The sequence below is a fragment of the Mustelus asterias genome, chromosome 16, assembly GCF_964213995.1.
Source record: "Mustelus asterias chromosome 16, sMusAst1.hap1.1, whole genome shotgun sequence".
Classification (NCBI taxonomy): domain Eukaryota; kingdom Metazoa; phylum Chordata; class Chondrichthyes; order Carcharhiniformes; family Triakidae; genus Mustelus; species Mustelus asterias.
Window position 1 is genome coordinate 44,357,874 of NC_135816.1, and position 72,089 is coordinate 44,429,962.

Sequence of the window (72,089 nt, forward strand, 5' to 3'; positions counted from 1 at the left end):
AATATATTGGACGATTCCACAACCCTCTGGGGTGTAGAATTCCAAATATTCACAACCATAAGAGTGAAGTAATTTATTTTCCTCTCCCTTAGTGGCCTCTTATCCTGAGGCTGTTTGGATTCCCCAACCAGCGGAAACAATTCTCCAGCCAGCTTGATCAGGCAGCAGAGGGAGCAATTTCACATGTGCAGACATGCGCAATTGCAACAGAAGATGCCTGGCAGAGGGATCGAGAGAGATCTGTCAGGCCTCTGCTGCTGCAATTGTAAGTCATAACTAGTATTCCAGATATTGCCTCAACCACAAAAGTTTGGCAGGATTTTTTTATCCTTGTACTCCAATCTCCCTGCAATAAACGTCACCATTCCACTTGCCTTCTCAATTGCTTGTTGCACCTGCATGCCAACTTATGTTAGAATCAGAGAATCCCAACAAGTACAGAAAGAGGCCATCCAGCCCATCGAGTCTGCACCAACTCTTTGAAAGAGTGTCCTCCCTTCATCCCTATCCCCATTACCCCTCACCTTTACCCATCGATGATCCATCTAACCTGCACATCTTTGGACTATGGGAGGAAACCAGAGCACCTAGAGGAAACCCACGCAGACACGGGAAGAACGAACAAAAGTCCACAGAGACAATCACCCAAGGCCACAATCGAACCAGGGTCCACGGCGCTGTGAGGCAGCAGAGCTAACCACTGTGTCACCGTGCTATCATGTATGAGCACACCCAAGTCTCTTTAAACATCAACAATTTGCAAGTTTCACATCTTTAAAAAAAATTGGCTTTTCTATTCTTATGAACAACTTAACACTTCCCCATATTATACTCCATCTGTCATCTTGTTTCGCACTTATTTACCCTGTCTATGGGGGTGATTTTGAGCATGTGCACCATTCCAGTAGGCCTCCACTCTCCGCCTGTGGGAGTGGTGGCACGTATTCAAAATCCAGAAAGCACAATTCACACCGGTGAGTTTCCGAGTTCCGATCTCCAAGGCCCCTCGCCAGCAGAGTGCTGTGAAACGCACTGCGGGACCACAGAAAGCTCATCTTAATACATTAGCACGTTATTAGCAAGTACCCTCTCCAGGTCTTCCTTCCTCACCAGATATTCAGCATGCGTGAAGTCATGACAGCACCACTTGCAACAGGTCTACATAAGGGTGTACCTGACGCCTTCACCTCCGAGGGTTTCAGAGGTGAACACTCAGGCAGTCAGCAACTTCCGCCTTGTACACTGCTCAGGAGGGGACTCGGGGAAACAGAAAAGTTCAGCCAGGGGCCGGGGTGGGGCGGTGGGGGTGGGGTGGGGGGGGGGGGGGGGGTGGGGGGGGAGGGGGGGGGGGGTGGGGGGGAGGGGGGGCGGGGGGGTGGTTGGGGGGGGGTGGTTGGGGGGGGTGGTGTGAGGGGGGGAGTGGGGGGGTGGTGTGAGGGGGGGCGGGGGGGGTCACAGAATCACCATATTGGGGAGCGAGGCCAGGAGGGGTCACTTGCAGTACTTACCTTTCCTTCATGTTGGGGTGCCCCTTGCTTTAAAGGGGTTGTGAAGGCTAGTGTGCAGGCAGCGCTTCCCGTGTCCTCCATCCTGGGTTCCTGGCCATATCACAGCTGAGGGATTGCCCTTCCTTAGTGGGGCTGGCCAGAAGGTGGGGAGGCTTGAAAACAAGAGGCTCAGCACTGGAAGTGACTGTGAGTTGCCCAGGTGGGGTTCCATGACAGGCCAGGTTGTAAGGGCAGAGTGGGGGATACAGGAATGGGCTGAGTTTTCCCTCACGGCTTGAAGGGCCTCGCACTCGGAGGAGGATGGCTGCAATGTGATTGGAACCCACACTCAGGCAATGGTGTGAGGACAAAGGGGAGAGCTGCCCTGGCAATCCAAAACCAATTGTCAAGGGTGCTTGTGTGTAACGGTAAATCTCAATGGGTCATGGAAGGCTCTCCGCTCTGCACTCTTGTCTCCTGGAAGAAACATGGTGTCCTCTCGGAATGCATTGGACATGTTAATTGCTGGCCTCATGATTCAGCTGTGCCACCTCTGCTACAAGAGGCAGACACTTGGCTGAGCAGGCACTCCAGCCTCCCCTTACTGGTGGTTCTGCCAATAAATGCTGTGCAGCCAAACACCACAGCCATTTAATGGAGGTCACCTTTTAACCCTTTGCAAGCTATGCCCCAAGCATTGAGCTGACATTCCCAGAAAGGCTGCAACATCACACAGATAACACTGATGTGAACCTCTGCGTAAAGCGTGAATGTGATGTCTATCATCATGCATCCTAATCGAGGTCATGACGGGATGCATTGACGAGGTTCCCCATTAGTGGTCATATGCAACCACTTGACTGCCCTCTAACATGAAGAGCATAGCTCCTTATACTGGGGAACATGGGTATTATGGGAGGCAGGGGGGCATCTCGTGCCTGCTTTTGGCAAAGACCAATGTGGCTGAGTGAGAGAAAGGGTTGGGGGTGTAAGCTAGGTGTGTACTATGTGGCCCCAAAAGAGCCTGGGGGTGGTTCACTTATCCTGGCTGAGCGAAGAAGATCACTCATCTTCTTCTGACACTGCTGCCTTGTCTTTTTCTGGATTGCACTGACCAGGGCTGCAATTGCATCCTTGCTTGTGAGGACCTGTACGAAAGCTTGCCCACTCCGGATCCTGTTGGGTAGGCAGGTGAATAGCGAGAGCTCTTTGACTCGGGCTGCAAGCTTGCTAATTATATCTAAATTGGCGGTTTTGAATATGTATCGATGGAAACCTAACTGGAGCCGGCAGCATGGCCTGGGAGAGCTGTCGTGTGTTTGGCGCACTTTTCCGCCAACTCCCGGAGAATCGCGATTCACGATCGGAACTAGCAGACCCCGTAAATCTGTCATGATCTTGCTGTATGGCAAAGCAGGCCTGAGGGGCTGTGAGGCGTATTTGTGCTGTTATTTCTTGTGTTCTCATGCTCTGAAGTGTTTTTGCACCAGCCAAACTGTCTTCAATTTTTTCTATTATTTACCTTCAGATCTGAATGACTGTATGTGTGTGAGTGGCCATTGTGAAGGAATGTGCAGCAGCTGGATGCCTTTATGCAAGGAGATGGAAAACAGTCTTTGTGACCTGCTGTGGGCGGAGGAGAAACAGGCTGGTTATGGAAACTGAAAGGCTCAGTGTGCTTAGAGAGTGGGGGTGCCGGGGTGTTGGGAGCAAGTGCCAAGACATTGCAGTAGCAGGACATAATGGAGACATGAAGATGTGCAGACATGCACTTCTGCCTTGCTTCCCTAGTCAGATTGATAAACCTCTTTCTACACTGAACCCAGGCGCTTGGGGTAAGACTGCAGAAAAATTTCTGACATGTAGTTGTCACAGAAGTCGAAGAAGTTTTCCTCTCTGTAATATGTGCAACAAAGATGTAAATCGTTTGCACAATGGGTCTATAATTTTGCTACACAATTTTCCAGAAAACATCTACAGTACGTTGAACAGCTCCATGATAATTAACAAAATTACAGTTTTCATCTGCGAACAGAGTACTGTTTTCAACCAAATTTACATCAAGTGGAAGTTTTAAATGGGTGAAAAATTTAGCCTCCAAAAAATTCTGATCATAGTCAAGATGGAATGAGATTTGGGAGATGATGGTTGTAAACAACAATTTGTATTCATATAATGGTCTTTAATGTAATGAAATGTCCCTAGGCACTTCACAGGGACATTATACAACAAAATATAACATGAGCTACAAAAAGAAACCTTAGGGCAGATGACCAAAAGCAAGACTAGAGAGATAGGTTTTAAGCTATGTCTGAAAGGAAGAAAATAAGATGGAAGGGGCGGAGAGGTTTTGAGAGGGAATTCCAGAACTTAGGGTCTAGACAGCGTGACCACAAGTGGTGGAACCATTATTATTGGGAATGCTCAAAAGGTCAGAATCAGAAGGGCACAAATACCTCAGGCATTTACAGAGATGTGGAGGGCAGACAATGGAGAGATTTCAAAACGGGTGAGAGTAGGGTTCCGGGGATAGGGCCTGGGTGGGAAGCTCTGTCGGAGAGTTGGTGCAGACTCAATGGGCTAAATGGCCTCCTTCTGCACTGTAGGAATTCTAAGGGATTCTATGAGTTTTAAAGTCATGGCATTGCTTAAACAGGAGTCAGTGTAGGTCAGCAAAGACAGGAGTGATGGGTGAACAGAGTTCGGTACACCAACATAACCATATCACAGGGTCAAATAGGATACCATGATTACAGACTTTCTAATTCAGCTCAGATAGTTGCCAGGGAGAGAGATGAAATTAGCAACTATGGAGCAGAACTTACGACATGGACCAAATACAATAGATTTTCATTTCCATAGTTGGTGTCATGAGTTGGGAAACTTTCCACTTCACCGCACTCTCCCTGAGAAAAATCCCCCCAAATTGCATGAACTTTGTTCAGGTCAAGGGGGAGCTATGCAGCATGCAGTTCAGCCGACAGCCCCTGGATGCAGAGGCTTACACGGGGTTGCCAAATGTTGAGGCAGGTTATTTAAGGCCCAGTTTGGTTCTCTGTGACTACATTCCAGTTATTTTCTCATATTTCAGGCCCTCTGCATCATACCCCTCAATCCCTCCCACCCACTTCTTATGTTAAATCCATGCCAGCACATGCCCCCTGACCATCCCAATGTCCTCTCTTACTCTGCAGGACAACTCATGCCTCTCCCAGCCTTTCATGGGCTCACATGCTCTTCATGCCAACTCGTGACCTCTACCCATCCCCATGGCTCCTTATAGCTCCCAATTCCAACACAATGCCATTCTTGACAACCTATGCCAACCCACCTACCACATTTGTTTTTGCAACCTTCATGCCAACTCGCCTGGTGTCCACAGTCAGCTCAGAAACCCTGTTGAGATGAAACAAAATAATGGTCTAAATATTTATTGCAGCCTTCATTATATTAAAAAAACAATAAATAAAAGCCCATTCCAAGCTTTTACCCTAAGCACTTAATCGCTTATAAAAACAAAAAAGACTTGTATCCATAGTCACGCATCAGAGACAATTAATCATTTAATAACGTCTTTGAGCTGTCAATAAAGCCCCCTACTAGGATAGTCAGAAGTTGTAGAAAGCAGCCAAGCATTAAAAATGACATAATGATAACCCATGGGGTAATGTCAACAAACAGCTATTGTAATTGCTAGAATATTTTTTAAACTGTGCACTGCCACAATCAGATTGATTGTACTGAGTTCAAATGACCTTGCTGAGTTTGTGTTTCCCCCATGTGTGAGTCGCACCTCACCCCCTTCCCTCTGCCACCAAAATTGAATTTGTCAGAACGGGGATGGGACATCCAGATCTATGTCCTGCTTGCATTTTGGAAGGTCCATGGTGTCTGAAGGGGGATAGTAGCCATATTAATAATTATGCTCACTAAAAGGGTTAAATAATTTGGTTTAGAACATAGAACATAGAACATAGAACATTACAGCGCAGAACAGGCCCTTCGGCCCACGATGTTGCACCGACCAGTTAAAAAAAAAACTGTGACCCTCCAACCTAAACCAATTTCTTTTCGTCCATGAACCTATCTACGGATCTCTTAAACGCCCCCAAACTAGGCGCATTTACTACTGATGCTGGCAGGGCATTCCAATCCCTCACCACCCTCTGGGTAAAGAACCTACCCCTGACATCGGTTCTATAACTACCCCCCCTCAATTTAAAGCCATGCCCCCTCGTGCTGGATTTCTCCATCAGAGGAAAAAGGCTATCACTATCCACCCTATCTAAACCTCTAATCATCTTATATGTTTCAATAAGATCCCCTCTTAGCCGCCGCCTTTCCAGCGAAAACAATCCCAAATCCCTCAGCCTCTCCTCATAGGATCTCCCCTCCATACCAGGCAACATCCTGGTAAACCTCCTCTGCACCCTCTCCAAAGCCTCCACATCCTTCCTGTAATGTGGGGACCAGAACTGCACACAGTACTCCAAGTGCGGCCGCACCAGAGTTGTGTACAGTTGCAACATAACGCTACGACTCCTAAATTCAATCCCCCTACCAATAAACGCCAAGACACCATATGCCTTCTTAACAACCTTATCTACTTGATTCCCAACTTTCAGGGATCTATGCACACATACACCTAGATCCCTCTGCTCCTCCACACTATTCAAAGTCCTCCCGTTAGCCCTATACTCAACACATCTGTTATTCCTACCAAAGTGAATTACCTCACACTTCTCCGCATTAAACTCCATCCGCCACCTCTCGGCCCAACTTTGCAACCTGTCTAAGTCTTCCTGCAAACTACGACACCCTTCCTCACTGTCTACCACACCACCGACTTTGGTGTCATCAGCAAATTTGCTAATCCACCCAACTATACCCTCATCCAGATCATTAATAAATATTACAAACAGCAGTGGCCCCAAAACAGATCCCTGAGGTACACCACTTGTAACCGCACTCCATGATGAATATTTACTATCAACCACCACCCTCTGTTTCCTATCCGCTAGCCAATTCCTGATCCAATTTCCTAGATCACCCCCAATCCCATACATCTGCATTTTCTGCAGAAGCCTACCATGGTGAACCTTATCAAACGCCTTACTAAAATCCATATATACCACGTCCACTGCCTTGCCCCCATCCACCTCCTTGGTCACTTTCTCAAAAAACTCAATAAGGTTAGTAAGGCACGACCTACCTGCCACAAAACCATGCTGACTATCACCTATCAATTCATTACTCTCCAAATAACTATAAATCCTATCCCTTATAATTTTTTCCAACATCTTGCCGACAACAGAAGTGAGACTCACCGGTCTATAATTCCCGGGGAAGTCTCTGTTCCCCTTCTTAAACAATGGGACAACATTCGCTAACCTCCAATCTTCTGGTACTATACCAGAGGCCAACGACGACCTGAAGATCAGAGCCAGAGGCTCTGCAATCACTTCTCTTGCCTCCCAGAGAATCCTTGGATAAATCCCATCCGGACCAGGGGATTTATCTATTTTCAGACCCTCCAGAATATCCTGCACATCCTCCTTATCAACTGTAATACTGTCTATTCTACTCCCTTGCAACCCAGTGTCCTCCTCAGCTATATTCATGTCCCCTTGCGTGAACACCGAAGAGAAATATTGGTTCAATGCTTCACCAATCTCCTCCGGTTCCACACATAACTTCCCTCTGCCATCTATAACTGGCCCTAAACTTGCCCTAACCAACCTTCTGTTCTTGACATACCTATAGAACGCCTTAGGATTCTCTTTAACCCTATCCGCCAAAGTCTTCTCATGTCCCCTTTTAGCCCTTCTAAGCTCGCTCTTCAACTCCCTCTTAGCCAATCTAAAGCTTTCTAGTGCACTACCCGAGTGCTCACGTCTCATCCGAACATAAGCCTCCTTTTTCTTTTTAACCAACAAAGAAACTTTTTTGGTGCACCACGGTTCCCTAGCCCTACCAATTCCTCCTTGCCTGACAGGGACATACCTATCACAGACTCGCAGTAGCTGCTCCTTGAAAAAACTCCACATGTCGGACGTTCCCAGTCCCTGTAATCTCCTAGTCCAACCTATGTTTCCTAATTCTCTCCTAATAGCCTCATAATTACCCTTCCCCCAGCTAAAACCACTGGCCCGAGGTTCATGCCTATCCCTTTCCATCACTAAGGTGAACGTAACCGAATAATTTAGCTGAATATCAAACGGATTGTGAGCAAGGACCCAAGGACACAAACTGCAAGCTGTTATTTAAGTCTCAGAGATTGTAAAAACAACGTGGGATTGCTTTACCATTTGTTATAATTGATATCCACAAGCCAGACACAAGTTATGTTAAAAATAAATTGTAGCTTGTGATAAATCAGATTAGATAGCATGTATGAATCTTTACACTTGGATATTATAATCAAGTAGGTGCTTATATGTTGTGATTGGTTAGTTGTATTCGTACCTTATGCCTGATGTAAACCGAATCAATAGTTGAGAGTGGATATAGATAATTACTATGCAAATATACATATTTGATTGATATATGCTCGTTACTTGTAATCAAATCTGGAAATATATCTGTCCATGTCATGCAGTATTCAGGACTCTGGACTGAGCCACCAGCTGGCACAGCTATAATTTGTAATAGAGGCCAATTTTAAAACTCCAAAATTCTTTGTCTGGTCACTTGAAGGGAACAAAGTCTGGGAGCAGCTGGGCACCTAATTTTGCGATGCAACAGAGTCCCCCCATGAAGCCGGAAAAATCAGGGCCAATGGCTTCAGTCTTCCCACTATTGAATTTGAGCCAGCTGTGTTTTACCTACAGTGAGATGGGAGACTCAAGTGTTCTGTTTTAATTTTCAGCCAACTCAATTGAATTTAACGTTGGGACTGCCCAATATGTATAAGATAAGTTTTTGGAACTTACTAACCTGATCTGAGAAGACATGTTGATATGGAATAAAATAAAGTTTGAAATATCTATCACAGCCTTCACTATACAAAAAAAAAACAACTCCATGAATGAAAGGAGTGCCCTCCTGGCATGCTCTCCAAACCTCCATGCCACAACCTCTCCCACCTCCCTGGGTTTCCAATACTCCAGGACATCCCCAACCTCTGATCCTCCAATCACCTAACTTAGAATCTCAACTTCCAAATCACCAGGCCTCACCAAGCACCAAGCTTGGGGAGGGGAGTAAACAATCCTACATGGGAGATCAAGATGGCAGAAGCCCACATCATTCCCTGGTGTCCTAATTTCATCATAGGACATTGATTTTAATACAGGTATTATACTTACTCTTGTAGGTACCTGGGTCATTCAGTGAAAGGTAACCCATACTTTAATATCTCTTTTTATGCCACTGAGTCCATATATGCTGTCGAGAAATAGAAATAGAAAAAACAAATATGTTTATAAAAGCTTCAATTAGAACTGGCAGATTAAATAATCTGAATCAAATCAGGACTAACTGAGGTGCTCAAATATTACATCATGAGAAGTAATTTGTCTATCTATTAACTGTAACAAAATTGAATATATTTATAAAGAATGCATGTATAATTTTACTCCAGCTGGTATATAGAGGAGATCTCTCCTCAGGTCCCCAACCCCTCCCCAAATAGTTCTGTTTGAATAGCAACAATTTACTTGTCAATTACTTATGGTAAAATGCTGCTTGATAATTTACAGATGGTTGGTCAATTAGAAACTCTATTAATAACATATGCATTTAATCATTACTTCGTACCATAGCTACCACCTGTAAGTCAATGTTTTATGCTTGTTGCTGGCTCTACCATCTAAAATCTGACGCAGAATTGATTGCTAAATACTAAGAGCAACATTTTAATTCCTCACTGCCACTGTGAAGAACCAAATGCACAATTCTCCTACCTAGCACCATAGCAACAATTCTCAGCCTCCGATGATGTCAGCAAAGTATACATCCTTAAAATTGTCACTGAATGTTAAATGTAAAACACAGCGGACTGACAGAAAAGAAAAGATGAAGCAGCAAGTAACCAAAAAAGATACAATTCACAGGATAGCAAATAACCAAAATAATGAATTTTACAATTATTTCATATTTAACTGTTCAATGTATTCCATTGTCACCATGTTTCCCAATTAGTTTGATTACATTTAGATGATACTAAACAAATGGATCCTTGAAAAAAATCCCCACCAGCACAAACCACAAGCAGCAAACTACTCTTTCAAACATAGCAAAAATCCTGCAAATCTCCCTGTTTCAAAATCACAAAATAGTTTTCACCTGTAACCATGCTAGAGAGTTTGTTCTGACCTTAATTGAGTCCCATGAATAACTATGGGTCCTGATAATATTCCAGCATTAGTACTGAAGACGTGTGCTCCAAAACTTGCCGCACCCCTAGCCAAGCTTTTCCAGTACAGCCACAACATTTGGAAAATTGCCAAGGTATATCGTGTACACAAGTAACCAGCAATGTCCCATCTGTCAACTCTCAATCCTAATGCCCACATAGAGCAAACATGGACAACTTTGAGGCTTGGGCTTTCAATGAACGTTTGTGCCATGCAATGCCACGCAATGATCTTCTGCAATCATTCACTGGCATTACAATTAATGAATTCCAGACTAGTAACATCCTGCAGAGTCACCGTTGACCAGAGACATAACTGAATCAGCCACGTAAATACTATGGCTAAAAGGGGAGGTCAGAGGCTGGGTATTCTGCAGCAAATGACTTACCCCTTGACTTCCCAAATCCTGTCCAGCACTTCATAGAATCATAGAATCCCTACGGTGCAGAAGGATGCCATTCGGCCCATCGAGTCTGCACCGACCACAATCCCACCCAGGCCCTATTCTCGTAACCCCACAAATTTACTCTGCTAATCCCCCTTACACTTGGGTCAATTTAGCATAGCCAATCAACCGAACCCTCACATCCTTGGACTGTGGGAGGAAACCGGAGCACCCAAAGGAAACCTATGCAGACATGGGGAGAATGTGCAAACTCCACAAAGTCAGTGACCCGAGGTCAGAATTGAACCCGGGTCCCTGGCGCTGTGAGGCAGCAGTGCTAACCACTGCGCCACCGTGCCACCTCACCCCTTATACTTAAGGAATAAGTCAAGAGTATGATGGAATAGTCTCCACTTGCCTGGATGAATGCAGTTCCAAAACAATCAAAAAAGATTGACACTAACTGGGGCAAAGCAGTTTGCTTCATCAGCACCTAATCCATCATCTTAGATATTTACTCCCTCCAGCATCAGAACAACATAGACCTACCATCTATAAAAATGTTTCCAGTAATTTGTCAAGGTTGCTGTGACAGCGCCTCCCAAACCCATGACCTCCACAGCCCAGACAAACTAAGGCAGCATGCACATAGGAGCACAACCAGCTCCAAGTTGCCTCCATGATACACCCTACCAACTTGGAAATGTATTGCAATCCTTTCATCGTTGCTCAATCAAAGTCTTGGAATTCCTGATCCAACAATGTGATCTCTTTCACCCTATGGACTGTAGCATTTCAAGAAGGCACCATCACCTACTCAAGCACAAGTAGGGAGGGCCAATAAATGCTGTCCTTGTGAATGATGTGCACAGCCCATGAATGAAACATGAAAATAAACACAAAAGGAGGCTACTTGGCCCATTTGGTCCATCTTCTCAACTGAAGTTATTCATTCGGTATACTTTTGACAAGGTGCCTGGAAATTCACTCAAGTATCCCAATGATGTCCAAATGCAAAGAAAAAATGTGAACCAGGAGCCTTTGTACAGCTGACGAAAAAAACCCTGGAATTTGTACAAACAGTGGGTGGACTTTAACCTTAAGCAGTTAAATTCCACCAGGCAACTTGATTGTCAATGTTCTGCTTAGATCCCAACATTTCTCATTTTTACCAGGGCTTCTGAACAAGGGTCCAAGCAACTCACCAAAGCTGGTAGGTTCCTTCTTTAAATATGCAAATCAGAATCCGAGGATATACCTGATTAGAAAGTATAACCCTCACACTGCACTAGTACTTCTAGTCACCAATTATTTTAAAGAAATAAAACACTGTACGGAATACAGCTACCAACTTAAAGAACAACTCACTTTATTTTTTAAAAATCACCTGTATGCCATTTGGATAAAACGTGACCTGTCTCAGAATTTGGAAATGAATTGGAACACCATGGCAAGTTTCCAATTTTGTCTGCTTAATTTCCTTTGGGACAGACCTCCAGACAAACTTAACAACAGTAAAATTCAACAGGATTCCTTCAGCAATTGGAACATATCCACAGGCAACTGTTAGCTCAACAGTCTTCTCATGAGCCAGCCAGATTTATAACTTCAAATGACAAATGCCATTAACACGCCAATTGCAATTTATAGGACTTATGTTTACGATATAAATAACCAGATATACATAATAAAAGAAAAATCTGCTTTTTCTACTGATACAGTGTGCCAAGTCTTTTTCAAGGTTCGGAGGTGTGTTTTGGCGCACAAATAGCTACACTTATGCCTGAATATTTTGGATGGCAGGGGATCGATGCCTGCCATCTGGAGAGTTCAATGGGCAATGCATCCCTGTTGACTCCAACAGGTCCGCTGACATTTTATGCTCTAATGGGCATTGATTGGCAGCAGACAGGAATGCTGTTCTCACTTGAAAGGAAGTCCCGCCTTACACAGTTGCCAACCAATTGGATTGGCTGACAGCTGATCCAGCCATAGCACCGCAGTGGCTGGAAGAGGTATCACAGCACCGTGTCTTGGGCTAAGGGTAAAATTTTCCTGTCCCGCCCGCCACATGAATCGTAACGGGCGAGACACGGACCATGAAAAGATCCATTGACCTCGGGCGGGATTTTCCAGCATTGGGACGAGCGCGGCCCAAAGATCCTGCCCTAAATGCCAGAACATGGTGTCAGGTTAGCGGTAGGGGAAGGTGCGGGACTCCTTGGGGGTGGGGGGCGGGGTCTCAAGGGGGGGAGGAGGGCAGTAATTGTGTTATCAAACGATGGGCAAGAGAGGATGGAGAGAGGTCCAGAGGTGTCAAGTTCTTGATGGGAAAGCAGCCCCAGTCAGAAGGGGACTTCCTATAGAAGTGTCACCCCTCTCACCATTCCTCTGACTCCCCTCAACACTCCCGCCCCCACCATCCCAGCACCTTCCTGCCCATGATTGAGAACGGTAAATTTTATGTTTCACCCCTTGAGCTTTCCAGTGCTTGGCAGCCTAAAAATTGAGACTGTGAAAGAGAAGTGTCACCCAACCCCACCCCCACCCCCCATGATCATTGGCTCCCTCTCCCCCCACAGTTAGAGCCGGCACCCATCCCCCTGCCCCCATATCATTGGCCCTTCCATACCTTTTCCACAGTTGGAGCTGGCACACATGTACCCCCCCCCCTCCAACAAGCAGGCATTGCTGGCAGCCCCTACTCCCCATCCACTCCAGCCCACTACCACATAAAAATGAATCCTCCCATCCCATTATGTCCCCGTTGGGGCCTTCCCCCGGCAATATCCCGGAACAGTTTGGCACTGCCAAGGTGACTCTGCCAAGGTGGCATGGACATGGTGCCAACCTGGCGGTGCCAACCTGTGCCAAGGGACAGCCAAAGTCCCTCAGTTTGACAAAGTCCCTCATGGTAGGCTAGTGAAAAAGGTTGGATCCCATGGGATAAAGGGGGAGGTGGCTAGATGGGTGGAGAACTGGCTTGGTCATAGAAGACAGAGGGTGGTAGTGGAAGGGTCTTTTTCCGGCTGGAGGCCTGTGACTAGTGGTGTACCGCAGGGCTCTGTATTGGGACCTCTGCTGTTTGTGATTTATATAAATGATCTGGAAGAAGGAGTAACTGGGGTGATCAGTAAGTTTGCGGACGACACAAAACTGGCAGGACTTGCAGATAGTGAGGAACATTGTCAGAGGCTACAGAAGGATATAGATAGGCTGGAAATTTGGGCAAGGAAATGGCAGATGGAGTTCAATCCTGATAAATGCGAAGTGATGCATTTTGGTGGGAATAATGTAGGGAGGAGCTACACGATAAATGGAAGAACCATAAAGGGTGTAGAGACGCAGAGGGACCTGGGTGTGCAAGTCCACAGATCTTTGAAGGTGACGTCACAGGTGGAGAAGGTGGTGAAGAAGGCATATGGCATGCTTGCCTTTATAGGACGGGGCATAGAGTATAAAAGTTGGGGTCTGATGTTGCAGATGTATAGAACGTTGGTTCGGCCGCATTTGGAATACTGCGTCCAGTTCTGGTCGCCACACTACCAGAAGGACGTGGAGGCTTTGGAGAGAGTACAGAGGAGGTTTACCAGGATGTTGCCTGGTATGGAGGGGCTTGGTTATGAGGAGAGATTGGGGAAACTGGGGTTGTTCTCCTTGGAAAGACGGAGGATGAGGGGAGACTTAATAGAGGTGTATAAAATTATGAAAGGCATAGATAGGGTGAACGGTGGGAAGCTTTTCCCCGGGTCGGTGGTGACGTTCACGAGGGGTCATAGGTTCAAGGTGAAGGGGGGGAGGTTTAACACAGATATCAGAAGGACATATTTCACACAGAGGGTCGTGGGGGCCTGGAATGTGTTGCCGGGCAAGGTGGTGGAGGCGGACACACTGGGAATGTTTAAGACTTATCTAGACAGCTATATGAACGGAGTGGGAATGGAGGGATACAAAAGAGTGATCTAGTTTGGACCAGGGAGCGGCGCGGGCTAATTGTTCCTGGTTTCTCGTTTCAAGGCTTCATTCTACGATCATCTTGCTGGTGCCAGTACAGAGTGAGACTGCGGCTAGTTGGGAACCTGTCTCGGGGGCAGGGGATTCATATGGTGTTCGTGGAAGTGGAAATGACTAGGGTTGGGAAGCATTTTCCGATCGGGGCCATTGTGATCTCCTGGACTCGTTTCGATCGCCTCAGGGGGTCGGAGAGGAATTTCCCAGATTTTTTTTTCCCCATATTGGCCCTGGGGTTTTTCACTCTGGGTTTTCGCCTCTCCCTGGAGATCACATGGTCTGGAATGGGGGGGTGGGGGTAAGTTAATAGGTTGTAATGAACAAAGCATCGTAGCTGTGAGGGACAGCTCGGTGGATAGGATATTGGTATGTAGATAGGCTGGAAAATTGGGTGGGGATCCTGGATTCAGGATTCAATCCTGGACCGGGGAGCGGCGCGGGCTTGGAGGGCCGAAGGGCCTGTTCCTGTGCTGTATTGTTCTTTGTTCTTTGTTTGTTTGAGGGCATTACCAGGCCCTGACGTGGCCATGTCCCTCTCTCCTGGGTGCTGTACTTACCTCTATGCCCCGACAGGATTCTCGGCAGGGGACGGACGTCACGTTAGTACGGTTTGAAAATGTGGCAGTGGCTCAATGGGCGGAATTTTACCGGCAAGTCCACACCAGGTTCATACGATCCCCCCGGAGGCCAATGGAGAATGCTGTTCTCCGAGCCTCGCCCAGTCCCGGAATCAGGGCGGGCGTGCCGGTAAAATTCCGGCCAATATCCGATAAAAGGGCATGTTAATAATACAGAAATATATTTAAATGAATGTAAATCAGGTTCACTCCCATTAATCTGATGACATCACCAGTGAGGGGTGGGGAAGTCACAAAATCATGATCTCTCCCAGTATCTTGGGAGACTGAGATTGAGGAAATGCAATGACACACATAACACACAGATTCAGAAGACAGAAAGTTGGGACTCAAAAAGTTGTCGTAGATTTTTGAATATTGGGGCCGTTGAAGTTCAATGCTTTTCTGTGGAATCTTGGAGTTGATTTATTTTATAAATGTACTTTTTGAAGATACCCTTTAACTTCCAGAGAGAGAGACCTTTCCTGCTCTTTTCCAGCGGTGTAAAGGCTGTAACGTTTCTTTTTCTTCCTGCTTATTCTTTCTTATTCTGCTTGGCAGAATTCATTTTTAAACTCTTGTCTATATATTCCCAGAAGGGAATTCAATTTGCATGTTTTGTATTCATTATTAAAGAGCAAGTAATCCAACTTTTCTGATTTTTACATCTCTGAAACCTTTGACACATTTCAAGATCTAAATCAACACGAGATGAGGTTACTCTGTCTTCCACAGAGATTTTGAATGTCTGATGAGTATCTGATCAAAGTTCAGCACTTTGCATCTTTCATGTCTTCTTTCAAGAGTGCCCTTGTTTGAAATGGTCTTTGACACCCCAGCTGTGAAATTCCATGTAACAGATCTGCAGTGAAATTCATATAGACATACCAAACAAGTGGTCAATATTACAGTATCAGTCATCAGGTGGCTCTTGGCGGGCATTTTCTGATCAGTGTTTTTCTTGCAACTTTCTCTAAAAGGTCTTTAAATAGTTCAATATGTTTGTGGTTAGCTCATGAAGTTATAGGTAGCTCTCACTCAGTCACAGTTTCCTGTTATTGTGGCAAAACACAGAGAGAGGATGGATTATGTATAGATCCAGGTTATTATTACACTGTACTTACCTTTCCCGACTTATTTCCATCAGTAAACCACTTCCTGCACTGAATCCAGGAGTGCGGGCACCAGACCCCCTACCCCCCCCCCCCCACCTCCTCCTCCTCCCTCCCTCCCCCACACACATACAACTTGCAAACACATATTCCTAGTCTGAGATGTTGACTTCTTCCTGTCATTGTTTGGGAACAATATTTATCGGACTTCTCACAGCCCCCAGCAGCACAGCCAAGGAAGCATCAATGCAAAGTGTTAAAGGCTTTGCCTGTCTGTTCTTCATTCTAACATTTGCTTCTCTTTTCTTCCCAAATTCAAGCTCCTTCAACTTAATTCTTGGATTGTCTCTTTAAATATTGGAGTACTGATCCAGATCACCACATCAAGCCCTGTGACACTGATTGGCTCAGAATTAATAGGATGCCAAAGTTTCTACAAAGCCACTGACCAGGTGCACTTTCTCACACAGCAGGGGGCGATTCTCCCAAAAGTGCTGAATTGGTGGGAAAACGGTTCTAGATCACGACTGTTTTCTCAGTTCAACTTCACACTGGAATCTCCCCACTCTGTGCAATTGTGGAAATATCATTAAAAACCCGGGGGGGCGGGGCTTATTCACGCCAGCCAGCCTGGGACCCCTGCAGTGCTGCCCCCCACGGCACAATCGCGGCCCCCACAACAATTCCCGGACCAGCCCTGACCCCCGCCCCCCCCACCGCCCCGGGGTGCCCCGATGCCCAGCCCACCCTCCCAGCAGTGATGATCCCCCACCCCGCTCACCCCGACAGTCAGATCCCCCCCGGGAGTTAGACCCACCCCCTCCATCAGAATTCCCCCGTCCCCCAGCGCGCCTCGATCGCTGGCCTCCCTCCAGCCCAGACCGATCCCAATGCAGAGTGGCAGCGGGACCCCCACCCTCACCAATTGCCCCGAGGCCCCACCTACAATAGGCCCTGCCCCTTGGCACTGCCCAATGCCTGATGGGCAGTGCCAATGTGCCCCCTGTGCATGGGCACTTTGCCCCTTGGACAGTGCTGAGGGTGCCTGCTGGCATTGCCAAGGTGCCCATGCCCAGGGGGCACCAGCCCCCTACTGCCCGACCGTGTGGGGGGCCCCAATTGCCACCCCTTCATTTTGGCGGGGTCTCCCGCTAGTTCCCCGAACATGGGGAGCTACTCTAAACCCCACCAGAATAAAGTACTCGTGGCGGGGTGGGAGATTCAATCGGGCCCGCCAAGTTCCCAATAATCGCATGCAAAACATATTTAAACTACATTAAAAAAAGAATCAAATCACTTACCTGCCTTCCTGGCCGGTTTCCAGTGTGGTCTCGACTCCGACTGTTCTCCAGCCCTGGGAGATGCGCATGTATTCCCAGCGCATGTGCAAATCCCAGAAAAAGGCCGACGATGCACATCTCCCAGTCCGACCCGCCAGAAAAGTTGCAGGGGAGAATCACCCCGATATTTCCCAATTCATATTTAGACTAAAATAGCAAAACAGATCATGCAAATATTGAAGCATCGAAAATAGAAGCATTTAATAGGCCATTCAGCCCTTTGAGCCTGCTCTGCCATTCATTTTGATCATGGCTGATCATCAAATTCAATATCCTGATCCCCCTTCCCCCCATATCTATTGATCCCTTTAACCCCAAAAGCTATATCTAATTTCTTCTTGAAATCACACAAACTGTTGACTCAGGCAAGAGTTTCTGGTCATCCCTCAGAATCATTTGTGGTTATGTTATGGGACTAGTGATCCAGAGTTCTGGACTGATAGGTAGGACAATTCAAGATCAAATCCCATTATTGCAGTTCCAGATTCAAATTCAGTTTAGAAACTTCATAGAATCCCAACAGTGCAAAAGGAGGCCATTCGGACAATCAAATCTGAACCAACTCTTACCCAGGTTTACCACAAAACCCACATACTTACCCCGCTAATCCCTTAACCTATGTATTTTGGGGCACTAGGGGGAATTTAGAATTGCCAATCCACCTAACCTGCACATCTTTTGCAAAAAAAACTATATTAAAAACTGGTTTAAATAAAAGTGACTATGAAGTTATCAGATTGTCAAAACTTCCATCTGATTAATTAATGTCCTTTTAAAGAAGGATGACTACTGACCTCACCCAGACATATCCACATGTGACTTCAGCCCTGCACCAATGTGGTTGACACTTAACTGCCCTCTGAAGTGATGTAGCAAGATTTTATCAAACCACCACTGGTAGTTCAAGGATGTCTATCTCCACCTTCTCAGGGGAGGGTCAATATATGTTGGCCTTGCCAGTGACTCCCACATCCTGAATAAATTAAAAAACTTTCTCCTTCCCCTCATGGAAACTACAATTTGTTAAGCTTGCAACATGTCTGACTCACATAAAATAAAAGCGTCATTATCCTGTTTTTGCCAGGTTCTGCTGGTTCAACATGTAGAGAATTAACATTAAGGTTCTTGCCCCCAGCTTCAAATAACTCCATAACCTCAGCCCTTCCACTTACTATAATCTCCCTCAGCTGTATGTCCAACAATTGTTTAATTCTCATTCTCTGTAATGTCTGTCATAATATTGATGTTTACTCCTTCAGTAGCCATGGCCTACCCTCTGGAATTCTCCCCAATGGCATCTTTGTCACCCCATTTACCTTCCAAAACCTCATAAGTGCCTTAAGATGGAGCTTTTACACTCACTTCTCTGACCTAGTTGGTGATAAGTATATGAGACATCACTCTCTTCTACATCAGACATGCTATAAAGATGCAAATTGCTGTTGCTACTCAAATATATTTTGACTTACATATAAAACAAAGTTGTAATGTTAGAAAAGGCTAAAATGACTTCAAATGTTGCCAAGAAAGTGTTGTGAATATTCAAGACAGACGATCTCCCATGATATGGCATTTGAATTGCAAATTTCTTGCTAAAAGTAAACTATCCTTCACTTCAGTTTGAAAATTTCTTTTAAAACACTATGCATTAGTACATTTATGGATGATCTCGATAGTCCCTTATGTCAGGGTCAGGGACCTTGAGAATTACCATCGCTATAATGCTGATTTAGAATGATGAAACACCAAGGAACAGCTGAGACCCAAATGTGCTAACAGCAAATCAGACTTGTCATCACCTGAAGCACCATCAAACCAATGCAAAATATCCAGTATTCTAAACAACCTTTCCAACCATACATGAAAGCTTGAACACAAGTATCTATCAATCACACTGTACCTCAATGATATATTGTAATAGGTGTGTGAAAAATTGATTAATTGACTGACGACTTTGATTTCAATAGCTATTAATAAACGAAAGCCAAAAACGTTGGCTATTTCACTTTGTAAGTGAGTTCCTTAATGCAAATCAAGCTACTTGAGGGTATAAGGAAAACAGATGAGGCAAGCTGTTCAAGATAATAATGAAATAGTATCTTCACCAAACTGTTGGCAAGAGGAATAAAAATCTGCAACATATAACACTTTTATCTACTAGGTAAGCAGAAACTTCCTCCACATTGAACATTGGGAAATCTGAAGACTTTCCAAGTTCCCACTGCAAGTTCAGTTCCCTGGCTACCTGGCAACTATCTGTGACTGTTTGCAATTTGGTATCATACTTGATCTTGAGATGAGCTTCTGTCCACATATCCATCACTGTAACCATCTCGACCTCCATGATACAGCAGGAATCTGTCTTTTCAGAATGTTTAAGTCCTCGTCTATGCCTTGGTTACCTCTCGACTTAACTATTCCAGTGCACTCCTGGCTGGCCTCCCATTTTCTATCCAATTCATTTCTGTCTTACATCAAGCCCAGTTCATTCAACTCCATTCTGTTCACTTACCAATGCTAGCTTCCAGTTAACAGCACCTCGTTTTTAATATGCTTATGCTTGTTTTCAAACTCCTCCATGGTCAACTTAACATCTCTGGAATCTCCTCCAGCCAGACATGCCCCCAAGATATTTGTGCTGATCTCATATTGTCTTCTTGAACAAATCCCACTATTTGTAGCCAAGCCTTCAGCTGCCTGGATCTTAAGCTCTTTAATTCCTTCCCTTAACTTCTCTGCTTGTCTTCCCAAACTTAAGATGCTCCTTATATCTTTGACCAAGGTTTTAGTCACCAGTGCTATATTGTCTAATTTGGCACAGTGTCAACTTTTTCTTTATAATTCACCTGAGGTCAATTTTATCACTTTAAGGATGCTATGTAAATACAAGTTGTTGTATATGTTATAATTCTGGTCAGAAACTCCAAAGTGTTTTACCCTAGCCAAATTCAAATTGCAAGACTTCTGATCCACCTGGATCACAAGTCTTGCAATTTGAATTTGGCTAGGGTAAGCATGTGGTGCTTCACTTCGGTATGATTCAACTGGCCCATGAGAGAGCTTTTATCAAACAAAATTTATTTAAGAATACAGTTAACATGTATAGAAAGAAAATTAGCAATAACTTTTACCAATTACAAACAAGAAAAAGAAACAACCATGATATTGTATAATTCTTAATAAATATATGAATGTTCCAATCAAACAAACTTCCCTATACAAAACTCTTAGGACACAAAATACGAATGCTCCCATGATGCTGGAACTTAGTCCCATGGTTGGATGCTGCAGCTCTCTTAATGCACATACAGACAAGTTTGGAGTAGGAACAGCTTCCCAAAACACCAGGGAGAGAGAGAGAGAGAGGCTCTAGGTACTGACTAGTAACCAACAGCAGAATTTTCACTCCAGGAAGGCAATAAGCCTTGCTTCCAGCTAACAGCAGAATTTCCAGTATCAGGGAGAGAGAAACACTGCTGTTCAGTCTGTTGTCTACCCCCTTCTAAACTAAAGCTGCTGCCAGCAGCCAAAGTGAAAATGAAACCTTGAATTCACTAGGGAAAAAAAAACTGTCCAAAACACGTGACCTGCCAAACAGTCTTCCTACTAATAATGCAAGGTCATAAAACAAATCCCAGGAAGTACCTGAGGCCCAGAGTAAATATAAACAAAACCCCATTTAAGCCATTGAAGCAACAATAAAAGGATTTCTAGCCAGACAGTCCGGCAACAATGAAACCAAAAGGCCTACTTACAACTGCAGAGAACATGATTTTAAAAAAAAGGGGGGAATTCTCCCATCCCTCCTGCCACGGGACAGACCACACAAAGGCCCATTGACCTTGGGCGGGATTCTTCGGTTTTGGGGTGAGCACGGCCAGAGAATCCCACCCAACATTTCTTAATGGTACATTAGCATCACATGTAATAAAGGGATAGCCCTGTAGTATTTGGTCCAATCTGCCCCATGGAAGGATTAGCAGTATTTAGATCATAGAGTCCTACAGTGCAGAAAGAGGCCATTTGTCCCATCGAGTCTGCACCAACCACAATCCCACCCAGGCCCTATCCACATATCCCTACATATTTACCCAATAACCCCTCTAACCTATGCATCCTGGGACACTAAGGGGCAATTTAGAATGACCAATCAACCTCGCCCGCGCATCTTTGGACTGTGGGAGGAAACCGGAGCACCCGGAGGAAACCCATGCAGACACAGGGAGAATGTGCAAACTCCACACAGACAGCAACCCGAGCCGGGATTCGAACCCAGATCCCTGGAGCTGTGAAGCAGCAGTGCTAACCACTGTGCTACCGTGGAAAACACTTCATTCTCTTTAAAATAACTATTTTTATTTCATGTAGATGCACACCTCGTTAATATATATCGCAGATGTGATCCTATGATTTGCGTTGGGCCCCATGGAATTTTATCAGCCCACTGAGCTGGTAAACCATGACTGGGAAGAAGAACACGCTCTCTAAGATAATTCAAATACTTTTTTTTAGTGGCACCACAAAGAGAGCCTGGGCCTCTGCTGCCCCAGATATCCCCAACTTTCATAACTATGAAACCACCCCAAATCCTATCACTTAGGGCTTTTAGCTGTTTCTTTTCACCTGTGTCAGGCAGGCAGCTGGCTAGTAAGGTGTACAAGTTAAAGTGTAGTGAGTTCAAAAAATATTGTGCTTACCATTCCTAAAAAGTTTACATTCAGCCATCAATAGCTTTTTTTTAAGTGGTGCATATGCTTCAGTCTGATTGCATACAAATATGCATACAAACCAACATACATGGGCAACACAGTGGCACAGTGGTTAGCACTATTCCTCTTAACATCCTCTTCACCACTCACATCTGGAACATTTTGTGCAATGTTGGTCTCCTGCAAAAGGAAATATTTGCCATAGAGGGAGTGCAGCTAAAATTCATCAGACTGATTTCTGGGATCTCATGTTTTTGTATAAGAAGAGATTGGGTCGATTAAGCCTGTATTCACAGGCACACAGAAGAATGAAAGGGGATCTAATCAAAACGTATACATTTCCGACAAGGCTGGACAGACTGGATGCAAGGATGATGCTCTCCCTGGCTGGGGAGTTTTGAACGAGGACACACAGTCTCAGGATACAGGGCAGGCCATTTGGAACTTAGATGAAGAGAAACTTATTCACTCAGAGGATGGTGAACCGATGGAATTCTCTACCACAGAACGTTGTGGTGGCCAAGTCATGAAATATATTTAAGAAGGAATAGATGGGTTTCTAGATTCTAAAGGCATGAAGAGGTATGGGGAGAGCACAGTAGTATGGTGGTGATGCAGAGGATCAGCCATGATCACAGTTAATAGGGCAAAACATGTGCATGGAGCTGGTAGAAAGTGGTTTTCCAATCATGGTCAGCCCAGGAAATTAGGTGGACTCATAAACATCGAAAAGGCTGGGAGAAGCACTCAGCCATTAGTGCCAGTGGATATCCACACAGGTTGCAGGGAGAATATTTTTTGCGCCCATGTAGTAGATGGAGTGGTCATCCATCTGGGACTGAGGTGATAATGCTTCCAGACACAATTGCAAATCCATCTAAGCACAAGGAAGACAGCAATTGGCAATGGCGGCATAATTCTCAGATTTTGAGGTGAAGTGGGAAAGGGAAGCAACTTCCTAAGCAGGAAGGGAAAAGGCCTGAACATCAGAAGAGTAGGGGAGAGGGATAGGAAGCAGGTAGTGAAGGAGGCCATACCCTCAGCATAGGAATCATCACCAAAGCTCTCCAGGCAGATGGTCACAGAAATTTGTGCCACATCATCGAAGATATAACACTTTGCACCACTGTTTGTCATGCCCTTCCAGTAGACTTTAAAGTCACAGAAATCTTGAACTTCCTTGTCTTGGCTCCTTCTGAGGAGCAACTGCCGAACTTCATGTTATCTCACAAATTGATGCCCACCACAGCATGCCACAGGTCATTGATGCCTTTTTTCCCAGACATGGACAGTACATTTTGTTTAAGACAGATGGGTCTTCCAGGCAGTGTGGGCAGTGGATTTTGCCTGTCTCACTGGATTCACCTGGGTACAGGGTGATCCATGAAGAGTGACAACCTCATCCTTCTCGGTGACTGCCTCAGCCATTGCCTGGTGGTCTAGATGACTAGAGGGGAGGACCAGATGAGGGATAACTGACCTCTCTTCTAAACATTTCTTTGCCATCCAAGTCATTGTAAGGTCCATACTAAATCATGTGGTATGCATCCTGTGAACATCAGTACACAGTTCCTGCATGCACTCCAGGTGCTACTGCATATAGTTCTCCATGAGGCTGCGTTTGTAAGATGAGGCTTTGAGGAGATTGCTTTGATGTATCTCCCAGCAGTGCTTGCTTCAGAGCAGACATTTGAATCTGTCCTTCCACAACAACATTTGAACCTGTGAGAAATACAAAAAGAGAGAACTGGCCTTGGGAGTGTTGAAACCATTACAGTGCTGCAGCTTCTCAATGCAACCAAGTCTCCGGCGTGTTGTCTGGTGGGTTGGAGTGCACTGCGCCCCCTTAAAGGAAGCATCGTAGTCTCTTTTCACTCTCTCCACCAGGGATACTCATTTCACCTTCCCTAGCAGTGGTTTGAATGGTCCCCTTCATGACAGTGAAGATATGCCCCTTCTCCAGCCCGTGCCCTTTTGCGTGCATATTGTGCGCCTACTTCAAGGACAAAGAGAGAGAGGGTACTGGTATCCTCAATGGCCAATACTAACAGCTCATTGATATACAAAGCTGCATGTATCAGTGTTAGCAGCTCCTCGGTGGTGCTATGGTTTTGAGTCTTGCTGGGGGTTAATAAGTATGCCGGGCCTACATTCCTCCCATGTTCAAGAGCAGCTCCTGTGCCCTCAGATTCCTCAATTGAATGTCTTCTGGAGGATGAATACACAAAGACCTCTCATGAGGGCCTGCTATTCTGCTCACCTTGCCAGAGTGAATAGAATCATTGAACCTTTTCCTGCATTGTACTCAGTTCCTCCTAAGCACACTCCATCTGTTCATTATCACAGCCACCTCAATGTTTGGTTTGGGAAAGTGTCCTTTTCCTGCCACCCTCTGGAAGGAAGACCATCCTCCTCTTCGTCACTGCCTCAAGCAGGACTTACAGGTCTGCATCTGGTTCCTGGGTTCTTGTCTGTTGCTTTCCTCTTCCATGTTTGCCATTGTCTGCCATTGTAGTGGCTGTCATAGTCTGTTGAAAATGAGCCTGCACTGGCTTAGCCGGTTAATAGGCTGCTGAAGCCACCTTCCAGACAACTTCCAGTCCATCGCCATGAAAATTGGGGGCTTTGACGGCATCCCCCGGGGATGTGGGATTATCTCCTTATGTCCATTTCCTGATTCCAGAAGAAAGGTTGGACCCTTAGTGTCTGAATATAAATCTCACAATATGTGACAAGGCTACATATGATTATGCAATAATATAAGCATAAAGCACAAAAGTAAATGTGCATATTAAACAGTGAGACCTTGATGCACAAAAAGCAGAACTTTCATACAGAGAAGAAACATGAACCCCTCCATTCTCTTTGATCTCCCTCCTTTTAACCCTCCTAATTAACTGGCTTTTCCTGAACTGCATCTGATTGTATCATTTATTTTTTTCCTGGTTTAAATCCCCGTATGCATAATTCCATTTACTTGGATCAATGGTTGGTCTGAAGAAAAGAATGAAAGAAACCCAGAATTGAGAATCAGCTTGAGTTTATTCTTTGCTATTCGGTCTGCTTTATCCTTATTAGCATTGCTTCCTCTGTCCTATTGAAGGTGCTCGGCTGACAATGACTTGATTGAATTCAGAAATTTTCAGGTAGAATTTGCCATCATCAAAACTAATTTTGCGTGGAAATTCCTTCTTTAATCAAGGATCTTCACATCGCTGCATAGACTCCTGATGATGCTTTTGACAGTAAAGACTCCAGCATTACTTTCAGCTGCACACCTAGACAGGGTACAGAAGAACATGCTTCAGCCTTTTACATGGACTGGACCTGGATGTGTGAAGAAGTCTGTTCCCTAAATGGTCAAGATTCACCCGTCTTTTCCAGTGCTCTAGGACTGGAAATCTTAAACAACTTGAAGGTCCTAAAGTCAGTTTTCCACACAAGCACCAAGAAGCATTTGTCAGGAATTTTGCAGAACAGATCGAGGAAGTTTACAGGTCATCCATGAGCAATGTTTAGATTGTACGGGGGTGATTTTAAGTCTGCACTCGCCATCAGTGAGAACGGCAACATGGGCAAAAAATCCAGAGAGAATCGGAAAACGTGATTCTCTCCGGAGAGTTTGCATTTCCCTGCCCCTTGCCGGCAATGTCACAAGGTTGACAACCACAAAGGGATGGAAGCTCATTTTAATGGATTTCAATAAATTTGAATATAATTATCCAGCCCTCAGCCTCATTATCCCCCCTCACTGAATATTCAAAAATTTCATCAAGGTTACTTAAGCATAGCAAAATGTTAAACGAGAGCCCAGCAATCTGCCTGGTGACCAGGTACTACTTATGTTATTTGTGACATTAGTGCACCTTTAAGAGTTTTTTAAAAATCATGTTCTCTGCAGCTCACAGCCTTAGCTGGTGTCATTGTTGCCAGGCTGACTAAGATAAGTCCTTTTATTGCTCCTTAAGTAGTTTAAATGTGGATTGTTTATGCCCTACATTGTTGGGAGGAAGGTCATGGGTTCTGGTCAGGTTTTGTTTCCTTCCTAGGTTTCACTTTCTGTTTTTGGCTGGCAACAGTGTTTTTGTTTAGAAGGGAGTGGACATCAGACTGAAAGCAGTGTCTCTCTCTCTCTCTCTCCCTGGTTTTGGGAAATTCTGCTGTTTAGTTGAAAGCCTTCCTGGAATAAAAAATCTGCTGTTGGTGGCTTGACCAGAGAGTCTCCTTGGTCTGAGAAGCTGTTCTGACTTCAAACTGTTCTGCGTGTTTCAAGAGGACTGCAGCATTCATCCAAAGGACTCAATTCCAGTATTGCGTGAGCATTAGTCTTTATTGTGTTGAACCTGTGAAAAGGGTTTTGTCTAAAGGAAGCTTGGTTTTGATTGGAAAATCTTAGAGATATTTGTTAAGGGTTATAAATGATCGTGGTTGTTTTATTTTTGTTTGTCATTGATAAGTTATTGCTAATTTTCTTTCCATACATGTTAACTATATTCTTAATTAAACTTGATTTGATAAAAGCTCCCGAGTGGGTCATTTGAATCATACATGAAATGAAACATATCATGCTTACCCTAGCCAAATTCAAGATGCAAAATTTACGATCCAGGCGGACTCCATAAAACATTTTGAGTTTTTGACCTGAACTATAAATATTGAAGCATTAATTTCAAATTGCCTTGTGTTTGCAGTGAACCCAAAATAAAAGGAAACACTGTCACCCTCCACTTTTCCATCAAGGCCATGGGAGCACCTGGGAATTGCTTTATTCGATTGAAAAGGTGAGATGTTTCTTACTGTCATTGATTATTCCTCCAGGTGGATTGAAGTGAACAGATTGACCAGCATCAATGTGGAGCCAGGATCACTGAAGAGAATCTATGCACATGGCATCCCAGACATTGTAGTGTCAGACAATTTGCTAATGAATTATTCCACAACTTTACAAAGATATATGGATTCATTCACATGGCTAGCTCACCTCAGTATCTTCAAGTGAAAAGAGAAGCTGAGAGAGGTGTTCAAACCATCCAAGATTTGATGAAGAGGAATGAAGTTCTCAACTTAGCCCTTCTGAGTTATCTAACCTCACCTGCTACAAAATGAGTTCACATCATTAGGGTAGTTAATGGGAAGATGATTGAGGATACACCTTGCAACTCTGCACAGAAACCAAATATTACCTTGAATGACCAATGAGAGAATTAAAAGGCATGAGAAGGAACAGAGACACAAATAAACTGGTAATTTCAACTTCAGGCACAGATATGAGATTTATCAGTGCTACAACCTAGGGCGAGATTGTGGACACAGATCAACAGCAAAATGGCACAATAATAGAAAGAAGCTCATCATCTTGTTCTCAGGCCCCCATGTCTGTCCTTGGTCTTCTCCAATCAAGCCTAATGCAAGATGGGGGAGCAGTGTCTCATCTTCCAATTAGGCAAGTTACAGCCTTCATGCATTCAACATTGAGTTCAACAATTTTAGATTATGACATTTCTCCTCCATCTTCCATCCTTTTTTAAACATCCCATACATTTATTGTCTCAATGCAAAACGTTCCCTTTCCCCCTACCACTCTCCCACACCGGACCATCTGTCTCTTGTTCCTAAGGTTTCTACATCTTTGCTGCAATCTCTCCCAGGTACAGTATAATATCCAATACATTTTCCCTCTCTTTGCTTCTGATGAAGAGTCAAACAAACTCAAAATGTTAACTCTGTTCTCTCCCTACACATGCTGCCAGACCTGCTGAGGTCTTTCCGGCATTCTCTATTCTTGTAATAGAAATAGAGATCTGCACAAATAAGATCGTACAGGATTGAGATAGACCAAGAAAATACATGGAGAAACCGTAGTGCCTTAATATCTTTCGATAGAAAGCCAATAAAAACTTGGGCTTATTATTCAGATTTGGGTGAAGATAAAGAACAATAAACAAGACAAATCCCGCCAGCCACCCAGGAAAAGGACGCTCATGTTGAATGAAGAGAGACTGAAAAATGTCCTCGACCTTAGAAAGAGATCAGAACAACAGCAGGAAGATTGGTCAAAGCACCTTGGAGACTAACTCTGTGAAGTGTGAGACTTTGGGAGGAGATGTAACGTATGTATATAATTGGGATAAAGATTTGGAGGTTGGAGATATCAAGATTTAGAAGGAGGGTGGCACAGTGGTTAGCTCTGCTGCCTCACAGTGCCAGGGAGCTGGGTTCAATTCCCGGTTTGGGTCACTGTCTGTGCGGAATCTGCACATTTGTCCTGTGTCTGCGTGGGTTTCCTCCAGGTGCTCCAGTTTCCTCCCACAGTACGAAAGACGTGCTGGTTGGGTGCATTGGCCTTGCTAAATTCTTTGTCAGTGTACCCGAACAGTGCCAGAGTGTAAGCCGACTGTGACACTAATAAATAAATTTTTAGAAACGCCTGAAGCTGATATAACTATGATGTAATGGCACTTGCTTAAGTAACGGAAGCCTGGAGAAAGGAGAAGTCCAACTTTGTGCCGAGTTCCTAAAATGTACATGGAGCTGTAAATTAATAATAGTTTTAACAAACTACAGTCTTGAGTATCTTGCTTAGAGAAAATAGACAGACCCCGAAGAATCCCTATCTGGATCTCAAACACACAACAAAACAAGTGGCATGGTGGCACAGTGGTTAACACTGCTGCCTCACAGTGCCTGGGACCCGGGTTCGATTCCCAGTTTGGGTCACTGTCTGTGTGGAGTTTGCACGTTCTCCCCGTGTCTGCATGGGTTTCCTCCGGGTGCCTCGGTTTCCTCCCACAGTCTGAAAGACGTGCTGGTCAGGTGCATTGACCCGAACAGGTGCCGGAGTGTGGTGATTAGGGGAATTTCACAGTAACTTCATTGCAATGTGAATGTAAGCCTGCTTGTGACACTAATAAATAAACTTCAAAAAACAAGCATCAGTGACTTTACACCCTTTCCTATATTTGCTGCAGCTTCCTGACCCCATAGCCAGAAATTAACTTTCCTAAGCTTCACCAGCAGCTTCATCTTTAAAATGCTGTGAGCAATTATCATGTATTTGAATGTAAACACGTAGTCAAAGATGATGGGGGCGATTATGGGCCATGAGACATAAGCGGGGGTCGTGTAGCGGGCTTCCCACTGGGTGCCACGGCCTCCGGCATCATCAGCTCTGCACCAGAAATTAACATGGAGCTGCTTTAAATATTTAAATTCAAACTTCAATGTGATTAGCGGGCCCGGGACGGACATCTCCGGGCCTGCTTGCCTCTCTCACCCTGCCAGGAGTATTTCACTCCAGCATGGTTTACAATGGCTCCCCACTAAAGAGGAGCTGGTGGCCCGGCCCCGTTGAAATGAAGGGGGACTAGCGAGGCCCCCCCAGGAGTTCAGGGGTAAGGGGAGGTGCCTCCTGGGCTTTGCCAGCTTGGCAGTGCTAGCCTGGCCCCAAATAACTGCCCAAGGGAAAAAGTGGCAAATCCCAGGGTGCACCTTCGCACTGCCCACTGGGCATCGGGCAGTGCTAAGGAGGCGGGGCCATAGGAGGCGGTGCTGAATAGGGGGGGGGCTTCTCGATGGGAGATCGGTGGGTTTGGGGGGTTCCTGCTGCCACTCTGCATTTGAGATTGCTGACAAAGGGAGAGCTGGGGCAGGAGGGCTCGAGGCGGGCAGGGAGGTGTTGGGGCTGGCCAGGAGCCATCCAGGAGCACTGCAATCGGGTGGGGGGATCGGAGGAGCAGCATTATGGGATCACTGGGCTGGCCAGCTCGATCGCTGGCCAGCAATCGGGAAGCCGGCAGTATGGGACTACTGCGCATGCACTGATCTCCATTCTGACAGATCAGTGCATGCGCAGTGGCCCGCCCAGCACCATACTGCTGGCCTCTCCAGCTGATTTTTATCATGATTCACGCTAGTGCACTCTGCAATGCTCAGAGTGTGGGAGATTCATTTTGAAAATCCCGTTAAAAAAACCACTGGGTTTACTTCAGGTTTTACGTGAGTTCGGCACTTAGAATTCTTTTGGGAGAATCCACCCAATATATTTTAATTTAGTGCAACACTTACACATTTTTAAAAATATGATAATCGGCTTATGTGTCGATAGCAAATCTCTTAACATCTTGCACTGGTATGAAGTTGATCTTGGATGAGTCATTTTAGCCGAGTTGTTTTACAAAAGAGGAAACCTGAAGAAAGATATGGCCAATGTGCATCTGAGAAACCTCACTCTGAAAGTCATTGGCTGCTTCTAATTGTTTTCTCCTTATCCAGATATATATTATTTTTGTTTTTAAGTAAATATTTTAAAACTATCCCGAGCACAAATAGATTTATAGAATGAGTTCAGTTTAATACTTTATGAAATTTTCTCCTTACTTCTTACGCTCCTTTCTGTTAGAAATTTGGGAAGTTAACGGGGTTAACAGTTAAACTTGAGATGAAGGTAAAATAGAGAAATAATGAGACGTAATTTGCCCAGTTACAAACTTGGATGTTGTTTGAAAAAAGGGGTGTCTCAGTGGGTTCAGGGAATATGGATACATTTTGGGAACAAGAGGAAATTTCAGGTAAAACTGTGTGTTTAGTTATTAATAAACTAAGGTGTCATAAGAACTTAAGAATATAAGAACTAGGAGCAGGAGTAGGCCATCTGGCCCCTTGAGCCTGCTCCGCCATTCAATAAGATCATGGCTGATCTTTTCGTGGACTTAGCTCCACTTACCCGCCCACTCACCATAACCCTTAATTCCTTTACTGTTCAAAAATGTATCTATCCTTGACTTAAAAACATCCATTGAGGTAGCCTCAACTGCTTCACTGGGCAGGGAATTCCACAGATTCACAATCCTTTGTGTGAAGACGTTCCTCCTCAACTCAGTCCTAAATCTGCTTCCGCTTATTTTGAGGCAATGCCCCCTAGTTCTAGTTTCACCTGCCAGTGAAAACAACTTCCCTGCTTCTATCTTATCTATTCCCTTCATAATCTTATATTTTTCTATAAGATCTCCCCTCATTCTTCTGAATTCCAATGAGTATAGCCCCAGTCTATTCAGACTCTCCTCATAAGCCAACCCTCTCAATTCTGGAATCAACCTAGTGAATCTCCTCTGCACCCGCTCCAGTGTCAGTATATCCTTTCTCAAGTAAGGAGACCAAAACTGTACACAGTACTCCAGGTGTGGCCTCACCAGCACCTTATACAACTGCAACATAACCTGGCTATTTTTAAACTCCATCGCTCTAGCAATGAAGGACAAAATTCCATTTGCCTTCTTGATTACCTGCTGCACCTGCAAACCAACTCCTTGAGATTCCTGCACAAGGACACCCAGGTCCCTCTGCACAGCAGCATGCTGTATATTAGTCATTGCATATATTAGTCTTACTTCTCGTGTGTTTTTCTTTTACCTCAATAAATATTCTTTATTAATTGTTTGTACAATGACTGCTCTGGTTCCTCACTGGGCTGTACGTTGTTCCTCATATTATTTCAAACAAATATACGCCACTAAGAACCAATGTTTCAAGTGATCCTTTGGGGTTTTGAGATACTCTCGCAGGTAACATTTGCGGGAATCTTAACATTATCCCCTTTAACCTCTTTCTCGTATTCTCTTTTTTAAATCATCTTTATCATTTCTTTGGCATTCTATGGCCTATAATTCACTTTCAGTTTGTGTCGAGCTCCTTTATTTATTCATAGCATTCTGAAACTTGAAGCAGTCTCTTTTTAAACAGTGGGTTCTTGTTGTGCAACTTGGTAATCTCCTTTTCAAAAATATAGTTGATGTACCGCTCTATGTGACAGTTTACCTTTCCATCTCACATCAGCTCGTTCATTTCTCACATTGCTAAAATTTGTCTCATTCTAATCTTTTTCTGTGCTAATCTTTTTTCTTCATATTTGGACCTCAAATCATATCATGTCACCTATACTTAAATCATTTTCACAATCTATTTCATTATTCATAACAAACTCCATCAAGAAATCTTTTCTTGAAGGCATATAAAAACAGTGCTTGAAAAATGAATCCTGTGAACACATTCTACACTGACTTCACTCCAGATCCAAACAGTGACTGGGGAACTAAAATCTTCAGGGACAATTATTTTGTTATTCCTGCTCATCTATCTCCATAAACTCACAACACCAGGTTAAAGTCCAACAGGTCTATTTGGTAGCTACCCTGATGAAGGGGTAACGCTCCGAAAACTTGTGCTACCAAATAAACCTGTTGGACTTTAACCTGCTGTTGTGAGACTACTTACTGTGCCTACCCAGTCCAACGCCAGCAACTCCACATCATCCCTAAACTTGTCCCCTTTTAAGGAATCTGTGGTATAACCTCAATAATCATAGAAACCCTACAGTCAGAAAGAGGCCATTTGGCCCATCGAGTCTGCACCGACCGCAATCCCACCCACGCCTTACCCCCATATCCCTACATATTTACCCGCTAATCCCTCTAACCTACGCATCTCAGGGCTCTTAGGGGCAATTTGTAGCCAATCAACCTAACCCGCACATCTTTGGACTGTGGGAGGAAACCGGAGCACCCGGAGGAAACCCACGCAGACATGAGGAGAATGTGCAAACTCCACACAGACAGTGACCCAAGCCGGGAATCGAACCCAGGTCCCTGGAGCTGTGAAGCAGCAGTGCTAACCACTATGCTACCGTGCCACCCATAATTTAACAATCCTTCTTCTGTCTTTGAGCTTGAACCATAACAACTCTTTCTGAGCCTCTATTTTGTGTAGATCAGACTGTTGTAGAGCAGATGTACCCCTTCACCAATATTGCCACTGGATCTTTCTTACCTAGTCTGTCTCTCCTAAAAATATAATTACCCCTTTCATAAGATATTTTCCACTCTCAACCAGTTTGCAGCAAACCTTCTGTTAAATGCGGCCAAATCTACATCCTCCTGGTATGCAATTGAATTTCCCCAGTTTACTTCACCTCACCATTGAAGTACAGGCATTTTATCCTTTTTTGCTCATAAGTTTAAATCTACCTTCTGCCCTTGATTTTTTTTGACCAAGCTAGCACCTTATTTCTTTGTAGGGTCATTATGCCGCCATTCAAGGAAAAGAAGACCATTCAATCCATCAAGTGTTAGATTTGGTTGTGGGAGAGAACTTTGGAGATAGTGACCACAATTCGGAGTGGGGTTATGCTGCAACTGTACAGGACCTTGGTGAGACCGCATTTGGAATATTGCATGCAGTTCTGGTCACCTCACTATAAGAAGGATGTGGAAGCGCTGGAAAGAGTGCAGAGGAGATTTACCAGGATGCTGCCTGGTTTGGAGTGTCGGTCTTATGAAGAAAGGTTGAGGGAGCTGGGGCTGTTCTCTCTGGAGCGGAGGAGATTGAGGGGAGACTTAATAGAGGTTTATAAAATGATGAAGGGGATAGATCGAGTGAACGTTCAAAGACTATTTCCTCGGGTGGATGGAGCTATTACAAGGGGGCATAACTATAGGGTTCATGGTGGGAGATATAGGAAGGATATCAGAGGTAGGTTCTTCACGCAGAGAGTGGTTGGGGTGTGGAATGGACTGCCTGCAGTGATAGTGGAGTCAGACACTTTAGGAACATTTAAGCGGTTATTGGATAGGCACATGGAGCACACCAGGATGGTAGGGAGTGGGATAGCTTGATCTTGGTTTCAGATGAAGGTCGGCACAACATCGTGGGCCGAAGGGCCTGTTCTGTGCTGTACTGTTCTATGTATGTTCTAAGTTGATGCTGGATCTAATCTTGGAAATTTTCCTTCTCCATTCCCTTTATTTCATAAGCTTTCTGTTTTTTTTTAGTTTTCTGTAATTGTGTCAGCTATTTCTCGCTTCTGTTCTTCCTCTTTTTGATTGCTTTAATATTTCCTGACCCTTTCTTCTCCTGGCTTAGATGACTTTCCCTCCCTATTTATTCTTATACTAATTCATTTTCTCCCTTCCTGCTTATCCTTGAAGGATGCATTGGATACATAGGATGCCTAGGCATAGAAACAGATTATTCAACCCGGCCAGTCTATGCTGGAGTTTTTCACTCTACTTGAGCCTTCTCCTATCTTTCCCCATCTAAATCTAAACCTCCAAACAATTTCTCTTCACATGTTTATCTAGCTACCCCTTAAATGCATCTACCTCTCAATTTCACCAGAACTGATGTCAATGCTACAGTACCACTGTGAGTCCATGGCTAATCAGTAGCAGGTTCCACCTTGGCAGTGGAGATGCATATAAGATGCATTCTGATCGAAGAAACCAGGTCATGATTTGGATGGAATTGGAGGAGTGTACAGATGTCTTGCCTCCTAGAAGTACCCGCAATGGGAGGAATGTGTTGGCCAGCTGCACTCCAACACCACCAGAATAATACATTCTGCATTCTCTGCTATAACACACCAACAGTAATCCTATCTGCATTATCTGACATACTGTCAGCAGTGCCAAGGAAGAGCCACTGGTCTTTTCAAAAGCTGAGCATTCAATTTGCTCTGACAATCTCATCGGGTACACATTCATATTTCTGTTAAATGGAACAATCTTCCTACCTGTGCAAATAAATAACTTCTTTTTTACAATAGATCATTATTCATTATAACCCAGCTTCTGACTCCTCCATTTTCACTCTCAACCAAAAAAGGCCACAATAGTCTGAATGCATTCCAACCAAGGACCTGCATGAAGGTGGATTGTGTCTTGTATTGAATAGTTCTAATGATGTCTCTGCTTCTTTCTGCTGAATATAGCTGTTAATGATTTCCTACTGAATATCATATGCTAATGGAAATGGGTTGTCCTCTACTGCTTCCTTTTTCTCCTGGCCACCACCATTATGAACAAGGAACTGATGATGTTTCCTTCTTTCCTTGAGCTTCTGCAGATGGAACATCCATTACCTTCCTAACTGAAACATTATGTCACATGCCACTGTAATTCTTCACCAATTTAGGCTAGTCTCAGACCTCAATCACATTTCATACATGAACTGCTGGCATCTGTCATAACTCCATAGGTGGTTCGCACATTGCGGATGATGAGTATTGAGTCACCTGGGTCACTGGTAACTACTGATGTTCAGCCTCTGGAGGGGGATTGGAGCAGGTAGCAGACAGGACTGGTCATAATGATTGTGGAGCTGCAGGAGCACTCCTGCTCCAGCTGGTTGCACAGTCAGGTTTTACTTTTGTTGACCACCACCGACGAATCCTTAATTGGCCAGGCCGGGCACCTGATCTACTTACTGGAAATGAAATTCCTGAAGGGTCTTTAAACAGGTATTATGGGTGGCATTTTATGGCCTCATTGGGGCGAGACCGGACATCCCCACCCGAGGTCAATGGAGGTTTCCGTTGTTGGACCCTCGCCCATCGATTCCATGGCGGGTGAGGTGGTAGAGTTCCGGCTTATGTCTCAAAGTAACTTATGGTTTTGAACACCAAACCTATGGTTTTTTAGCACCAAACCAAGATGCCTAAATATGGGCCCAACATATTGAGCAGTAACTTTAATATAAATAAATCAGGATGTGATACTTCTAAATGTTATCAGTATTCCACCCATTTTACACTCCGATATTGGCACAACAACATGTCTTCTTTATTCTTTGACAAACATTGATATTTTCAACTTACAAAATGTGTCATGAACCTTGTAAAAGGTGCAAAATAAGTTTATAAATGTTTTCACGGGGTGCGGGTGCTGCTGGCTAGACTGGCATTTATTGCTGATCCCTAAGTGCACTCGAGAAAGTGGTGGTGAGCTGCTTTCTTGAACCTCTGCAGTCCATGTGGTGTAGGTACACCCACCGTGCTGTTAGCAAGGGAGTTGTAGGATTTTAACTAAGTGTCAAAGTAAACCTTTAATGAACCTTTATATCCAAGTATACTGTTTATATTTTAAAACATTTGTGGTTTTATGCACTGCGTTCTCTAAGCTAATTGTGGGTTGTATTTGATATCCATCTTTTAGTGTTTGTAAACTGCTGTCATGACGGCTGAAAGAAATTCTTTAATGGCTTCAACTTCCTTTGCATCATATACTTGCTGGATGAGCGGTTGTCATAGAAACACTTGTGCACTTACTTTAAATCATGAGGTGCATTTAAACTAAAACAGTGATGTAAATTTTGAGCATCATTTCATGTGGATAAAAAGCCTAAAACGTGAGCTGGATAATATAACAGATAGTAAAGTACTTTTAAATGTTTTCAAAGATTATATGGTACACTACGAAAAAAGTATGGGTAGACTACAATATTTAGTTTTAAAACTATCACTATAGCTTTGGTAAAAAGCAAGAATCTACAGCAGTAAAAGCAAGGGAGCTAAATATTCATTACATCCAATCGTTCAGAGACAGTGTTATTTCAAGCAGAACAAGTAATAGCAAAATTTGAATGGATATAAAAGTATGAATTGCAAGAGATAAGAATGGGACATTTTTGAAGTTAAATGTGAATTACTATAGATACTAAGGAAATTGCTGAAGAAAAATCAGCACAGAGCTTATGAAGTAAGGAAGGAAAGGCTGGGAGATCAAGCAGAGAAGCACCTGGCTAGTGACCTACTTAGCATTGACTGACACCTGATTGACTCGCATGCAATTATTCAAGTGAAGAATGTTTAACTTCCAGTTCAATACTTTTATACTTCTTACTCACAGCTTGTCTTTGTTATGCAAAGTAAAAGTAACTTCGAATTCAACTAATTTTTAATATTTGAAATAACATGCTGATCCTACATTGTGGCGTGAGGTTGGGTGGCGGGAGGGGGGGTGGGGGGGGGGGGGGGGGTGGGGGGGGGGGGCGTGGGGGCGGTGGTGGGGGAGTGGGGTGGTGATCTTGAGCCTGCATTCACTATCGGAAATGTTGGCTCCTATCGGAGAGTGTGGGGGTGCTGCCACTGGGTGGTGATGCTGGTGGTGGTGGGGAGAGGGCGGGGGGGGGAGGGGGGGGGGGGGGGGGGGGGAGGTGGTATTTGGGAGAAGAAATGCCGACTCCGATCAGGGGCAAAATGGGGGCGAGAAATGATTCGGGGGGGTGGGGGAGAGTGCCAGTTACGATTGGGGGAGGGGGGTGGGGGTGGGGATAAGCCCCTGAGACCTCCATGGTGGGCTAGGGGGGGTGGGGTGGGGGGGGGAGGATCATTGTTTGGTCTGATCAGGGTGTCCTTATTACAGGACACCCCGATCTCAGTGCAGCCAGGCTTTGCTGATGCCCCGCGCCCCGACTTGACAGCATGAAACATGCCGACTGTTTTTTTGTGACAGAGTGTGGTAAGATCTGGAGAGAAGACCAGCGTATTTTTCTCGCTGGAACCAGCACTTGGCCTTTTTTGGTTAATTTTCGCCCATGCAGATAAATTAAATAGCATTAATATCCTTTTAGGAAAAGGAATCTGTTGTCTTTATCCGAACCAGCCAACATGAAGAGCGACTGGATAATACAGATGGACTTTCCAACAGCCGTGTCCCCCTCTCATTCTTTCTGTCTGTAGATCACAATCCTGGAAGTCACTTTAGCTCCTTTAGCCATACATTTGTGGGAGTGTACAGCACTCGACTTAAAAGCTGCGTTTCTGAAGGGTAAAATTATTTCAGAGAGAGGTGTTTCTGAAACTGCCTAAAGAGATAAGAAATGCAGAAGGGAAACTATGGAAACTAAACAAATGTGTTTATGGCCTGAATGATGCCTCAAGGGTGTGGTATTTTTAAGTGACATCTGTTTTTCTGAAAGCAGGCTGTGTTCAATTGAATGTAGATACAGCAATATTTTATTAGTATCAAAAAGGGAAACTTACAGGCATCTTCGTGATGCATGTTGATGATTTCTTATGGGTTCACTGCACTGTGGAATTTGACAAATGGGTTATCAGTAAGCTTACAGTGGAACTTTCGATTGGAAGCCAGGCCTCAGGCCTTTGATTATATTGGGTTATATATTAAGCAGAATAAGTCTGGAGTAACTTTGAATCAGGAATCTTATTTAGTTCAGTCCAGTTATCCTGGCGTCCCATGGAGTGTCCCTGGGGCCTATGAGGAGGAAAGGCTAGAGCCCATGCTGGGCCTTCCACCCAGGAGACTCCGGATATCCCAAGACCTTTTGATTCCCCCCCCCTTCCTCACACTGGGGCATCTCAGAGCCAGCTGGATGAACAGGGTGGCACAGAAACATTAGTGTCATCTGCAAGTCGTCCGGGGCCCTCCAGGTCTTGGCCCCCCAGAGGAAAGCCGCCAAGGGCATCACAGGCAACAGGGCATGGATCACAGCTGGGTGCTTCCAACTCCGATGTGCATCCTGGGGGAGCAGCTAGATGAAGCAGTAGGCCACACAAGATTAGAAAGTTGTAGATTAACTATGAGGGCACGGGTGAAGGTCAGCAGTAGTCAGGGTTAGGTTTTGGCCAATGTTAAGAGCACAATTAAAAGATTTTTGCCCCTCTCAGCTATAACTAATGTGTCTGTGATTCTCCCCACTCAGACCTGAGTGCTCCCCATTCCCACACATTAAGACGGAGACTGCTGTGCTGTGCGATACCAGCCCCTCGGCCAAAAGTATAGACCGCCCACATATTTCCCCACCATGCACCAGACCCTCAGTGAAACACCACCTCCTGTCATGCCCACCCCCGCCCTGGTCGAGCTGCTGTCCCATTTCCCCACACGCTTGGGTTCCCAACCATTATTGCTATGCAGGCCCAGGTGGCAGTGTGCATTTGGAGAGCAGGTAGGAGTCGGACTTGAGTGGCACTGGGGGCAGGATACCTGTGTGCCTTACAGCGAGTCGTTATCATCCTCCAGCCTTCACCAAAGACTCGCCACCATGGCCCATTAACCGGTTGTGATGTTTCTCGAGGTTGGCAAGGCGGGGGGGGGGGGGGGGGGGGGGGTGTGGAGGTGGCGGGTGTGGGCTGAGAGGGAGGGAAATGGAAAGGGTCATGTGGGTTGAGTGGAGAGCTTTGGGTTGTGAGGGGCTGGTGGTTGCAGTAGCTCCTGGGGTGTGGTGGAAGGGTTTTGGGAGCATCCCCAACACTGGACGTCACCAGCTTCGTGAAGCGGGCTGCTATTAGGGCCACCCTTGCTGCCCTGCCCTGCCGGGCACCTGCCATCACTGCCTGCCCTTCATCATTTGGCTCCTCAAATGGCAAGTCGTCGAGCACTGCCTGCTGTCGATCCTCTTCCTGCAGCTGCTCTCCCCGCTGCTGCTCTATGTTGTGCAGAATGTAGCACATGATGATCATGCAGGAGGCACGCACAGGATCATACTGGAGCAGTCCAGGCAGCGGAATCGCATTTTCAACAGGCCTATGTAACGTTCTACCACGGACTGGGTGGCAGTATGGGCCTCATTGTACTGAGCCTCTGTTTCAGTCTAGGGCCTCCGCACTGGCGTCATCAGCCATGACCTCAGTGGGGAGCCCTTGTCCCCCATGAGCCATCCTGGCAGCCTGGGCTGGTCTTCCAAGAGCCCAGGGATGTCCAACCGCCTCAGGACATAACTGTCATGGACACTCCCTGGGTGGCGAGCACAAACCTGCATGATGTTCGTCCGGTGGTCACAGACGATCTGGACGTTCAAGGAGTGGAACTCCTTTCTTTTAATAAATGGTTGCCCCTCACCCTGCGGGGACTACAGGGCTATGTATGTCTGATCCACAGTCCCCTGAACATGGGGCACCCCTGCAATGGCCACGAAGCCTGCAGCCTGGCCCTCAAGCTGACCCTGTCCAACATCAAAGTGGATGTATTGGCCTGCCTGGGCGAACAAGGCATCTGTCACCTGGCGAACACATCTGTGGACTGAAGCCTGAGAGATTCCACAAAGGCCGCCACTGGGTGCCTGAAACGACCCTGTTGCATAAAAATTAAGTGCCTCCATCGCCTTAACTTCTATTGGGAGTGGGTGGCCACCCTCCCCTCAGGTGCCAGGTGAGCAAGTATCTCACACAGGTGCTGCACCATGTCCTTAGATAGGTGGAGCCGGCGATGGCACCTGATGTCTGACAGCCCCAACCAGAATGGTGTCCTGGTCTGGTACTGCCTAGGCCTCCGCAAGCTCCTTCTCCTGGCCATCCTTTCGCGAGACTGCTCTCCCACCTCATGGCCATCAGCGGCAGCCCCCTTCCCTCCTTCCTGAGGCTACTGAATACAGGAGTTGGGATGTCTTGTTGAAGTTGTACAAGACATTGGTAAGGCCACACTTGGAATACTGTGTGCAATTCTGGTCACACTATTATAGAAAGGATATTATTAAATGAGAAAGAGTGCAGAAAAGATTTACTAGGATGCTACCGGGACTTGATGGATTGAGTTATAAGGAGAGGCTGAATAGACTGGGACTTTTTTCTCTGGAGCGTAGGAGGCTGAGGGGTGACCTTATAGAGGTCTATAAAATAATGAGGGGCATAGACAAGGTAGATAGTCAATATATTTTCCCAAAGGTAGGGGAGTCCAAAACTAGAGGGCATAGGTTTAAGGTGAGAGGAAAGAGATACAAAAGTATCCAGAGGGGCAATTTTTTCACACAGAGGGTGGTGAGTGTCTGGAACAAGCTGCCAGAGGTAGTAGTAGAGGCAGGTACAATTTTGTCTTTTAAAAAGCATTTAGATAGTTACATGGGTACGATGGGTATAGAGGGATATGGGCCAAATGCAGGCAATTGGGATTAGCTTGGGGGTTTTAAAAAAAGGGCGGCATGGACAAGTTGGGCTGAAGGGCCTGTTTCCATGCTGTAAACCTCTATGACTCTATGACTCTATGACCTACTATTGGCTGCTCCTGGAGTGGCCTCCCTACACCCGCCACCTCCTGAGCCGCCTCCTTCTCCTCAGCTGTCACCATGATGGCCAGCTCTAAATCAATAAGACTGAGATCCATTCTGCGTGGCAGGATTAGAGAGAGATTGATAGATACATGTCATTTGCTTGCATCTACCCCAGCACCAAACCTCCCCCAGTCCCTCAGTGGGATCAGTATCCTTACTTGTGGATACCGGCAAACACAACACAATCTGTGGTGCCATGTGTCGCCTGATTAGGTTGCCTGCCATTGACATTGTTAACACAGCTGCCAGGGAGAGTATGCAGGTTGGTGTGCTGGCATGGCCATTGCGCTTCCTTGAGCCGTTGCCATGAGTGCAACTACAGCATTCCCTTCCTGGCATATGTTGCAGGTCAAAGACATGGGGCAGGGACAGACACCTAATTATCACAAGATGGGTTCTCATTCACTGAAGACTACATGCAGTATGAGCGTCCATGTTAACCAGAGCACCCCTGCTTGGAGCACTAGCTGCCTGAACAGATGAGCCCTCAAGCAGCACATGGTGCACTTCCCCTGCTCTCCCTAAAACCCCAGCACTCAGTCCAGGCCCTCAACACACCCCACAGCCAAAGAACAAAGAAAAAAAAGCACAGGAAAAGGCCCTTTGGCCCTCCAAGCCTGCGCCGACCATGCTGCCCGACTGAACTAAAACCCCCTACCCTTCCGGGGACCATATCCCTCCATTCCCATCCTATTCATGTATTTGTCCAGACGCCCCTTAAATGTCACTATCGTATCTGCTTCCACTACCTCCCCCGACTGCGGGTTCCAGGAACCCACCACCCTCTGTGTAAAAAAACTTGCCTCGTACATCTCCTTAGAACCTTGCCCCTCGCACCTTAAACCTGTGTGGTGACCAGAATTAAACACTATATTCCAAGTGCGGCCTAACTAAGCCAGAACAATTGAACAGTCTAGTGGCTACAGACAGCAGTCTGACCAGCACTCAGTAAGGTGCCATACCCCACTCCACAGAGACTACATGGAACATCCCTAGGCCTGGGGACATCACTTCCAGCTGTCCAGGAACGTCCACACAGCAAGCAGAACTTTTCCAGCCCTGCCTCCAAACTCCCCAATAAGAAGTCTCACAACACAAGGTTAAAGTCCAACAGGTTTATTTGGTAGCACTAACTGTCCTGTCTGGAGACAATACACATCTCTTTAACCTGTGCTTAACGCTCTCTCCACTCACATTGTCTGTACCTTTAAGACTTGATTACGTGTAAAGACTCGCATTCCAACCATTATTTGGTAGCAAAAGCCACTAGCTTTCAGAGCGCTGCTCCTTCGTCGGGTAAGTGAGAGTTCTGTTCACATACAGGGCATATAAAGATACAAACTCAATTTACAAAATAATGGTTGGAATGCGAGTCTTTACACATAATCAAGTCTTAAAGGTACAGACCATGTGAGTGGAGAAAGCAATAAGCACAGGTTAAAGAGATGTGTATTGTCTCCAGACAGGACAGTTAGTGAGATTTTGCAAGCCCAGGAAAGTCGTGGGGGTTACAGATAGTGTGACATGAACCCAAGATCCTGGTTGAGGCCGTCCTCATGTGTGCAGAACTTGGCTATCAGTCTCTGCTCAGCGACTCTGCAAGTCTTCTCCGGAGATCTTCTCCGAGCCTTCAACATGTCATTGATGAAGATGAACATCTCACCAAGGCCATCCCCACACCCCCACTTCTTGCCTTCAAACAACCGCACAACCTCAAACAGACCATTGTCTGCAGCAAACTACCCAGCCTTCAGGAGAACAATGACCACGACACCACACAACCCTGCCACAGCAACCTCTGCAAGACGTGCCGGATCATCGACACAGATGACATCATCTCATGTGAGAACACCATCCACAAGGTACACGGTACATACTCTTGCAACTTGGCCAACATTGTCTACCTGATACGCTGCAGGAAAGGATGTCCTGAGGCATGGTACATTGGGGAGACCATGCAGACACTATGACAACGGATGAATGAACACCGCTTGACAATCACCAGGCAAAAGTGTTTTCTTCCTGTTGGGGAACACTTCAGCGGTCACGGGCATTCGGCCTCTGATCTTCAGGTAAGCGTTCTCCAAGGTGGCCTTCACGGCACACGACAACGCAGAGTCGCTGAGCAGAGACTGATAGCCAAGTTCCGCACACATGAGGACGTCCTCAACCGGGATCTTGGGTTCATGTCACACTATCTGTAACCCCCATGACTTGCCTGGGCATGCAAAATCTCATTAACTGTCCTGTCTGGAGACAATACACATCTCTTTAACCTGTGCTTAATGCTCTCTCCACTCACATTGTCTGTACCTTTAAGACTTGATTACCTGTAAAGACTCGCATTCCAATCATTATTTTGTAAATTGAGTTTGTGTCTTTATATGCCCTGTTTGTGAACAGAACTCCCACTTACCTGACGAAGGAGCAACGCTCCGAAAGCTAGTGGCTTTTGCTACCAAATAAACCAGTTGGACTTTAACCTGGTGTTGTGAGACATCTTACTGTGCTTACCCCAGTCCAATGCCAGCATCTCCACATCCAAACTCTCCTGCAGCTCCATAAAACTTACCTCCTTACTCCTGTTCAATGCTGCCAAGACAGGTCCCGACTTTTATACAGCAGTTATAATCCTCGCCAGTGTGACATCATGCCAGAGAGAGTGGAGATGCTAGCGGGGGGTGGGGTTTCTAGTCGCACACCCACTAATGAGATGTTAAGGTATGTAAACCTATGTTAATGACTGTTACGCTGATTTTCAGCGTGGATCTGTCAATGCCAAAAAACTGAGGTTGGGAGACACGCTCCCAGCGCAAATCATGCGAATCAGCCGCCACTCAAGTCTCCTGACCCGCTGTGCTAAAATATCAGCGCAGCGGGTTGGGAGAATCACCCTCATTACCATTTGTAATGTTTCTTCTGTCAGTCTTCCTGATGAATATTCAAGTGCAGCAGGTTTTATAATATTTTTTGTTGAGTAAAATGGGAAATTTTGCTCTTTAGCCTGGAAAGCTAAGAAAATAAAAAGGGCTGTTGAAAGTACTTGAGTGACAGAAATACTAGCTCTTGTAGAAGTAATGGTTATGGGATTCTATTTATCAAATAATTTAGGGGAATTTCTATGCACGGGTGTATAGTTTGCCCACTGAATTTTACATAGGTAACCGTCCCTAATGGAATGATGTTCACTTGACAAAAAGTGTAAGTGAACAAAGATTGACCTTGCTAGTATGAAACTAATGTTGGGAAAAAGGACATCTCCAAGATCAAATGGATTAATGCAAGTCATCAATTATCTGTTAGTTTTCTGAAAATAAGTGCTTGTAACAAAAGATTATTGGGGTCCTAGAATGGGAGTGTTTTGAAATGTCATACTTTTAGAGAATATGGAAAATCACTGTTCTTTGACTTTTTTTTTTGGTGAATATTATTTTTTAAGGCTTGTTTTAAAAAAAAAGGGAATGCACTAATTGTATAAATAGTCATTTGGTAGGACAGAACTTGTGCGTTGAGACTTCTGCACACTTGTCCCTTTAAGGGGTGGTTCTTTATCTAGTCAGTCAATTATGTTCATTTGGTACTCAAGAGGGACATTACACAATTACGTATAAAGGGACACTGCAATTTAGCCCGTTCTCCTGATCTGTGGTCACCTGGCTTGGAAGCAGAAGGGTGTGGTCAGTTGGAGGACCTCCTTGTTAGCTGGCCAAATTGGTCATTACAGGTCCAAGTAGCAGATGGTCGAGGCAAGTTGTCTGACCTGACTGTCTTTCCCTCTACCACATCTACACCCGGAACCTGGTGCCCCCAGAGAAGGAGTACATGGTGTCCACCTGTATGCTTGAGGTTTTCTGCGGCAGGTAGGGCCGGAGTGCATCATCGGCCACCAAACTAGTAATCAAAACTTCTTGCATGCCCATGTTGCTGCCAATGCTTCCTTCTCAATTGCATGTTGTTTCTGTGCCTGTGAGTGATCTTGCGGCGTAATAAACTGGTCTACTTTTACTGTCTCATTGTATTTTGAATAAAATTGCACCCAGGCCTGTAAACAATGGATCTGCTGCTACTATGGTCAGCAGTTCTGCATCAGAGTGCTCTCACATTTCAGAAGAAGTTAGAAGATGTTTTGTTCTTCTCTGAAACATTTTGCTAGTCCACATTCCAACTCCGCTGTTGACCTTGTCTCAAAGCAGTCTCTCAACAGCTCACTGGTTTCTGCCAAATTTTCCAGGAACCTGCCTACTTGGTTGACCATTCGGATGAATCTTTGTAGCTTTGTAATGTCCCTGGGGTGTGGAAACTCTCTAATCACCTAAGTTTTCTGTGGGTCAGTTGTTATTCCTTAGGAATGCATGATGCACCCTAAAGATTTAATCATGGGTTTCGCAAACTCGCATTTCTCAATCAATGTCAAATCTGCATCCTGTAGATCTTTCACTTCACAGTCATGTCTTCTGTTGTGGAGCCATATATGAGTATGTTGCCCCTATGGTACATTATTCCTTTCATGTCTGTTTGGGTTTAAGACATTGTTCTCCGGAACATTTGTGGAGCAGACACAATTCCAAATGCTAATCCATTAAAGCAAAAACAGCCAAAGTGGTCAAATATCTGGATTCTTTGTCCAGAGATAACTGCCAAAATCTGCTGTTTCCATCTAATTTGGTAAATGGGGTATTCTTAATTCATTTGACAATTCATTTCACTGATGCCATCGGATGGATCTCACATTCCACTGATTGGTTTAGTTGAGCCAATTCTAATTGAGTCATTTGGCTTTGGGATTGTGACCACTCTGGAACACCACTTTGATGGTTGTGGTTACTGGAGAGATAAGCCCTTGTTGTAGAATGCGTTCAGTTTCATCCTTGACTTTGTCCAAGAGTGGGTGAATGATTGCCCTCAATTTGAAGAGGCAAATTAGTTTAGCATCAACTCTTAAAGTAACATGGTGGCCAGTTTTCTGCTTTCACAAACCTGTAAATAATCTAGGAAATTCATTCATGAATATGCTACTGTACTGCTCATCAGCATCTTCATCAATTTGAGATCAATTTCAATGTAAGCAGACCTTGCTGCTTAATAATAATGACTCAATGCTCTGTATGACATTCAGAAAGTTCAATGATTTCTCTATCCATGGATCTTAATTTTATCAGGTGTTATCCAATGACCTTCAGTGTAGTCTACCTGCACGTTGTGACTGGATGGATGATGGCTTTAGTGTAATGTGCATTTGCTCCTTTACATCATCAGAAAAGGCTGAAACACCTTCCCCCACAGTTTTAAACTCTGTGGGGTGTCCCTCCATTTAAAGTTTAATATTTGAGTATTTATTTTCTGTTTCACGTACTCCACCTCGGAAAGTTATTTCATTTTTCCTTGGTTCTTCCACTTCTTGTATGTGGTTTGGCTTTAAATTTATTCATTCTTTTTCCAGGCTGTGTTTTAGATTGGCAGGCCTTTTAAAAATGTTCTAACTTCCTTCAGTTGTGGCATTCTGCTCAACTTGCTGGACATTCTTTCTTTGTGTGCAGCATTTTCCCACCACATTGAGAGCATTTGGTTGGTGTGCTATCCTTTATCTGACCTACATATAGAACGGCCTCTTTCATAGGTTTCCAAGGGACCTCACTTTTCCTGCGGACAAACATTCTGGGGGCGAGTCACTGACTCCCGAGGGAATCCCAAGGCCCTGCTGAATGGGACATCGGCCATAAATCGGCATTCCTGACGGGCATAAAGGCAATCAAGATTCACCCGGCCCGCCCCATTGACAGTGATTGGGTTTCCACCCAGAGCTGACAAACAATGGATGGGAATTGAATTCCCAAGTCAGTCCAGAAATTAGAAAATGTCTTTTCATCTTCGGCAGTCACTCGGATTCAAGGATGGCTTGCTTTCACACTAAAAATGAGTTCTCAGGAGCCAGAGGAGTCCAATGCGTGCCCTGCAGTCTCTGCCACAGGAGGGGCAGACAGCCAGTGGTTGCAGCAGCTGGTTGTTGGGCTGCCCGCGTTACCACGTAGTCCCTTCACTGTCAATGCCTGGCTTGAGCTTGCTCTTGGCAATGAAACTCAAGATGTTCAGCTCCCCCCTGGGTGCTTTTCCTCCAATTCAGGTGGTCCTGGGCCAGAAAATGTATTGGTGCAATCAGCAAGTGGGTGGAACAGTTAAAATGGTGGCCAGTGTTTTTCAAGCAGCTCAAACAAAAATTAACAACAAAGGAGCCCGCTAGATTAGAATCCCATCCACAAACATGCGCTCCCTCCACCACCAACAAACAAATTCACCAAGATCCTTAGACAGCACCTTTCAAACCTGTGACTGCTACTATCTAGAAGGACAAAGACAGCAGACACATAAGAACACCACCAAATGGAAGTTCCTGTCCAAGCCACTCACCATCCTGACTTGGAAATATATTGTCGTTCCTTCACTTGGTCAAAATTCTGTAACTGCCTCCCTAACATCACTGTGAGTGAACCAGCAGCATGTGGACTGCAGCATTTCAAGGAGACAACTCACCACTACCTTCTCAAGAGCAATTAGGGTTGGGCTATAAATGCTGGCCAGCCAACAAAACCACATCCCATGAATGGATTTTTTTTTTAAATTGGCGAAAAAGGTGACTATTCAATTTTTCAGGGAATCTGTCCCATTTCTATTTTTATAATTGCTTTCAACAGTTTAGAAATTAATGATGGAATCTATATCCTTAGAGGTTGGTGCTCCACCTTGTGTCTCAATGGGGAAGTAACATTAAGCAGGAGGCAATGTTTTCAGCACCTATAATTTAATTGTCTAAAAAATGTGACTCTAATTGCAGTAACTACCACATTGCCAGAATATGATTTGGCTAATCATTGGCATTGAAAAGAACAGGCATTTACTATCTTTGAGTAAACTGACTATGATTACGATTTGTAATCTGTTTTGAACACGAAAGTCTAAAGAGCTCCCAATAACATCTTTGAGCTGTCGCCAATGGTTAGGGTGAATACTCAGTTTAGCCACAGGAGTAGGCTGTTTAATATTAAGGTGGTCCACAGTTTACAAAAGATATAAACCCAAACTCAGTGTGCAAAATCATAGTTCTGGCCTATGTAACCAATTAATAACATATACTGGTAAAGGATGGAGACTAGTGCGAGAGAACAGTTGTACTTCTGAGTTGCAAAATGTTTAAATTATAAGTCGACTAAAGTCAACTAAAATTCTGCCAAGCATGTAGTCCCGAGGAACTGCTGTCAGTTTCCCTAATTTTCCCCTCATCCATAATGCAGGAGCCCATTTGACCTGGGCTTGCAAAATCCTATTAACTGTCCTGGATTGAGACAATTCACGCCTCTTTAACCTGTCATTATCCCCCTCTCCACTCACATTGTATGCACCTGTAAAGACTTGATTACCTGCAAAGACTTGCATTCCATTATCTTGCAATTGAGTCTATATATGTCCTGTTTGTGAACCCAACTCTCCACTCACCTGAAGAAGGAGCAGCACTCCGAAAGCTCGTGCTACCAAATAAACCTCTTGGACTTTAACCTGGTATTGTGAGACGTCTTACAATGCAGGAGGTGATAATTCCATTAGTCGTTAGATTGCTTTAGAACTTACAAAAGAGGCAAACCAGCTTGTATAAACTACACCTGAGGAAAATTCATAAATGTTAACTATTAACTCTGACATTTCCCATGTTATTGTATTTACCTTTGGGTATTACTTGTGTAAATCATTGATCTACTCCTTTGGGGATGTAATTCTTGCACTGTTACCCTGTACAGTGTTATCATTTGAAATGTAATAAAAACTAACATTATCAGTGAGGACTCACCATGACAAATGTGTAGAATTTGGAAACAGATTTTTATCAATATCTGACAGTGGCTTCATCCATTTGAAGTTTTACTTGTGTTTGTATGGCAAATAATCAGTGCTCCCGCCAGCATTTATTGCCCATCCTTGGATATTTAGGAAATTTTCATCTCTGTAATTAATCATTTTTATCTCCAACATTTTTTAAATTGGTTGAAGGTCACATGTAAGGATGCTGCATGTAAGTTAAAATTTAAAACAATAATACAAAAGACTGTAACCTTGAGGAATATTGTTCCACTTAAAAGCAGAAATATATATTTCATATTCAAATCCTAATGCAAGGTAGGCTTTATTATATTTGTGAAATCTAATGTAAGGAGATGTTACTTTGATAATTCTATGGATCCTGGCCCCATGCCATTTCTGTGTCACTCGCATGATGCAATCTTCATATATTAATGAGCTCTAATTGAGCCGGAGGTGAGCATGGCACAAAGTTAAGTGCCAAGTTCTGCAAGGAGATAGACGTTGGAGCAGAAGCATCAAAGACAAATGGCACCTTGATAGAGCTTGTCAATGCCTTGCATAAGTGAAGAGGCAGGAATATGGAGAACCACCGCTCCCATACCGCGCAGAGGATTCCACCATTCAGACTTCTGCCCCTCTTACTGCACGAAAATAGCCCAATTGGAAGTCATGAAATAACTCCTCAGAGGCCAGTGTCCCTTCATCAGATTCCTTTACAAATTATATTCCACTCCCAGAGTGCTTCAGGTACACAGTCAGTATGCGTAGTGCCAGTGGACCTGACACTCCCATATTTATATACAGGTGAGGCTCCCTGGTTGGACAGGTAATTATGACCTCAATCAGGGAGCTCATACTCCAAGAGTACCTCATGGCTCTCTTTTAAGTAATTACAGTGACCATGTGCATTATCTTTCCTCACCCCCCCCCCCCCCCCCCCCCCCACCCCGGATCTTTCTGTAACCGTTGACTCATTTCATCATATGATCCTCCTTCAGAATCATTGCTCCATTATCCAGCTCAGAATGAATCACTCACTTGGTTCCACAGTTTACTCAGTAGTAAAAATGTCTTCAATAATGTCTTCTTGTCCTGACACATCATGTAATAAGCTCTGTAAATTGCATGCCTCTGTCCCCACCTCAGTTTATCTGACCATGATCCATGTCTTTATAACCTCCAGGCTCGACCATTTCAAAGCTCACTTGGTCAACCTCCATTCCTGCACCCTCCATAAACTTCAGTTTAAAAACTCTACTGCCCATGTCCTGTCCCAGCCCAAGCTCAGTTAGCCATCACCCTTGGGTCCTGGTCTCCTAATGTCACAAATTTAAAATTCTTATTCATGTGTTTAACTTCTTTTGTGACCTTGCCTGTCTCTGTCTTTGTAATCTCTGGAAATTTCTGTATTTTGAGCTTTGGTATCAGGTGCATTAATTCCTCTTTTCATCCCACCACTGACAATCTGATCTTTGATCAGGATTTGCTCACTATACTCATGTTTCCTTCTTTCATTTGGTGTTAACTATACATCTGTAAATACTCATATCATTTTCCTACAAATACTGTGCATTATTCATTATTCTCGCAATAGCCGGCAACTGCTTGTTGATTATGGTTGGAGCCCCCAAATTATTTTCTTATCCTTCCTGAATTGGATTCCCAAGGAATGTCTGATGCATAGTCACAATGTGTTTATCAGACAAAACATATGTACGCTCAGAATTAGATTCACCCCCACTGTCTCCTCTCTCACGCACAGTAAGAAAAAACTGTGCACGATACTGACAGTGATTAAATTTATCTAACTAATATACTGCTTTACTAAGTAAATATATTTGAGAAAACCAAAGCAAACAAAGTACACTAGACCAACTCAGATGTTGCTCGGAAAATCATATATGCTTTTGGAAATTAAGAATTGGGATAGATTTCTGTTCGCTTGTAATCAATGGTTAGAAAATCTAGCCATGAGCTAACACTTTATTTTTGACTTTGACTTTGCAATCCTGAATTAAACTAACAGTCCCTTAACTACTAACGATCATAAAATTATAACAAAATGGAAAATTATAAAAGGGGCATTTCATAGCTTATTGGAAGAGCACAAAGGCTTGTTCATTTTAAGGCTACAATTGTCAGATTTAAGCAAATTGTTAACATATAGCAATAAGCATAAAGGGCCCATTTCATTTTACTTCATAATCGTCATTTTTTGTGATCTTTTCCTGGTACATTTCAGAAAGAAGATGTCATGAGATAGTTTTTAATATCTAGAATATAGTTGCATAGATTTGCTGTGGTTACACCTATCACAAATTTATCTGCTGTTTCGCTTTAGTGCTGAGGAGATGGTTATTGACAGGAATTTGTTCTTGCCAGCAAAGGAACAGAGTTCACTGTTCAGCTCAATGACAACTTTTTGCTTTTTGTTCAAGGGCTTGTCAGTGAAAATTTCCACTGATCTGTTGTCCTTTCCAGTATGGTGCCCTCTACAGGGGATCTGTGATGTCTATGAATGGAGCAAGCAACCGTGACACTCTTCAAACGATCAGATTTAAGTTTATTCCCTCAGACACATAAGATGTAAACTAGAAAGTACAAGGGAAGAAACATAATTTGTATTTAAAAGATAGAGAGAAAGCATACTAAAGATTGGGAACTACAGACGATCTTAAGGAACAAAGATAAGAGACAAACTAAAAAAAGTAAAGCAAAGCTTTTTTAAAATCTGCAACATTAATTTTCTCCTGAAGGAAAGCGACTCCACACTTGTAAAGTAAATTCTCAGTGACAGATAGGCTATTCATAAGTAATTATGATTTCTAATCTTTTAAAAACTCATGTATTCTTTAACGCACCACCCTAATGTTTTCAGCCATCTTTAATGTGGACTAAATCAGTAAGTATCCCAAGTTCAAGTCTTTACAGGAATTTCATTGCTACGTTTGTTGTCAAGGTCTGCAATAGTGCACATATGAAGAAAGAGGGTGTTTCTGACAGTAACTTCCAGATTTCTGCATTTACCTGCGCAGTTGCAGACAGGAGAAGTGGCTGCCAGTTTTACCTTGCAATAACACCAAGTGTCGTAGAATCCCATTACTGATATAACAAACCCCAGGGCATTGTTAATGAACAATACACATAAAAGAACACATTCTCTAATGTCACTAAAATAGACGTTAAAGGAACTTAGCATCATAACATTCAGGACTATTTTAATTTTAGTCACACACCATGGACAGTTAGTAGACTGACATGACTGCCACCTTTCCACTGTTATTCCGGGTCGCCTGGGCTATGTTAAGGTCCAGGACCTCATTTACATGTTGCTGGTAAGCTGCAGGCTGAAAACTGGTACATTGAGGCAGTTTGTCAGTTGAGCATGGAGGGAAACCTCCCCAGGTAATCCGACCAATATTTGCAGCCCTCTGGGTGAGTTTGGAGACCTTGGGGAGAACACTCACTTGTTGGGTGATTCAATGCTGGTGCAAATGGACAGACCATCAGTGGGGCATATATTCTGTCCAATTTCTCCTTGACATAGCAATTGTCACAAGTCACTTTGTATATTACAAATGACCTCTTGCGTGAAACAGGCAGGAGCTTCTCACCATCGAGATGGTGGAAGCTGGATCATTAGTGTATACAGGGCAGGAGGTTACACCTCACCATCTTCAAACTGTTGCCTCCCATTTACACCAGGTATTTCAGTTTGACACTAATATTGGACAAAAATTGAATATTTGAGCAAGTTAGAATATTGCTTTTTCAAATTTGCGATCTAGCTTCCAAGCTTCTCTTCACTTGTCTTCATAGATTCAAATTCCTACAGTGCAGAAGGATGCCATTCGGCCCATCGAGTTTGCACAGACCACAATCCCACCCAGGCCCTATCCCCATAACCCCATGCATGCTATTTTATAGAAAAAAATTATGCTGCTCTGAAATGTCCCCTTTTGTTCATTCTGCATTACAAACGTGTTATTAAATGTTCCTTCCCTCTGCTGTTCCAGTCACTGTCTCCTACTCTAATTATTTCCTAAGACCGAAGAACGCTGGAATTTCTTGGCCATTCCAACTGTCTGCTATTTTTAGACTTTTAAGAAACACTTCGCCATCCCTTACTCTTTTCAACAAATGTCCTGAATAATGGACATTGGCTGTTTTTCCTTATGTTTCACTTTGGTGCATTTCAGGAGAGTGCTTGCTGTTACACATCTAACTTGGACTCTTAACTGGGCAACAGAATCAGAGACGTAAATTCTCCCGTGACTCTAAGTTTGCGACCGATATATAAGAAAAGTTGATGTTAGCAGTGTAAATACAGAGGCCAGTGTATGGGTGTGAGTTTCCCATGACTGGAATTAAACAAGTGGCAATATAAAAAAAGTTTTCACTATCTCTCGGGAACGCACAGTTCAAGATAAATGAGGAGGAGTCGTTATCTCTGATTCCTCCCCCCCCCCCCAATGGTCCTCTGAAATGAATCCGCTGAGCTCTAAGCAGTTCCTAAATGATGCGAGTGGACATGGACACCTGCTGGTCAGTATGCACTGCCAATAATGGAATTAAAGTTGGCGTTAACATCTTGGTGAGATTTCTCGTTGTTTCTCTCTCTCTCTCTCTGTGCTGTTACCAAAATAAAACGTTGGCTTGCTAAATTCGATATTCTTTGCTGAATAATCGCCCCCTACCCCCGCCACCCCCCCATATACTTTTGGAAATTTCTCGCCCAATGGTGAATGAATGAGCTGTTTGGGCAGTGTTTTCAAATGACGTCATGGGAAACCAGCACTAAATAGCAGAATGGTCCCCATTAGTTTAATGCAACAGAAAATGTCCATTAGTTGTCAAGGTTGCTGTTTATTTCAATAGGCTGCGTCCTCCTGACGACGGGATTACGATAGTTGTCTGTGTGTCGCTCTCTCTCTCCACTCTGCAACTCATCCAAGTACCAGGATACATCAAAACCTGTTCCATCTAAAAGACTTCGGCGGGGGATGAACCGCTCACAAACGCATGGGTCCTTTCGGATTTCCAACCTGCCCGCTTTTGACTGCTACTAACAATCCGCGACGAGTTTTCGATGAACACATTTGATATTTCTGCATGTCCTATTCCAGAGAATGCTGCATAACGTCAATTTTGCTACTTACGCAAATTGAACGCATTCCCAGTTATTGCCGCTAGTGGCTGTGTGGACCCCCCAACCCCCCCACCAACCTCCGATTTATCTGGCGTCTGATGCTTTTGACCGCTTCCAAAGCTTTGTTCCAAGACAATTATTTCAGCAGATAGAGGTGCCCTGCACCTCCGCTGCCGCTCAGGAAACATTAGCTGAAACCTACAGAGTATCAACGCAAGAATCAGCGGAAAGATCGCTGCAGAGGCTCTGCAGTTGGAAGATTTGTACTGTTTCACTGCTTTGTCTTCCCCGCCTTCCGGATTTTTTTGGGGGGGGGGTGTTGCTGTCATGGATTTTTAGGCTACTGACAGACATTTGAATCGGGAACTGGCACTTCTGGTGAAACACAATTCTTTGCAACATCATGAACAGAGGCGGCTGGGAAAGTATAACCTAAAGCTTGTTGCTGTTGACTCCCGCATCTTCACGCTGTCCAGTTTATCTTGTAGTCACTTTTGTGTTTTCGACCAATCTTTTGAAGAGTGGAATTGAGGGACAGGTTGACCCAAACCAAAAAAAAATGCCCCATAAAGTTTAGCAGCGGATTTTCTACCACTAACAGAAAATCAATAGTTTCAATATAAATGTTTTAAATAGTCGTGGGGGACAAAAAGAAAACTGGATCACAAGATTTTGTTTTTTTAAACGTTATGTGTTTAATGGAGCGGATATTGAATGTGGCTGCTGTCTCCAACTGACTGATTAAAGGAAATGGAACTTCTCGCTGCTCTGATTTTGTCCATTTCTTGGATCTTATGTACCGACACTGTAGCTAGTGATTCCATCATTCACATAGGTAAGACAACATCCGTTTGTTCGCTTTTTCTAAAAAAAAGAAAAACAATATATAAAAGGATGAAGTGTTGAGGTCACGGCACCGGAGTAGGGTTCAAAGCCAAATAGAATTAGTAGTTTTTTTAAAAAAAAATGTCAATCATATCTGGTAACCCAGGATCTATTACTGGCTAATGCAGTTTCAGAAAACACTTGACACTGCAAAGCATTACAATTTTCATTAAATCCATTGTGTCGAATGTCTAATGGTTATCACGTGGAGTTCTTTGAAGAATGTAGCAGTTTTTTTAAAATCTCAAGTTACTTTTGACCTTTGGCAAATAATGCTACAAACTGTATTGGGATTACCATAATTGGACTTGGCTAAGTTACAGGTTAACTATATAAGTAATAGGGAGATAAACCAGTAACAAAGCAATGTAGATCTGTAAAAGAGCAATTGAACGAGGGATTCTGTAGATTTGCATGACTTACATTTGAAGAGGCGCTTAATGTATTGAAAGTCTCGACCGATTGTATTAGCAAGTATTATGTCGGCAATATAATATTGTATTACACGTACTGGGTCTCTAATGCATGTACGATTTGTTAACCCGCTCCTGCAACACCTGCAACAATATACACTGAAGGTCCAATATAACTTATCTAAATAATTCTGGCCGCACATGCGGTGGGTGAACGGGCTCTAAAGCTGACCTAAGTGGTGTTGATAACAATTTATTCCGCACCCAAAAGAGTGAGAGAGCGGGCCTGATCAGTTCCATTCTGTCAATCAGGAAAGCAGGATTACTGCACGCTAGAGGAAACCCGGAGCGGTCAGAGAAAGTCAGGAATGATTGGTGAGAAGTGCCGCAGTTCCATTCTGCGGAGGTTGTCTAGGTTGTATATGTATACAGGGAAAGGTCGAACCAGTGGCCGAGACATTTGTGTTCGAGGTCCATGTGTCTTCGTACATGCAGAGTGGACACCCACGGATGTCCACTTGGAACAATGCAGAGTGCCCTTGGTGTAAGCGATTGCTTTCACCCCCATTGTAAGACAAGCCTTGAGCCAGTGTACAAGCACAAGAGCTGGGGAGGGGTAACACGAGGCTATGCTGGGAGGGGGCGTGGTAAAGGCAGACCAGGGGATAGAGCCCACTGATTAGTAGGCAGCTCTAGTAGCCTCAGTGGTACAGAATTCAGTGATGGGTGGTGCTGGGGCTACAACAGCCCCAGGGTGAAGAAGACATGGCCCCCACCAGAGAGGGGTAAGGCTAATGTTTTGGCTGGGGAAGCATCGGAAACCTGGGTTGGGGGGGGGGGGGGGGTGGGTGGGGGTGGGTGCCCTATGTGGATCAAGGGCATCCCCCAAATTATCTAGCTCCTACCTGTTCAAGAACTGTTAAAGAGTTCTCTCTCACAGGAAATTCTGAAATTTTTCTGTGGGTCTGACAGCATCTCTGGAGAGGGAACAGAGCCAACTTTTCGAATCTGGATGACTCCTTCATCAGAGCTCCCATTCTGCGTTCTCACTCTCACCTGCCCGCCACTGCCTAGCACATTATGGTAGTGAAGGCAGTTCAAGAGCCTTTGCTGGGCAATGATTGGCCATTTAAGGGCTTCAATAGGTCAGAGGGTTGCCAGGCTGGTGGGCACTTTACCCTTGCCTCATATTTTTGGGACCAGGTGGTGAAGAATATGGTGGACCAGCCATCTGTCATGTTTTAGCTTCCTCCTGCTGGAAACATGCCTAGTGGGGGCTGTAAAATCCAGCCAATGGATGATAATGCATCTTTTGCTCAGCATCACTTTTATTTTGCACTCAACCCTTTTCTTTCCCTGCAAATCTTTCATTATTTCCCATGAATGCAAGTTCCCACACCAATGCTAATTCTCTTGATCTGTATCTCTCCCCCTCTATTTATATTTTTCATCTTTCACTTGTTTGCTGCCTCATTTTTTTCCCTCTCCCCTTCCATTAACAAACAAATTCCTTTAAATGCTGAACAGATCTTGCAGCATCTGTGGAGAGAAACAGAGCATTTCAAATCAATTGCAACTTTTTGGTTTATACCCTTTCTTATGCGTGCACATTATGCCTTTGCTGTCTCATCATCTTGCTTTCTCCTCTGCAATTAACCCTTTTTATATATGGAGTCAAAGGATTTTTCCAGAATATCTGTGTTACTGCAGATTTGGCTCTGTGTACTCTTTTGCCAGATGCTGAGGGCTCCCTGAAAGCACTATTGTCGATGGACTTTCAATGCCTGCACCTCATTTCAGCATTCACTCTGGCACTTAGAGATCTTTATTTCACCATTTCCCTGTAATCAGGGCTTTCTCAGCTCTGCCTGCCTCCCTTCATTCGATGGTGTGCATGTGTTTATCTCTTCACTCCCGTCATCTGCCTTCTCTCTTTCCCTGTGTTGATTTACCTCCTCTTGATTTACAGTGGCCTAACGCGTGCATTTGATCTGTCTTCCCCCTGACTAGCTGATTCTGATTCTTCCGTCCTGCAGAATCTTTCCTAGGCTAATGCACCCTGCTCTGAAAGGTGTGTTTAACAGTTAGAACCATTATTAAACTTCAAGCACCAGATCTGTCTAACAAACAGATACATGCGCTCAAAGCTTGGATGTGATTTTCCCAATTTGAAGTTTGTAATAAGCCCACCCTGCAGAGAATCCAGCCTAGATGGGCACCCAGCAAAACAGCACGGCTGTTTTTCCAATACCTATTTCACATTTGAATGGCCTGATAGTTCCGACAGCTTCCTTCCTGTATTACTGCAAATTCACACCACTTGCATCTTGCATCATTGGATTAGTGTAGTTGCAGCCTGACAATTAATCTTGATTGGGGTAAATTGCTCACTGATAAATCTGTTGGGTGCCAACTACATAGATTGGATAATGGAAAGCATCACACTGTTAGATCATTTCACCAGCAACTATTCAAGATTTATTTACAAACAAATGATACTACTTGGGCAAAATGCCAACAGAGCAAAATTAATATGAAAGAACTGGAATCCATCCACAAAAAATATCCTTCTCAAAACCTGCTTTATGGGACAAGCTATATGATACTTGTGCACCAACATAAATTAATGTATCTTTGACGGTACAAAAGATTTGCATCCAGAGCTAAGATGTTAGTCACATGGAACTTTTCTGTTGTAAAGCAATTCTCTTCAAGCATCTGCCAAACAAATTTTAAGTTTCCACTGTTATGGTTCAGGTTAGAAATTTCAAAGTGTTTTATGAAGCCTCCTCGAATCATTAGTTTTATATCTTGAATTTGGCTAGGATAAGCATGAGATGCTTCACTTCAGGTGTGATTCAAATGACCCAGTAGGGAGCTTTTATCAAACAAAGTTTGTTCAAGAATATAGTTAACGTGTATAGTAAGAAAATTAGCAAGAACTTTATCAAATACAAACAAGAAACAAAACAACCACTATAATGTATAACTTTTAGAAAATATCTCTAATGTATTCCAATTAAAGCCAACACTCATAGGCAACAAAACAAAACCTTTACATAGGTTTAGCACAGCACAGATTAATGCTCACTTGATACTGGGATCGAGGCCATTAGTTGAATTCTGCAGTCCAATGCTCTTGAGACTCAGAACAGTCTGAAGTCAAGACAGCTTTCCAAAGCACCAGAGAGACTCCTGGCCCAGTCCCCAACAACAGATTTTCAACTCTAGGAAGGCTTTCAGCTAAACCGACGAATTTCCCAAAACCAGGGAGAGAAAGAAAGACACTGCTTTCAGTCTGATGTCCACTCCCTTCTAAACTAAAACTCAAACCTGCAGCTCAGAACTGAAAATACAAAAAAAGACCTGCTTGTCACCTGACCTGTCAACAATGCAGTCATTAAAAAAAACTCAAGTGAAAACAAATGACCCCATTGAAGTGGCAAGAAAAGGGGCATCTGGTAGCCAAGCCGGCAACAATGACATCACTGAAGCTGTGAGCTAAGAAATCATGTTTTTTTTAAAAACCTTTCTTAAAGGGACACTGGTGTCACACCACCTTTGTGTGGTATGGAATGATGCCCCTTTACATTTTTTTTGTTTTTCTTGCATCTTACTGTAACTAAACATTAACAGGACCCAAGTTCTGTTAGGGATCACCTTGCATGCCCTTCAAAGCTATGATGACCAAGTTCTTCATCTGCAGTATTTGCTTGGGTTCTATTGGGTATGTAGGTGACTGGTGAAGCTGATCTGACCTAGAAGGTTCTACTACACTAGGACAGGATAATGCAGATGACTGAGTTTTTAGAGGATTTCCTCTGCTTGCATAAAAGCAAATTACTGCGGATGCTGGAATCCGAAACCAAAAGCTTTGACAAAGAGTCATCTGGACTCGAAACGTCAGCTCTTTTCTCTCCTTACAGATGCTGCCAGACCTGCTGAGATTTTCCAGCAGTTTCCCTTTTGGTTCCTCTGCTTGCATATTCCCTCTGCTTTTGATATGTGCTTGCTTTTCAAGGAGGCTGCGCTGTTTTTTATTTGATTGCATCAGATGCAGCAGTCCTGGGCAAAATTTTGGAAAATTCCAAGTCACTATCAAGACTCCAAAGTGAAGCTTTCAGTGTTGTTGTAGAACTTCCTCTGAGCACTTCTAACTCTATATGAAGTTTCGCTTTGATAAGCATGTGCCAGACATTCTGACCACTCTAACCTGGTTATGTGTATCTCAATATGTTATGGATGCTTGGCGCGCCAGCTGGGGTGAGCATCTGAACGTCTGGTATTTTGTTCTACCATTTGATCCTTGGAAATTTCCTAAAGTAGATTAAGTGCAAAAATCGCACAGACAGCTTTCACATTGTGAACATGAGGACAGGATCTTCTGAGACTTTCTGCTATATTATATACACCAATCTTATAAGTTCCCAGCACAGTTTACAACATGTGCTATGAAGCTGAAGAGTAAATGGTGGGACTGAGAATTGTGGGGCAGCAACTTCAAAGTTCAGGTGGAGCGTTTTTCGATAGGTATTTGGAGCAGATTCTGTTTTGTTAATGAGTCATCGACCTCAAGTGCTCTGGAATGACAGATGAGTGCTTCATTTTGTAGGTAGCATTCAAAGTAATGCTTCGGTAATGTGAAAGAAGATAGCAATTTATAACTCTGAGGGAATCTCCTCTGTTGGAGCTCCGCAAGAAGAGTTACAGAAGCAGGAGAATGCAATGTCAACAGTTAATTCTTGCTTACAGATAGCCTGCCACGAGCCTTTTACGTCATTATATTTTCTTTTTTAAGTCTGCACTGTTGTCGTTATGGAGCCAGATGGTATCCAATGTTGGTCTGAAACCACCAGCCTTGGGTGGAACTACCTTGAAATAATGGAACCAATGACTGGTGTAATAAATAAATACTGGAAACTTCTTGACTATCCAATGTCCAGCATATTGTTATGTAAAAATTGCACATTGATGGAGTAGAATCCTTTTGTGTTTTTAAGTACTATTGCATTTGTATAAGGAGTCAACTTGGCCAAATCTGATGCAACAATGAAAAATAGCATTTTTGAGAAGCTAGTCATTCTGGAAAAGTAATAACCTTTGACTATTGGTCATGGGCATCCATAGAGAAAATGATAAATCCTCGGCCCTGGTAAACAGTGAATAATTTATTTGATGTATGCAGCACTGCAGTGTATATACTGACTGCTCTGACTGCCACCTGACCTGGATGTTACTGATCTTCACAGCCACAGCCATTCCAGTTGCATTAGAAGTTTGGAGATCTGGGTGCAGATGTGATAAATTGTAATTTGTAATTGCTTGCATAACCACAGAAAAACAATTAATACACTGCTCCATGTACAAGTTTAAATAACTGGCGTAAGCTACACACATCTGTTTGGGTATGCACAGGTCTGCTGTGCTCTTCTCCAATGCACTTGCACCGGACTCTGCTGATAGTTGTAGAAAACATCAGCCTCCAGCTTCATAAGGATGGAAGGGATGCATTGAGGAATACAATATTTGGGCAAGAGTGACCGTTGCTCACTAGTGTACAGCTACTTTGAATTGATAAATACAACAGATAAACAATAAAAGAACCTCGGAAACTTAGGCTATTATGTATGGTAGCTTTAAAAGTCTGGAAATGAAAAGCTGGCACAAGTAAATATGACCAAGCTGTCATATTGTCATAAAAAATAGTTCATTAATACCTTCCAGGGAAGGAAACTTGTTTGTGCACCATCTGGACTATTAGTGATTCTTGTAGTTGACTCTCAACTGCCCACTAACTTGTCTAACAGCAATAAATATCAGCCTTGTCTGTGCCACTTACAGCCCAACCATAAATGCGTTTTTAAAAAAAACCTGGGGTCCAATAGAATTATAAAAGGTAATGCAAGACAAGTGATACAAAAATAGCTGAAGAAAATTATGTCTGACAAAAGTTTCAAAATTACCATATGGTTCAACTTAGCAATGCTAGAAAGTATCTTCTGATGGCTATGATTCATTCTAGAATTTGTCCAGAATATAAAACTCATTGTCACAAATTTTAAAGTGTTTATTCTCTTGCAACTTTGACATGGCAGAAGTGATTTGTAAATTGTCTTGCATTTTTCCTTGTCTCCAAATCCTGCTCATTCGCGTTTAAACTTACTGCAAATTGACAAATTGTAGACCTCTTAAATGAAAAGAGAAACTTGTTGCAGGCTATTTTTGGAGGTTGAACTTTATTGATTCCAAATATAGTTTGTAGTGATTTATAAATACTGGTTAGGTCTCAACTGGACTATTGTGTTCTATTTCCTGGGCGCCACATTTTAGGAATCATGTCGAGGTGTGGGCACTGAAGATTGAAGGGCTTTGTTAGAATGGCATCTGGATGAGGAACTTTAGCTGTATAGAGAGACTGGAGAGATTGTTCTCCTTTAGAGCAGAGAGAGTTAATGAAATTTGATAGAGGTGTTCAAAATTATGGATGGTATATATTAAAGAAGGAGAAAATATTTTCAATGACAGTAAAGCCAATAGCCAAAGAACAGACATAAGACACAAAAAAATGTTGGCTTGTGCAGAGGGTGACTGTGGTCCGGATGCTACTGCTTGAAACTGTGGTGAATCCAGACACTAGAGTAACTTATGAAGAAATTGGGATATGTTTTGTGAAGTGGAAGAGGAATGTAGGGCTCTGGGGGCAGAAACAGAGCATGCCACTTTAGGATAGCTCTTTCAAAGAGCCAATACAGGATGGACTGAAGAACCACTTGTGCTGTATCATTTGATGGTTCTATGGCTACAATTTGCTCACTAATATTTTCAGCACTTTTTAAATAAATAGACCCATGCTTCATGATCCAAGCCTGTATTTTTGTGTGCTGTTGCTGAAAGCTGTATGCCAGAAGATTAACAATAACCCTTTTACCATATTCTATTACACTAGAGAATGCACAGATGGTTGGTCCAATTTTCTACTCAGAACATAACAGAAGATATAGGAGCAGGAATAGGCTATTCGGCCCTGCAAGCCTGTTCTGTAATTCGATAAAATCATGGCTGATATCATTGTGCCTTTTAACTCCACTTTCCTACTTGCCATCCATGATCCTTATCAATCAAAAATCTATCTAATTTAGTGTTGAATACATTCAAGAGAATTCCAAAAACTAACAACCTTCAGAGAGACAAAATTCCTCTTCATCTCTGTCTGACGTAAGAAAAATGTTGGGAAAATGATAATGGAAAACAAAGAAATGGCAGAAGAATTGAACACACAGTTTTGGTTCTACCTTCAGCAGAAACGAGAGCACAAATAATGTCACAGAAATGTTAGGGAACCAAGGGTTTAGTGAGAGAGCGGAATTGAAGGAAATCAGTATTGGTAAGAAAATGGTACTGGGGAATTTAATGGGGTTAAAGGCTGACTAATCACGAGGGCCTCATAGTCTACATCCCAGAGTATTACAGGAAGTGGCCCTGGAAATATTGGATGCATTGGTGGTCATCTTCCAAAATTCTAAAGCCTCTGGAGCAGTTCCTACATTTTGGAGACAAATTTAAAAAGGGAGAGAGAAGAGGGATGATTACAGATCAGTTAGCCTGACGTCAGTAGTGGGGAAGATGCTAGAGTCTATTATAAAAGACATGATAACAGAACATTTGGAAAGCATTAATGAGATTGGACAAAGCCAGCATGGGTTTATGGAAGGCAAATCTTCTGAAATGTTTTAAGTATGTAACTCGTAGAATCAATGAGAGAACCAGTGGATATGGTGCATTTGGACTTTTAGAAGGCTTTTGATAAGATCCCTCATAAGAGGTTAGTAGGAAAAATTAGAGCACATAGGTTAAGGAAACAGAGTGGGAATAAATGGGTCTTTTACTGAATGGCAGGCAGTGACTAGTGGGGTACTGCAGGGATCAGTGCTTGGGGCCCAGCTGTTCATGATATATGTAAATAACCTGGATGGGGGAAGCAGATATAATGGGGGCGATTCTCCCATCCCCACCTGCAGCTTTTCTGGCGGGTTTGGGTGGGAGTTGCGCATTGCTGGCCTTTTTCCAGGATTTGCACATGCGCTGGGAGCGCATGTGCATCTCCCAGAGCCGGAGAACAGTAGGAGATCAGACTGCACTGGAAATGGGTGGGAAGACAGACAAGTTATTTGAATCTTTTTTTAATGTATTTTAAATATGTTTTACATTTCATTATCAGGAACTTGCCAGTCCCGATTGAATCTCCCACCCCGCCAGGAGTACTTCATTCCGGCAGGGTTTAGAGTAGCTCCCCACGTTCAGGGAACTAACGGGAGATGCTCGTCTGAATGAAGGGGGGGGGGGACAATTGGGGCCCCCCAGGGGGTCGGGCGGTGGGTGGGTGGTGCGCCCTGGGCATGGGCACCCTGGCAGTGCCAGCCTGTGCCCCCTGGCACTGTCCAAGGGGCAAAGTGCCCATGCCAGGGGACACATTGGCACTGCCCATTGGGCATTGGGCAGTGCCAAGGGGGCAGGGCCTATTGTGGGTGAGGCTCAGGGGCGATCGGTGGGGGTGGGAGTCCCGCTGCCACTCTGCATGGGGATCGGTCTGGAGGGAGGGCAGCTATGGGGGCGAGCCGGGGGGGGGGTTGGTCTGCCGGGGGTGGTGTCTAACCTTGGGGGAGTCAGCAGGGGGGGGCGGTCTGGCGGGGTGAGGGAGGTGGGGGGATCGCCACTGCTAAGGGCGGTGGGCTGGACATCGGGGCGCTCCGGGGTGGGGAGGGTCAGGGCTGGCCCGGGAATTGTTGTGGGGGCCACGATATGGCCGTGGGGGGTGCTGGAAGGGCAGCACAGTGGGGTCCTGGGGTGGCCAGTGATTGAGCTGGCCAGCAAACGGGGAGACTGACAGATCGGTGCCACTGCGCTTGCGCAGGGTTCCAGAACTGTCAGACTCTGGCGCGAATAGGCCCCACCTCCCTGGGTTTTTAATGAGATTCACGATTGGGACCTGTGCAGTGCAGAGTGGGGAGATTTGAGTGTGAAGTTTGACTGAGAAAACAGTTGTGATCTAGAACAGTTTTCTCACCAATTTTGGGAGAATCGCCCCCAACATTTCCAAGTTTGCTGACAACACAAAAATGGGAGAAATTGTGAGTTTTGAGGAGGTTGCAAGAAGGCTTCAAGATGACTTAGACAAGTTGAGTGAGTGGGCAAACACATGGTGGATTTAGGGCAATGTGGCTAAATATGAAGTTATATACTTTGGTTTGAAAAACAGAAAGGAAGAGTATTATTTAAATGGTGATATATTGGGAAGTGTGGATGTACAAATGGATCTGGGTGCCCTTCTACACAAGTCCTTGAAAGTGGAGAAGCAGGTGCAACACACAGTTGGGAAGGCAAATGGTATGTTGGCCTTCATTGCAAGAGGATTTAAGTTCAGAAGTAGGGATGTCTTACTGCAGTTATATTGGAACATGGTAAAACTACATGTGGAGTATTGTGTGCAGTTTGAATGGTGGAGAATGCTGGCAGGGCTGAAAGGGTTATTCCTGCTCCTGGTTCTATGTTTCTATGTTTTCAAACTCTAGTTCTAGATTCCCCCCCTGAAAGAAAACATCCTCTCAAGCCCTCTCAGAATCTTATGTTTCAATAAGATCTTCTCTCAGTCTTCGAAACTCCAATGAGTATAACCTCAACTTGCTCAACCTTTCCTCATAAGACAATGAGCCTATTGAACCTTCCCAGGAGTGAACCTATTGAACCTTCACTGAACTACTTCCAGTGTAAGTATGTCCCTTGTTAAGTATGTATTTTTTTTCTACTCTGAAAGATGGATAGCAATGATAACAATGTACCTTTTAAACTGTGCGGCCTCTCAGTCACCCAAAGTTCCCAAGCAGGCTGAGCACAAGTTGGCTCCTTTAAGTTACGGTGCAAAAATAATTAAGGGATGCACACTTAAATGAATAGGCTGCACACAACAAAATAGTAGTCGTCAGCCCATATGACTAATTTTAAAATTATTAGAATTATTCACAATGATTATAATTCTATAGAAGTAAAAAAAATACTGATAACTCAATGAGCTGTTGTAAATTCATTCAACTTATCTGTTCTTTGAGTGCATTTCTTACAAAGTCTGGTAAGCAAGATTTTTGTTGGATAGAATCCTCTTGTGAATGGGTGAGACAGTGTTTTCTCTTACTGGATGAACTCTGATTGCCAAATGCAGAATCAGAAAGAATTGAATGGTGAACTCTGAAACAGGGAGACCTCACATCTGTTCAATCATCCTTCTGGGTATCCAAGGTAGAATACAACACACGAGATCAAAAGAAATATCACCACTAGGTAAGTAATTATGTTATTCAAGTTTATTATTCAGTTTGAAGAATGTCAACAGAAGCCCCTTGGCTCTTGGCATTGTCTAAGTTTGACACTTACCATGCATGTTAAATAGTTTGGTTTATTTAACAATGCTATAGTGCCTGACATTCATCCACAAATTCCATATGCATTTAAATCTGAGTGAATTGCTGATGCAATTAACTTGTAAATATAGGCAAACAGCAGTACAGTAGGGAATCACTGACTGTCCTAATGACTTTCCCTAAATACATTTGAGTATTGTTTTGCCTCCCAACAAAGCTGAAAAAATATAATTTGAAAAAGCATTTTTGAATCCAGTCATGACCTATCTAATGCCAGTGAAAGTAAATGATTATAATACTGGCTTGATGTCAGATAATTGGAGATAACAAACAGTATCCTAGTGATTATGGTGCTAGAGCAGAAATTGAGAGCTCAAGCCAACAGTGTTAAGCAGCGTGGATCACTACCGAAGGTTCACCACTACAATCTTGGGATAATGAAGGATTGCATTAAATGCATCCAGGTGCCCATACCCAAGAATAAATTTAAACATGTTGGAAATATGTTGCATCCAGTGTAGAGTGTAAGCTGTTGGGAAGTTAAAATTATCTTGTGGCGCACTGCCCAGAATTTGAGTCAGAGACAAATTAAAGAAATGCATTAGGGCAGTGGCATTGAAATTTAAATCCAACCCAGATACAGTGGGTATAGGGAGGGACAGTGGCTCAGTGATCTGGTCACTGGGCTAGTAACCCAGCGATGCAGTGCAATGCTCTGGGGACCCAGGCTTGATGGTGAAATTTAAACTCAATAACAATCTGGAATTAAAAGTTTGACCATGAAACCATTGTCAATTGTAAAAACCCATTTGGTCCAATAATGTCCTTTAAAGAAGGAAATCTGCTGTCCTTACTTGGTTTGGCCTACATGTGACTCCAGGTCCACAGCAATGTGGTTCACTCTTAAGTGCCCTCTTAAAAATGCCACTCCGTTTAAGAGAAATTAAGAATGGGCAATAAATGCTGTCCCATTCAGGGATGCCCATATCCCATAAATAAATACAAAAAAAGGCTGATAGGCTGAAAACTCCTATTGTGAAATGTCATGTGAAATTAATTTATGTCGTTCACCCTGGTTGCTACTGATAACACACAATTGCTTCCAATTACAATAATTTCTTAAACTCCAGGTAACTGAGAGAGTGGCTGAGTTGGGAAGTAAAATAAGGAAGATTGTTTTGAAAATGTGGTAGACTGTTGAGGCAGCACCACGCAGAGTACTGCATGGAGAGTTTTACTTTGCATTTGTGAGTAATTGTTGACATTGATGACAAAAGTGTGAGGGTGCTTCTATTTTGTAGCACTGATCTCATTCTCATTGTTGAACATACACATATATTTAATGTCTGTAAATTTGCCTTTATACTTATTACTTTGGTGTTGATAGATGCCAGGCTTCTGTGTTCAAATGACATGATTTAAAAGCCTGTAACAGTGTGATTTATTCCATTGTATCTTGGAAGGGACATAATGATAGATATTAATGCATCTGTGGGTTCAAATGAACTTTAATCATCGGAGTTAATGTTGGATCTTGAGTTTCTACAAAATGGGATGGGGAGAAATAATCAAATTTCACAAAATTTATGTGTGGTACGTCTTATATTACAATACTTTCATTACAGGGCAATAGGTTTAAAATGAGGAATGTCAATGCACTGAAAACTTGGGAATAATTTTACGGTAGCCAAAGAAAGGACCAATTCAAAAAGCTATTTTGGCCAAGCAGGCTATCTTTCCCATGTGACCTCAAATGCTACCCTGAAGAAGGTAGTAGAAAAGTGAATGACCCGGGGTTGAATTTTTTCCTACCAGTTCTCTTTTATTTTTGTTTCCAATTTTTCATTCTCACTGTGTAGTGCCTGCATACTCTGTGAGGCAGCAGGTTGATGCTTTTTTCTCGTATCTTTTTAAAAGGGAGAGTCATTTAAGAAAGAAAAAATGCCCCTGATTTGCCTGCCCAATTATTCTGTTACAACAGGCAACACAATTGAGGCAAATTATGTTTATTTTTATTTCCAAAAGTCGTCTCTCTGTTAGACTTTGATCATCAAATAATAATTCAGCCAAGTCTGTTCTCAGTCGCACCACGTATTGCCCATCTTTCATGTTTTTGTTTCAAAATTAATGTGGCAACCACCTTTAGAATATGAATTTTAGCTTGTATATTGTTATTGTTACAGACAGGAAGGGGTAATTTAAACCGCCTTGATTTCTCCTCTTGCCCAGAAACAGAAAGGTATTTTGCTTTTCATTTCCCCCTTTATAGGTGGTGGCATATTTCCCAACCTTCCAGTTTTGATGCGATACAAATTCTATTAAAAATCCCACAGCAAACATAAGATAGGGTGATCTCAGAGGGTTAGTTTATTCAGGAGGGTGTGTCGCCACGTAGCACCCCTGTGCATTCATATAGTAAAGAGGAATGGAGAAACAAAGATTTACAGGGCAAAAAATTATTCTTTCATGCAGGTCCAAAGTCCAGAATCAAAGCCTAATGGTGTATTGCTTTCCAGAGGAATTCCTACACTTATGCTGGACAGTTTACCCTTCCAGAAGAGATGACTTCCACAATGAGATAGGCACACAGAGATAAATTAGTCTGGTAAGCAATGGTAGAGAAGTCCCAGTAGAAACCATGTGGATGGGGGCCTCGCATTCAACCCTGGACAGAGCCCCTTTTCTGTGCTTCTACTTGGTAGATAGAAAAAGTCAGACTGATTTGCAGGACAGCAAGACAGTATTAACTGGTTCTCCCAGCTAGGTGGGGTCATGTCATATGATTCCCACCTCCAGCTTTGGCATATTACTTTGTCTGGGATCCTGAGATTGTTCCACAATTTAAGAATTTTAAAGGGAGGTGGCAGGGCCCTTTATCCTGGCAGATAACTTGTCTCCAATTGACCAGGCTTGGCTTATGAAATGGAGATGGCCTTTGTATAATTCCCTTTGAATCTGCAGTCAACAGGGGTTGTTGGTGGCTCTTCAGAGATAATGTGGTGGTTTCTGAGATTTTGCCAAATAGCTCTTACTGTTTGAAGGTCACAATCAGACATGGCTTCAACCATTGTAAAAGGTCACTTTTCCAATTAAAAAAAGTAGGAAATAGCCATAGCATATATGACTAACATTTAGTGTGACGTCCGGGACCCGATACCGTTACAGGGCAGATGCCAACTTCTGGGCCAGTGAGATTTTGAGTCATATGAGGCATCTCGGGTAGATGCAGGGAGGATATTTCCGATGGTGGGGGAGTCCAGAACCAGGGGTCACAGTCTGAGGATTCGGGGTAGACCATTTAGGACGGAGGTGAGGAGACATTTCTTCCCCCAAAGAGTGGTGAGCCTGTGGAATTAATTACCACAGGAAGTAGCTGATGCCAAAACATTGAATCAAGAGGCGGCTGGATATAGCACTTGGGGCGAATGGGATCAAAGGTTATGGGGAAAAAGCAGGATTAGGCTATTGAGTTGGATGATCAGCCATGATCTTAATGAATGGCGGAGCAGACTCGAAGGGCAAAATGGCCTCCTCCTGCTCCTATCTTCTATGTTTCTGTGTTTCGATATACCATGACTTAAATTCAAAATCGAGGCTGACACACTAAGTTAGTGCTGATTTGTTGGAGGTGTCATCCTTTGGAAGAACTGTTAAACGAAGGTCTTGCCTTCCACTTTGTGCATGAAACAATGGAGCAGTCTTCCCCCCGCCCCCCTTTTTAAATGCAGACTTGTCCACCATCCTTCCTGCTTAACAGTATTTTTTAATTTAATTTTTACTTATCAGAATAATTTCGCAATATTTTCTTCACAGAAAACATATGGTTATACAGTTGGAAATTTTAAGTGGGGAAAAAATATTTCCTTCAGAAAACTATTCTTTATTCAACATAATGAAGAAATCCTTTTAAAGAGACATTTTCATTACTCAGCGTCAATGTTTATAGTGTTTTTCACTCTTTTCCTTTTAGTAAGTGGAGAGGGTTGTGTGTGAGAGTGGCAGACAGCAGGGCATCGGACAGATGAGACTAAGGCCAGAATCTTATGGAGGTGACAGAGTCGGCTGAAGAACTAGTGAGTGCTCCGCTTCGCCTCTTTAAGGGAAGGCATTGTGTTCCACTCAGGCACCTGATGGGCCAGCAGCGATGGATCTTCCCCCAGGATCAAGGAGCCCATTAGCTGAAGTACCAACTGCTGGGAGATTCAGGCCAAACAGGGACTGGCGACTCTATTGAACGGCAGTGCCACCAGGGGGCCAGTAGTCTGGATCACTGAGAGACCCAAGCAATGTGAATGATGCACTCACCCCCACTTTCCTGATGCCAGGACTCTTGAGCTGGCATTAAATCCATTTGAACGAGGGACCCTTGGAAGTCAACAAGAAACCCCAACAGCATTTGCTTTCCGGGCTCTGTGCATGGCAAGTCCCCCACTCGCCACTGAGTGAATACCAGTGGCAGTGGAATGATGTTCTGAAGAGTGCATTGATTGCCCAGGTAAGGGCTTCAATAGATAGTGGGACAGGGGGCCATTCACATGCCTTACCAGACTTAATCGGGGTGGAGGCGGGAAGTTGGTGGGGTTCCCACCTGCCATTCCTACCTCTTGAATAAATTACGCCATAATCTCTCCCCTTATATTTTGCCACAGGGTAGACCAGAAGATTCTGGCCTTGAGTTTATTCAGTGATACCAATGGACAATATTTTGCAATAAATCAACAGTGTAGGATTGGCATTTTCTGTTATTTAAAATTAAGCTTCTACAGTGTGGCACTTCTCAACCACAGGTGGAGAATTAGCCTAATATGTATAATCTAAACATGGAGGTGTTGAAAATCATGAAGTGTCTGGATGGAACAGATGGAGAAAAACCGTCCTTCTTGCTGGAATGATCAAGAACCAGAGGACACCAATTTAAGATGATTGGCAAAAGAAGCAATGGTGACCTGAAGAAAACCGATTTCCCCAGTGACTGGTTGCACTGCAGAATGGACTAGAGCCAAATTCAATTGCAGCTTTCAAGGAAATTGAATCATTAGCTAAAGAGAGAATTTTCAGGGCTACAGCGGAAAGGCAAAGGAGTAGGACTCGGTGAGTTGCTCTTGCAGTGGACTGGTGCAGATGCAGTGGGCTGAATGGCCCCCTTCTGTGTACACTACATAGAAAGTGTAGTCTTTCTATGATTCCATCTGACTTGTATTCCTGTAACTGTGCAAATCATTGACAGACATACAGAAGAAATGTGCTGCGTACATTCTGTATTGAGACTTGTCACACTCAGCAAGTTAACTTTGACTACTCTTTCTTTCGATTAAATTGTTTGTTTAAGAAATTGGGCTGTTGCTGGCACATGCTTAGCAACTGCAAAGGCTACCAGTCCATCAAATGTGTAGTTGGTGTGTGACCATAAAGTCGAGGAATGCCCACTCTACTGGTGACAGATGCTGCACTGATGGCATGACCCACATGGCAACCTAAGCCAGGAAGGGGGCAGGCATTCTGTGCCTGTGCTGGAGGCTTCAGGACAGGTCTGATGGTTACATCAATCAGCAGTTCTGGCTGATTTGATTCAGGTTTTCATAACTTCAACTGTACAGGCTCAGTGGATAGCTGTGCAAATCACTGGCAGCTTAACATGTGTTCAACTGCATGAGGAAGCTCATCACTAATGCAATTAAAAGGGCCAGCTATCAAACTGGCAGGCGAGGTGCTTTTGACTTACTTCTGCTTTGATAAAGTTGTGGCAGTACTGTGGCTTGATTTTGAGAGTCTGTTTATGAGTTGATGAATCCATTCAATAATGGAAGAGCATTTAGTCACCTGTCAACACAAAGTCAGAGGCAGGTACGGAGCCTGTAGTTTGTGTCTCTGCAACACGACTGAGAAATGCAGCAAGAGGGCAAAGGTAAGGGTTTTCCACAGAAAGCCCTCCTTACTCATCATGGGTTTTCAGAGAGCAATATTCATACCAGCACATCACCCAGGAGCAAGGCCTGAGGCAATTCAGATTCAACAAGAATGTGGGCATGTCCTGTCCCATCTCCTTCAGGGGGACGTGCAGAGTTTCACCAAGGTGATGTCAGTGCTGCCAGTAGGTGTAACAGTGGGCCTTTCTAACTGAGCAAAGTATCTCCATCAGAACATTATCCTTCGTTCAGTAGAACGAAGAAAAGCTTTTTGGGAACATTTCCATTACCCAAAACCACTTTCCTATAGTGTTTTCTTACATTTTTAAGGAAGGTGTGGGGTCGGGGTGTGAGAAGGGCCGATATCAGAGCATGGAACAGCTCTGATACTATGCTGTTGCTGCATTTGAGAGGTGAAAAGGGTCCAATATGCAAAGAGAAGTGAGTTCATATTGTTCTGTCTAAGTGAGGAGGAAGGCGATGATAGGGCAGATGTCTTTGTCTGGGAAGCTGGATTCCAGTGGTGCAGGAGCCATCCCCTTGATGCACATGATTTTCCAGCATTGCCCCCCTCCCCCCCCACCCCCACACTCTCTCCACTAGCACTTCAAAGGGGAGAGGCAA